The 72,089-nt window shown below is 41.4% G+C and overlaps 1 protein-coding gene and 2 pseudogenes across 3 annotated transcripts; 1 reads left to right on the forward strand and 2 right to left on the reverse strand.

Moving 5' to 3' along the window:
* Positions 1-12,061: 12,061 nt before the first annotated feature.
* On the reverse strand, positions 12,062-33,356 carry OCIAD2 (OCIA domain containing 2). Of its 3 annotated transcripts, XM_002814732.6 has the most exons (7): positions 33,035-33,356; positions 30,842-30,969; positions 26,492-26,588; positions 24,480-24,533; positions 20,681-20,728; positions 19,447-19,564; positions 12,062-12,245 (listed from the first exon to the last, which is right to left on the reverse strand). In XM_002814732.6, exons 2-7 carry the CDS (start codon positions 30,905-30,907, stop codon positions 12,164-12,166), a joined length of 465 nt encoding a protein of 154 aa, XP_002814778.4. In that variant the 5' UTR covers positions 30,908-30,969; positions 33,035-33,356; the 3' UTR covers positions 12,062-12,163. The 3 variants fall into 3 exon arrangements, with proteins under 3 accessions (XP_002814778.4, XP_009238229.3, XP_054409873.2); XM_009239954.4 differs by lacking the exon at positions 19,447-19,564 and having other exon boundaries at positions 33,035-33,292; XM_054553898.2 differs by lacking the exons at positions 26,492-26,588; positions 33,035-33,356 and having other exon boundaries at positions 30,842-30,930.
* Positions 33,357-52,949: 19,593 nt separating this feature from the next.
* On the reverse strand, positions 52,950-53,040 carry LOC112133238 (U6 spliceosomal RNA; annotated as a pseudogene).
* Positions 53,041-56,593: 3,553 nt separating this feature from the next.
* Positions 56,594-56,735, forward strand: LOC112133264 (small nucleolar RNA SNORA70; annotated as a pseudogene).
* The last annotated feature ends 15,354 nt before the right edge of the window (positions 56,736-72,089 follow it).

A 72,089-nucleotide genomic window follows, 5' to 3' on the forward strand; every position in this document is an offset into this window, starting at 1 on the left:
ATAATGATCTTTTTAATGTGTTGTTGAATTTGGTTTGCTAGTATTTTGTTGAGGATTTTTTCATCAGTGTTTATCAGCTATATTTGCATGTAGTTCTTTTGATGTGTCTTTGTCTGCTTTTGGTATCATGGCAATATTGGCCTCATAGAATGAGTTTGGAAGTATTTCCTCCTCCTCTATTTTTTGGAATATTTTGAGTAGGATGGGCATTAGTTCTTCTTTAAATGTTTGGCAGAATCCCTCAGATGTTTTCCTGTTCCAGATGACCTGCTGTTTGGGACTGAGGCAGGAAGCCAGTGGAATAAATGTATTTCTATCTGGAAAAAAAAAAGTTTGTCAGAATTCAGCAGTGAAGCCACTGGGTTTCGGGCTTTTCTTTGCTGGGAGGTTTTTATTACAGCTTCCATCTCATTGTTTGTTATCACTCTGTTCAGGTCTTGGATTTCTTCATGATTTAATCTTGGTAGTTGTGTATGTGTTCAGGAATTTATCCATTTCCTTCAGATTTTCCAATTTATTGGCATATAGTTGCTCATACTAGCCACTAATTATCATTTGAATTTCTGCAGTATTAGTTGTAATGTCTCCTTTTTCATCTCTAATTTTATTTGAGTGTTCTCTCTTTTTCTCTTAGTTGGCTAAAGGTGTGTCAATTTTGTCTTTTCAACAAAATCTTTTTGTTTCATTGATCTTTTATATCGTTTTCTTTGTTTCAATTTCATTTATCTCTGTTTCTGCTGTGATCCTTATTATTTCTTCTACTAATTTTGGGTTTGGTTTTCTCTTGCTTTTCTAGTTGTTTAAGATGAATCATTAGGTTATTATTATATATATAAGTGTAGTTTATGTATCACAGCTCCAGTATTGGGTGCATTATATATATATATATGTGTGTGTGTGTGTGTGTGTGTGTGTGTGTTTTAGCCACTTATAACTATAAACTTCCCTCTTAGTGCTGCTTTTGCTGTATTTCATAGTTTTGGTGTGTTTTGTTTCCATTATCATTTGTTTCCAGAAATTTTTCAATTTCCTTCTTGATTCCTTAATTGATCCACTGATTCAGGAGCATATTGTTTAATTTTTGTGTGTTTATATAGTTTGCAAAATTCCTCATTATTGATTTCTAGTTTTATTCCATTGTGGTCAGAGAAGATGCTTGATATTATTTCAATTTTTAAAAAATGTTTTATGACTTATTTTGTGCCCTAACATATGGTCTATGCTTGAGAATGATCCATGTGCTGAGAAAAAGAATGTATATTTTTCAGCTGTTTGATGAAAGAGCCTGTAAATATCTATTTGGTCCATTTGTTCCATAGTGCAGATTAAGTCTGATATTTCTTTGTTGATTTTCTGTCTGGAAGATCTCTCTAATGCTGAAAGTAGGGTATTGAAGTCTCCAGGTATTATGATATTATAGTCTATCTCTTTAGTTTTAATAATATATGCTTTATATATCTGGGTGCTCCAGCATTGGTTGCATATATATTTACAGTTATTACATCCTCTTGCTGAATTGACCTCGTTATCATTATATAATGATCTTCTCTATCTCTTTTATAGTTTTTGTCTTGAAATCTATTTTGTCTGATATAAATATAGCTACTCCTGCTTTTTTTGGTTTCCATTGACATGGAATATCTTTTTCCATCCCTTTATTTTCAGTCTACTTGGGTCTTTATATGAAATGTGTTTCTTGTAGGAAACAGATCATTGGGTCTTTTAAAAAATCCATTTAGCCACTCTGTATCTTTTGGCTGCAGTGTTTATTCCATTTATATTTAATATTATTACTGGTAAGTAAGGACTTCTGCCATTTTGTAATTTGTTTTCTGGTTGTTTGTGGTCTTCTCTTCCTTTCCTTCCTTTCTGTCTTCCTTTTAGTGAAAGTGATTTTCTCTGGTGACATGATTTAATTTCGTGCTATTTTTTGTATGTGTATTTGTTGTATTTTTTAAATTAACCCAGATCTTAGCAGCTTAAAGTATGTTTTTTGATTTGCAGTTACTATGAAGCTTGCAAATACTATCTTATAACCCATTCTTTTGAGTGAATAACAACACTCATTGCATAAAAAAACTAAAAATTAAAAAGAAAACTAATAAAAACTCTGCACTTTCACTTCATCCCCCTGCTTTTTAAATTTTTATTGTTTTGCTTGGTGCAGTGTCTTAGGCTTGTAATCACAGCACTTTGAGAGACAGAAGTGGAAGGACTGCTTGAGCCCAGGAGTTTGAGGCCAGCCAGAGCAACATAGTGAGACCCCAGCTCTACAAAAAAACACAAGAATATTAGCTGGGCATAGTGTGTGTGACTGTACTCCCAGCTACTTGAGGGACTAAGGTGGGAGGATCGCTTGAGCCTGAGGGGTTGAGTCTGCAGTGAGCCATTGATCACACCACTGCCCTTCAGCCTAGGCAACAAAGTGAGACTGTATCAAATATATATATATATATAAAATAAATTATAAAAATGTATAATATATAAAAATATATATGTAATATATAAAATATATTTTATAAGTTTTTGTTGTTTCTATTTATATTTTATTGTGCTGCCTATGTCTTGAAAAGTTGTTTTTGATTGATTCATCTTTTAGTCCATCTACATAAGTGTAGTTTACACATCACAGCTATGGTATTATAAAATTCTGTGTTTTTCTGTGTCCTTACTATTACCAGTGAGTTTTGTACCTTCAGATGATTTCTTATTGCTCATTAACATCCTTTTCTTTCTGATTGAAGTACTCCTTCTAACATTTCTTGTAGGGCAGGTCTGGTTTTGATGAAATCCATCAGCTTTTTTTTGTCAGGGAAAATCTTTATTTCTTTTTCATGTTTGAAGGATATTCTCACCAGACATACTAATCTAGGCTAAAGTATTTTTCCTTCAGCACTTTAAATATGTCATGCCACTGTCTCCTGGCCTGTACGTTTTACACTGAAAAGTCTGCTTCTAGACATGTTGGAGCTTCATTGTATATTGTTTGTTTCTTTTCTGTTGCTGCTTTTAGGATCCTTTCTTTATTCTTGACCTTTGAAAGTTTGATTATTAAATGCCTTGAGATAGTCTTCTTTGGGTTAAATCTGCTTATTGTTCTATAGCCTTTTGTACTTGGATATTGTGATCTCTTTCTTTAGGTTTGGAAAATTCTGTTATTACATTTTCAAATAAACTTTCTACCTCTATCTTTTTCTCCACCTCCTCTTTAAGACCAATACCTCATAGATTTGCCCTTTTGAGGCTGTTTTCTAGATCTTGTAGGCATGTTTCATTGTTTTTTATTCTTTTTTCTTGTCTCCTTTCACTATGTGTTTTCAAATAACCTGTCTTCATGCTTATTAAGTCTTCTGCTTTATTCTTTCTGGTATCAAGAGACTGATGCGTTCTTTAGTATGTCAAAATTTGCATTTTTCACCTCCAGAATTTCTGCTTGATTCTTTTAAGTTATTTTTATCTCTTTGTTAAATTTATCTGATAGTATTCTGAATTCCTTCTCTGGGTTATCTTGAATTTCATTGTGTTTCCTCAAATCAGCTATTTTGTATTCTCTCTGTGAAAGGGCACATATCTCTGTTTCTCCAGGATTGGTCCTTGGTGCCTTATTTAGTTCATTTGTGTGGTTTTGATGCTTGTGGATATTCACTGGTCTCTGGGTATTGATGAGTTATGTATTTATTGTAGTCTTTTCAGTCTGGGTTTGTTTGTACCCGTTCTTCTTGGAAAGGCTTTCTAGGTATTCAAAAGGACTTGGGTGTTGTGATCTAAGCCATATCTGCATTAGGGGGCACCCCAAGCCCAGTTATGCTATGGTTCTTGCAGACTCATAAAGGTATTGCTTTGGTGGTCTTGGATAAGATCCTGAAGAATTCTCTGGATTACCATGTAGATACTCTTGTTCTTTTCCCTTACTTTCTCCCAAATGGAGTCTCTCTATCTGTGCTGAACCTCCCGGGGCTGGGGATGAGATGATACAAGCACCACTGTGACCACCACCACTGAGTCTGTGGGTTCTACGTAAAGCCAGCACAGCCCTAGGTGTCATCCAAGGCTTGTTGTAGCTACTACTTGGCTATTGCCAATGTTTGCTCAAGGCATTAGGACTCTACAATCAGCAGATGGTGAAGCTAGCCAGGTGTGTATCCTTCCCTTCAGAGTGGCAAGTCCCCCGAGGTCCTAGGCAGGTCCAGAGATGCTGTCCAGGAACCAGGGACTGCAGTTAAAAATGATAAAAGTCTACCTGTGTTCTACTGCAGCTGAGCTGGCCTTCAAACCATGAGACACAGTCCTTTCCACTTTTTCCTCCCATTTCCACAGGTAAAGGACCCTCACCTCATGGCCACCACCACCATGGGCACACAAGAGATACTGCCAGACTACCATCAATGGTTCTCAGTCAGCTTGTGGTGAATGCTGCCAGGCCTGGGACTCACTCTTCAGGGCAGTGGGCTCCCCTATGGCCCAGGGAAGGTCCAGAAATTTTGCCCAAGAGCCAGGTCCTGGAAGTGGGGATCCCAAGAGCCTGCTCATTACTCTTTTCCACTGTGGCTGAGCTAGTACCTAACATGTAAGACAATGTCCCCATTACTTTTCCTTCTGCTTTCCTCAAGCAGAAGGAGTCTCTTACTGTAACCACTGTGGCTGAGAATATGCTGAGTATCACCTGAAGCCAACATGTCTCAGCATCTCAACAAAGCCCCATGGTGTACTATCTGGGTATCACTGCTGGTTATTCAGGGCCCAAGGGCTCTTTAGTCAGCAAATGATGGATCCTGCCAGGGCTGGGTCCTTCCCTTCAAGGCAGTGTGTTCTCGTATGTCCCAGGGTGTGTCTAGAAATGTAGGCCAGGAGTTAGGTGTTGGAATGGGGGCCTCCTGACTCTGACTGGTGCCCTATTCTACTGTGGCTGAGCTGGTATCCAAGATCCAAGACAGAAGTCCTCTTTACTCCTCCCTCTCCTCTCCTCGAGCAGAAGAAAGGTGTCTCTTTTGGAGCGACTAGCTGTGCTGCCTGGGGTTGGGGAGAGGTGGCGTAAGCACTCTTTTAGCTGCTCTGTTGGTATCTCAGTAGTTGCACTCCCCTGACATCTGCTGGCTCCAAACACAGCCTAGCACTAAGACTTGCCTTGGAGTTGCAGTCCTTGTGGCCTACACTGTCTTTCAAGTTTACTTAGGGTTTCAGAGCACTTCAGCCCATGGTGGGAAGGCTTGCTGGAACTCTGCTGGGATGCATGATTCCCTTCTGGCTAGGGATGGTCTAAATGCTACCTCCATGGGCAGGCAGCAGATGAGTTCAGCCAATTCCCGCTGTGACAGAGCAGCTCTGAGTTTAATGCAAAGTCTCACAGTTGTGCTCTCCCTCTCCCAAGCACACAGATTTTCTCTCTGTGCCATGCAGATGGTTCAGGGGTATAGGAGAGGGGTGGCATCGGCAATTCAAGATTATCCTTCATCCTTCTTTAGTGCCTCTTTCAGCGATATGAAGTTAAAACTAGGTATTATGAGTGCTCACCTGATTTTTGGTTCTTATGAAGATGTTTTTTTTGTGTGGATAGTTATTACATTTGGTGTTCCTGTGATGACAGGATGATCAGTGGAGCCTTCTATTCTGCCATCTTGCTCTGCCCTCCTACCAAATTTTTGAATTAAGATTTTATAGAAAAGCAGAACTGCTATCAATGATATAGAGTAAGGGATTTATTACAGGGATTAGACCTTAGGCAACAGCTGATGGATCAGCATTCAGGCTGTTGCTTTTGTATCTAGTATTGGGCACATTTTTCTTAGGGCGATGACAGAGACAGAAATGGAAAGAGAAAAGGCCTCTTTAAGCCTAAATTTGGAACTTCAGCACACCTTCATTTTGGGCTTATATTTTGCCTAAAGTCATATCCACAAGCTGAAGGTCAAGAAGATAGGTAAGTATGCCCCTGTTCACAGTAGGAAGGTAATGCAAAATTGCATGACAAAAGGCATGGGTATAGGAGAGGTAAGTATTAATAATTAGGGCCAGTAACAACCTACTATGCAATCTAATTACATATTCTTAAATTTCATTAATAGTAGTAGTAGTAATAACTAACATCCATTGAATGGTTACTCTGAGCCAGGCACTATTCTAAGTAATTTGTAAGTATTGGCCCATTTAATTCTCATGAGAAACCTATCAGGTAAGTCTACTATTATTTCCATTTTACAGATGAGGAAACTGAGTCCTAGAGCAGATAAATAACAACCCAAAGTCAAGTAGATAGTAAGTGGTGAAGCCTGGATTTGAAGCACAGGGCCTGATGCAGAGCCTCTTTTGCTAACAGTTCCGGTGCCTAAAGCAAAAATTATAATAATCCTGCCCTTTTCTGAACTGGTCAATCCATTTTTGGAGTTTTTGTGTATGAGGACACCACAGGCCAAAAGCTATCCCAAGACCAGGTTGCGACAGGGCTGGAAACCCACTCCAATGGTGAATAAAACTAGGGCCCTTTAGCCAAATTCCAGGAAGCATGCTTTCCAGTATTTCAATGCTATTTTGTAAAAGAGGAATGAGAATTGTATTTTGTAGCCACAGGCAAATTACAGGTTTAAGCTGACAAGCATTTATGAAATGCGCATCTCTGCAAGTATGCTGCTTGAGGATTCAGAGATAAGAAAAAATGAGTACACTTTCTATCTTGGAGGAATTTCCAGTTTAGAACAGGAGGGAAGCAAACTTGGGATCCCCGTAAGACTTTCTGAAGAATTTAACAGCTGGGCATGTACTGGTTTGTGTTGTTGAGCAGTAGGTGTCCTTCCCTTGGAAGTATGTATGTGGGTCCTGAAATCTCACCTCCTGGGACAGTACAGAGGAGACTTCCACAGTGAGTGCTGCCGATTGTTGGGGGCGGGGTTGGGGTTGGATTGGATCCCAAGCCAAGAACTGGTGTTGAGAATATAAGCTCCAGGAGGATGAGATTTTTGTTGGTTGTATTCACTGCTATATTCCTAGGACCTAGGACAGTTCCTAGTACAGAATGTGTGCTCAATATTTAAATGTATGAAAGAATGTGAATATTTTCAAACTGTGAGATTTCACATAAAAACCTGCATTTGCTTGCACTGAATATTGAACAAGTGGAAGATTTGGCAACAGGGGGCTTATCTATTTTTGTGTATGGAGGTGAAGAATACACCTTTGTTTAATATGCCACTAGCTCAGCTTCACTCAATTGCATTGTCTGTCTGGTCCTGTTCTTTGCAGCCTCTGAGTTAATCACTGAAATCTCTGCCAGCTCCAAGTGTCTACAAAACTGAATTTTATAGTTGAAATTTGGGAGCAGAGTTCCAAAATGGAGAGGTTTTCTGTCAATTAACAGTTTGCATTGTTTGAATATCAAGAAAATTGCCTATACAACATTTGCATTACATTTCATTACTTAAATCATTCAAGATACATTTTTATTACTATTAATCAAATCACTCAAGATACATTTTATTACTTTCATAATGTTAAACTAGATGAACTATTCTGACAGCAAAGGAAGAGAATATCTTTGTTTAAATGAGAATTTTAAAATATATAATAAGCATTATATACAGTATATTATATGCTATGTATATTATTTATATATGTAATAATATACAGTATAATATCTATAACATATGAGTCTTTCTGGAAACTGATCTATTTTAATAAGAGACACAAACACAAAATGATTATTCCACTATTTTTTAAATTATAAAACATACATTTCATTAGAATACAGTTTATAGTAATAACTTTTGAACTCCAGGATCACACAACTGAGGCAAAATTTAGAACAAATGATCACCATAGCTAATGGTGGAATGTTTGGTTAATGCCTTTGAAACTAAAAATATCTTGAAAGCATCCTTTCTAGTCATCCACTTGTATGTATGCCAAGAAAGAAACACCCTTCTAGACATCACTGGAGTGCCATGGGGGTGCATGGAATTAAGGAAATCATTTTGATCTTTTCTGGTTGAATAAGGATCTTCCTTATTTTCATTAGTGTCATTACCCTCTGTTAAAAACATTTTATTATGTTGTCTAGAGGAACTACAAATGTGTTAGACAAGGTTTGCTGATTTCGGATATCAAGTTTGTCTCTTCTTACAGGTGCATCCATGGACAAACTAATGTTACATTTTAAATTCCATTAATCAAATTCAAAATAATGGGAAGGTTTGCATTCTCTTCACTGTAGAATGTCAGTCCATATCATCCTAGGGAAAGTTTGCCAATAAAATTGGTTAGACTTCCAACTTTTACTACTGTGTAATCTCATCAGTTCTTTCTTTCACGTGAGTTTATCTACAATTTTATCTTGCTGTTCTTTTCCAAGGTTTTTTGTTTTGTTTTGTTTTTTTATCATGAAGGTACTGCTTTCATAAACTTGTGACCAGGGTTGTGATGAGTGTTGGTAATGGTGAAATGTCAAAAGGCAGGTGCTGTTCCTTTAACACAAGAAACAGACATTCTCCCCCAGGTACTAGCTTTTTAATACGTACAATAGATAGGCAGCTGGGCACGGTGCCTCATGCCTGTAATCCTAGCACTTTGGGAGGCTGAGGCGGGTGGAACCCTTGAGGTCAGGAGTTTGAGACCAGCCTGGCCAACATGGTGAAACCTTGTCTCCACTAAAAATGCCGAAAATTTAGCCGGCCGTGGTGCTGCATGACTGTAATCTCAGCTACTGAGGAGTCTGAGGCAGGAGAATCACTTGAACCTGGGAGGCAGAGGTTGCAGTGAGTCGAGATTGTGCCACTGAACTCCAGCCTGGGCGACAGAGTGAGATTCTGTCCCCCCCAGAAAAGCAAAACAAAACAAAAGAAACGAACAAGAAACCCCCAAAAATAGCAGCAGAATAATCAAAGCCTCTTGGATGAACTTCCAGTTTTTTCCTTATTGATTTTCTTTCACTCTAAGATAGATCGTCATGATAAACTGCTTCAATGAATAACTTCTCTAAGTAAGAAAAGTAGAAAGCCCAAGCAATAAACCCAATTTGATGCAGAAGAACTATGAAGATGTCAGCTGTAAAAACAATGCTCCTCTCAACAATAATAAATGTATCGGCCAGGTGCAGTGGCTCACCCCTGTAATCCCAGCACTTTGGGAGGCTGAGGCGGGTGGATCATGAGGTCAGGAGATCGAGACTATCCTGGCTAATACAGTGAAACCCCATCTCCACTAAAAATACAAAAACTTAGCCAGGCTTGGGGGTGGGTGACCATAGTCCCAGCTACTTGGGAGGCTGAGGTAGGAGAATGGCATGAACTCGGGAGGCAGAGCTTGCAGTTGGCCGAGATCGCACCACTGCACTCCAGCCTGGGCGACAGAGCAAGACTCTGTCTCAAAAAAATAAAAAAATAAAAATAAATAAAATAAATGTATCTTTCCCCAGTAACTTGGGATAGATTTTTTACATTGACTTGCTGTGCTAAGCAATGTGAAATGTTCTGATCCCTGGGAAATCATTTTCTGTGGAGTAGGAAATAAATGTGCCCAATTCTGAATTTTTGCCAATAGCTGAGATAACAAAAGAGTCACCAACTGCTAGTTATCAGAGACAAGAGTTAAACTTGCATTTAAGATGATAGGATATTGGCTTTGCATTCTGATTTACAGAAATAAAACTTTATGGACTGAAAAAAAATAGCATATGTAATATAAAAAGAGGCTTACTCTTAATGTTCATATAAAAATTAAAACTTCTGTATAATTTGATGTTTAAAATAAAATATTTCATGTAAATGATTAACTTTTAATGAAGTTTCTCTTTTAACTTCCATGATATATGTTCAAGATGTATTAAGTAAAACCCAAATGTGTACACACACGCACCCCTTATCTATCTATCTATCTATCTATCTATCTATCTATCTATCTATCTATATATATATATTTTTTTTTGAGATAAAGTCTCGCTCTGTCACCCAGGCTGGAGTGCAGTGGCACAATCTCTGCTCACTGCAACTTCCGTCTCCCGGGTTCAAGCAATTCTCCTGCCTTAGCCTCCTGAGTACCTGTGACTACAGGCATGTGCCACCACACTGGGCTAATTTTTGTATTTTTAGTAGAGGTGGGGTTTCATCATGTTGGCCAGGCTGGTCTCAAACTCCTGACCTCAAGTGATCCACCTACCTTGGCCTCCCAAAGTGCTGGGATTACAGTTGTGAGCCACTGCACCTTGCCTATATATTGATATAAATGGTGATACATATATAAAGCATTCTTCTGAGAAGTTGCAAAGATGCAAGAGTAGTTTTTCTGTAGGGCTCAGACAACCTGTCATACATAAAACAAAAGGTTCCCACATGGAAGGGTTTCTTTTTTTTTCCTTTCTTTCTTAATTTTTTTTTTTTTTTTTAAAGACAGAGTCTCACTCTGTTGCCCAGAGTGGAGTGCAGTGGCACTATCTTGGCTCACTGCAACCTCCACCTCTCCAATTCAAGAGATTCTCGTGCGTCAGCCTCCCCAGTAGCTGGGATTACAAGCATGCACCACCACACTCGACTAATTTTTATATTTTTAGTAGAGACAGCATTTTACCATGTTGGCCAGGCTGGTCTCAAACTCCTCCAGTGATCTGCCCGCCTTGGCCTCCGAAAGTGTTAGGATTACAGGTGTGAGCCACTGCACCTGGCCAGATTTTGTTATTGTTGTTTTCATGCGACAAATCTGACAGGAGAATAGGAGTCCAACCCCTGGAGTTGCATTGGCTGCCTCTGAACTCCCTAGAATTCTAAATTTATCATTCCATGTATTAATTATTCCAGTGATTCCTCCCATAAATAAGTTGTTCCTTGGGCAAAATGAGAGACAGTTTGGGAAGTTGTGTTTCTTGTTTCAGGCTACTAGTAGTATATAAAAGAACCCCATTCTTGAGGGCTGCCCACGAGCATGTGCCCATTTGCTAAGCAGATAACCTAAAGACAATGAGGCCAGGCATGGTGGCTCACACCTGTAATTCTAGCACTTTGTGAGGCAGAGGTAGGTGGATTGCTTGAGCTCAGGAGTTCAATACCAGTCTGGGAAACATGGCAAAACCCCATCTCTACAAAAACTACAAAAATAGTGGGCGTGATGGCACACACCTGTAATCCCAGCTACTTGGGAGTGTGAGGTGGGAGGGTGCCTTGAATCTGGGAGGTCGAAGCTGCAGTGAGCTATGATCATGCCACTGCACGCCAGTCTGGGTGACAGAGCAAGACCCTGTCTCAAAAAACAAAACAACAAAAAAAGACAATGGTCACTTCCAAAACTCCACTGTTGAACCATACTGTTGAACCATAAGGTCACCCGGAACACCGAAAGGATAGTTGATTCATATTATGACCCTTTCCAACAAAACACTTTTTACTAAGTTAAAAATGTTGCCCCTACATTTTAGGAAGCACTTCTCATACCTGTAAGTCAGTCTTGTCCTGTTTCTGTCTCCATACATGTTAATTTTCTTGGGGTCATGACTTCCTAACTTCTTCAACATTAATTCCAATTCTCTATCAGAGAACTTAAAACACTGAAAAAAAAAGCAGAGTAAAAGAAAGAATAGAGGCTAATCTGAGAAGACTTAATTCTCTTATTTAGCTGTAAGCAAGTTGGGGTGGGGGGCAATGTCATTTGTGTGTGTGAGGATTCCTAACATGTTGTGTGTGTGTGTGTGTGTGTGTGTATGTGTGTGTGTGTGATGGAGTCTAGCTCTGGCACCCAGGCTGGAGTGCAGTGGCACAATCTCTGCTCACTGCAACTTCCGCCTCCCAGGTTCAAGTGATTCTCCTGCCTCAGCCACCCTCTCAGTAGCTGGGATTACAGGCATGTGCCACCACACCTGGCTAATTTTTATATTTTTAGCAGAGACAGGGTTTCACCATGTTGGCCAAGCTGGTCATGAACTCCTGACCTCAAATGATCTGCCTGCCTTGGCATCCCAAAGTACTGGGATTACAGGCATGAGCCACTGCGCCATGCCCCGACATGTTCTTAAAGAGCAGAAAAACATGTAACGCTTAGTTCACTTGAAAGCCTTCCACGGAATACATTTCAGTGAGTGACAGACACAATGTTTTTGTTCCATTAGAAGTATTTTATTTTAAAGTACACTTGAAATTTTAAATGTTTACAAATTCAGAGGTTTAAAAAACTTCGAAAGTCACAGACACAGAATTTAGGAAGCTGAAGGCTGAGAGTCTCCCTTCTCACTTAATCCATGCTTTATTTTGCATTCCTCACAGGTAAGGAGGCAGTGCCTAGGAGAGAAGCAAAAATAGACGGTGGTTTGTACTTTGACACTGGAAGCCCTAGTCTTTACATAATATATTATTCTTATGATTTTAACATAATTTTTTTAATAGAGATGTGGGGGGAGTCTATCTATGTTGCCCAGGCTGGTCTCAAGGGCTCAAGGGATCCTCCCACCCAACCCTATTGAGTAGCTGAGACTACAGGCATGAACCACTGCACCTGGCTTTAACACAATATTAGAGATACAGTCTATGCTAGAGTTCACTAGCCTTGTTTTTTCAGAAATAATAGGAGTATTCTCCCATTCTGTAGGTTGCCTGTTCACTCTGAAGGTGGTTTCTTTTGCTGTGCAGAAGCTCTTTAGTTTAATAACATCCCATCTGTCAATTTTGGCTTTTGTTACCATTGCTTTTTATGTTTTAGACATGAAGTCCTTGCCCATGCCTATGTCCTGAATGGTATTGCCTAGGTTTTCTTCTAGGATTTTTATGGTTTTAGGTCTAACATTTAAGTCATAAATCCATCTTGAATTAATTTTTGTATAAGGTGTAAGGAAGGGATCCAGTTTCAGCTTTCTACATATGGCTAGCCAGTTTTCCCAGCACCAGTTATTAAATAGGGAATTCTTTCCCTATTTCTTGGTTTTGTCAGGTTTGTCAAAGATCAGATGGTTGTAGATGTGTGGTATTATTTCTGAGGGCTCTGTCCTGTTCCATTGTTCTATATCTCTGTTTTGGTACCAGTACCATGCTGTTTTGGTTACTGTAGCCTTGTAGTATAGTTTTCTTTTATTATTATACTTTAAGTTTTAGGGTACATGTGCACAACGTGCAGGTTTGTTACATATGTATACATGTGCCACGTTGGTGTGCTGCACCCAATAACTTGTCATTTACATTAGGTATATCTCCTAATGCTATCCCTCCCCCCTTCCCCCACCCCACAACAGGCCCTGGTGTGTGATGTTCACCTTCCTGTGTCCAGGTGTTCTCATTGTTCAATTCCCACCTATGAGTGAGAACACGCGGTGTTTGGTTTTTTGTCCTTGCAATAGTTTGCTGAGAATGATGGTTTCCAGCTTCATCCGTGTCCCTACAAAGGACATGAACTCATCCTTTTTTATGGATGCATAGTATTCCAAGGTGTATATGTGCCACATTTTCTTAATCCAGTCTATCATTGTTGGACATTTGGGTTGGTTCCAAGTCTTTGCTATTGTGAACAGTGCCGCAATAAACACACGTGTGCATGTGTCTTTATAGCAGCATGCTTTATAATCCTTTGGGTATATACCCAGTAATGGGATGGCTGGGTCAAATGGTATTTCTAGTTCTAGATCCCTGAGGAATCACCACACTGACTTCCACAATGGTTGAACTAGTTTACATTCCCACCAACAGTGTAAAAGTGTTCCTATTTCTCCACATCCTCTCCAGCACCTGTTGTTTCCTGACTTTTTAATGATTGCCATTCTAACAGGTGTGAGATGGTATCTCATTGTGGTTTTGATTTGCATTTCTCTGATGACCAGTGATGATGAGCACTTTTTCATGTGTCTTTTGGCTGCATAAATGTCTTCTTTTGAGAAGTGTCTGTTCATATCCTTTGCCCACTTGTTGATGGGGTTATTTTTTTCTTGTAAATTTGTTTGAGTTCTTTGTAGATTCTGGATATTAGCCCTTTGTCAGATGAGTAGGTTGCAAAAATTTTCTCCCATTCTGTAGGCTGCCTGTTCAATCTGATGGTAGTTTCTTTTGCTGTGCAGAAGCTCTTTAGTTTCATTAGATCCCATTTGTCAATTTTGGCTTTTGTTGCCATTGCTTTTGGTGTTTTAGACATGAAGTCCTTGCCCATGCCTATGTCCTGAATGGTATTGCCTAGGTTTTCTTCTAGGGTTTTTATAGTTTTGGATCTAAAATTTAAGTCTCTAATCCATCTTGAATTAATTTTTGTATAAGGTGTAAGGAAGGGATCCAGTTTCAGCTTCCTACATATGGCTAGCCAGTTTTCCCAGCACCATTTATTAAATAGGGAATCCTTTCCCCATTGCTTGTTTTTGTCAGGTTTGTCAAAGATCAGATAGTTGTAGATATGCAGCATTATTTCTGAGGGCTCTGTTCTGTTCCATTGGTCTATATCTCTGTTTTGGTATCAGTACCATGCTGTTTTGGTTACTGTAGCCTTGTAGTATAGTTTGAAGTCAGGTAGCGTGATGCCTCCAGCTTTGTTCTTTTGGCTTAGGATTGACTTGGCAATGTGGGCTCTTTTTCGGTTCCATATGAATTTTAAGGTAGTTTTTTCCAATTCTGTGAAGAAAGTCATTGGTAGCTTGATGGGGATGGCATTGAATCTATAAATTACCTTGGGCAGTATGGTCATTTTCAGGATATTGATTCTTCCTACTCATGAGCATGGAATGTTCTTTGTTTGTATCCTCTTTTATTTCATTGAGCAGTGGTTTGTAGTTCTCCTTGAAGAGGTCCTTCACATCCCTTGTAAGTTGGATTCCTAGGTATTTTATTCTCTTTGAAGCAATTGTGAATGGGAATTCACTCATGATTTGGCTCTCTGTTTGTCTGTTATTGGTGTATAAGAATGCTTGTGATTTTTGCACGTTGATTTTGTATCCTGAGACTTTGCTCAAGTTGCTTATCAGCTTAAGAAGATTTTGGGCTGAGACGATGGGGTTTTTTAAATACACAATAATGTCATCTGCAAACAGGAACAATCTGACTTCCTCTTTTCCTATTTGAATACCCTTTATTTCTTTCTCCTGCCTGATTGCTCTGGCCAGAACTTCCAACACTTTGTTGAATAGGAGTGGTGAGAGAGGGTATCCCTGTCTTGTGCCAGTTTTCAAAGGGAATGCTTCCAGTTTTTGCCCATTCAGTATGATATTGGCTGTGGGTTTGTCATAGATAGCTCTTATTATTTTGAGATATATCCCATCAATACCTAATTTATTGAGAGTTTTTAGCATGAAGCATTGTTGGATTTTGTCAAAGGCCTTTTCTGCATCTATTGAGATAATCATGTGGTTTTTGTCTTTGGTTCTGTTTATATGCTGGATTATGTTTATTGATTCATGTATGTTCAACCAGTCTTGAATCCCAGGGATGAAGCCCGCTTGATCATGGTGGATAAGCTTTTTGATGTGCTGCTGGATTCGGTTTGCCAGTATTCTATTGAGGATTTTTGCATCGATGTTCATCAGGGATATTGGTCTAAAATTCTCTTTTTCGGTTGTGTCTGTGCCAGGCTTTGGTATTAAGATGATGTTGGCCTCATAAAATGAGTTAGGGAGGATTCCCTCTTTTTCTGTTGATTGGAATAGTTTCAGAAGGAATAGTACCAGCTCCTCTTTGTACCTCTGGTAAAATTTGGCTGTGAATCCGTCTGGTCCTGGACTTTTTTTGATTGGTAAGCTATTAATTATTGCCTCAATTTCAGTGCCTGTTATTAGTCCATTCAGGGATTCAACTTCTTCCTGGTTTAGTCTTGGGAGGGTGTATGTGTCTAGCAATTTATCCATTTCTTCTAGATTTTCTGCATAGAGGTGTTTATAGTATTCTCTGATGGTAGTTTGTATTTATGTGGGATCGGTGGTGATATCCCCTTTATCATTTTTTGTTGCATCTATTTGATTCTTCTCTCTTTTCTTCTTTATTAGTCTTGCTAGCAGTCTATCAATTTTGTTGATCTTTTCAAAAAACCAGCCCCTGGATTCATTATTTTTTGAAGGGTTTTTTTTGTCTCTATCTCCTGAAAATTTTTGCAACCTACACATCTGACAAAGGGCTAATATCCAGAATCTATAAAGAACTCAAACAAATTTACAAGAAAAAAACAACCCCATCAACAAGTGGGCAAAGGATATGAACAGACACTTCTCAAAAGAAGACATTTACGCAGCCAAAAGACACATGAAAAAATGCTCATCATCACTGGTCATCAGAGAAATGCAAATCAAAACCACAATGAGATACCATCTCACACCTGTTAGAATGGCAATCATTAAAAAGTCAGGAAACAACAGGTGCTGGAGAGGATGTGGAGAAATAGGAACACTTTTACACTGTTGGTGGGAATGTAAACTAGTTCAACCATTGTGGAAGTCAGTGTGGTGATTCCTCAGGGATCTAGAACTAGAAATACCATTTGACCCAGCCATCCCATTACTGGGTATATACCCAAAGGATTATAAAGCATGCTGCTATAAAGACACATGCACACGTGTGTTTATTGCGGCACTGTTCACAATAGCAAAGACTTGGAACCAACCCAAATGTCCAACAATGATAGACTGGATTAAGAAAATGTGGCACATATACACCTTGGAATACTATGCATCCATAAAAAAGGATGAGTTCATGTCCTTTGTAGGGACATGGATGAAGCTGGAAACCATCATTCTCAGCAAACTATTGCAAGGACAAAAAACCAAACACCGCGTGTTCTCACTCATAGGTGGGAATTGAACAATGAAAACACTTGGACACAGGAAGGGGAACATCACACACCAGGGCCTGTTGTGGGGTGGGGGAAGGGGGGAGGGATAGCATTAGGAGATATACCTAATGTAAATGACAAGTTATTGTGTGCAGCACACCAACGTGGCACATGTATACATATGTAACAAACCTGCATGTTGTGCACATGTACCCTAAAACTTAAAGTTTAAAAAAAACAAAAAGAAATAATAGGAGTTGTTGCTTGGTTTATGACCCCCAGAATTTCACCCCTCAAAGAGCCAGTAATGAGCTTTATGTTGAAACAGATGGTTGTATTTGTGGTCAGGGTCAGGCAGAGTTTGAACATCTTGATTCTTTTTGAATTCAAGTAATTTCTAACAATAGCATAAAAATTATAAACGCACAGTGCATTGATCCAGGATTAAACTATATGCCTATGGAGTTAGGTTTGGACACACATGTGCATATATATACACACATAATTTTTTAAATTAAAAAAATGATACTTGCAGAATTTCTGGCTTATAGCTTGCCTAACTTGTCCCAGTTTCCTTAGGATACCAAGGAAAATGTGCATGTTCGTTCTAGAATAATATTCATATTTGAATATGGAATAGATGTCCTCGAGTCCCTTCTTGCATTAAAGTTTTATAATCTTACAAATTCAACAAACATTTACTACTATGAGGAGTTGGCAACAGGATGACTTTGTTTATGCAGGACAGTGATAGGATGTGTTTTGAATGATAGAAAACTCGTTCAATCTGGCTTGGGTGGGAAGGATTACTTCGAAGGTAGCAAGGCCAGAAACTGCTATTGTAAAACCCTGAAGACATGGATTAGGAACCCCTTTCTCTCCCTTATTTCCCCCATTGCTTTGAGAATAAAGTGAAAATCCTTAGCATGGCATAAATTCCTTCAGGAGCTGACCTCTACCTGCCTGGACTTCCAGCTTGTTCTCTGCCTTTCCCAATAGCTCTTTATGCTCCAGCCATAGGATGTATTTATGGTTCCCTTTAAAAATGAAAATGTACCCTCTCTACATACTATTCCTGGCCCAGAATCCCCTTCTTCAACACTGCTATAGCTCCTACTATAGCCATAGCTCCTGCTATATCTCCTTTTGTCATAGCTTCTGCTGTAGCTCCTACTACTTGAATCTATTAAGATTCAAGTCAAGCATCATCACCTGCTCCAAGAAGTCCTTAATGCCTATTCCTTAACCCCCCCGCCGCCCCCTCAACTGAGTTAAGTGCCCCACTCTACTTTCCTTTAATTAGAAAATCAAAGAGCTTTGTGAATTATTGCCTCTCAGATTTGCTGGTAATGGCCCTTCACATAGGGCAGAGCAATTCGTTATTAGCTATGAATGCAAGCCCAGAGTGGGGCTGCCATGGCTGGCAGTGGGAAGGCAAAATGAAACCCCAGAACACAGAGCTTAAAGGAGCCCTGGAAACTAGTTACTTCAGTCACCTCCTTTCACAATGGACATCGTCTGAAAAATGTAGATTTCAGTCTTGTGTTCATAATTATTCTGGAATCCAAAGTTGGTTAATTGCAAAAGACACTCCTGAAATTGAAGAGGAAGAGGAAGAGGAAGAGGAAGCAGTCCTTTCGTTTACTTGTGCTACTTTTTCTTTCTTTTCCTGCACAGACCAGAATCATGTGGTCAATTCCTCCTCAGCAAGCTGACTCTAAAACACAACTTTGCAAGGATGGACTGAAGTTGGTGTTGTCTGTAAATATGGAATTAATGATTCTTTGGTGGTCTTGCTTCTTGTAATGGGAAGAGTAAGGGTTTGGAAAACAGATGATCTGAGGTGACAGACAATTTTCCACCCACTACTAATGATGTCACCTTCAGAAGGTCTCTGCAGCTCTTTGGGTCTCATGCAGCTCATCAGAAAGAGACAGTATTAAGGTCCCATCTATCACTACAGGACTAGGGAACAGGGCTTTCCAAAGTCACATAGTTAGAAAAAGAACTTGGGTGTTTTGACTTCTAGTCCAGTTTGTTTTCACCATATTGTGCTGCTCCTCAGATAGAACCCACTGTGACCAGGGAGGGGTGTTTAGAGAAATGTGTCCCCAACACTAGTCTTGTAACTTCTATGGTAGAAATAGCTAATGTTTACTGAGCACTTACTGAGTGTCATGAATAATCATTTCTATTCTTTACATCTCATAAAAACTATCTTGATCACTATTTTATACAGATAAGGAAACTGAAGATCAGAAAGCTTAAGAAACTTTCAGGGTCACACAACTTAGTAAGTGGTAGAACTGGTTTTTAACCCAAGTACTATAACAGCAGAGGTGACGCCATTAACTCCAAAGTCGTACTGCCTATTTCCCCTATTTAGAATCATGATATATACAACATTAACACGGAAAAAATTCTGAGAAGCCCTGCAGTAAAGAAACCTGTTAAAGTTTTGTGTAACTCTGTGGTGGTGGAAGTCATATCTGCTCATTGAGGAATTCTTTAGAAACCTGCACAATGTTTGAACACAGTAGGTTCCCATTAAATATTTATCAAACAAATGAAATTGGTAAGTAAGTGTAATAACAAAGTTATTATTGAGGTTGGGTAACAACAACGCTAAACTTGAGGGTTAAAATTTTTTTAACATGTGAATTTAAAAAATTGTGTTTAATATTATAAACAGTGAGTAATCTTTCATTTAATTTCTTATAATTACATTACAATCCCTCAACCAAACAGATTACAAACCTGTTATGCTGTGGACCAAAACCAGCCCCACGGAGCTGATCTTCAAAAAAATGGAATTTACTCTGGCATACTCCTATGTATGATACCTTTCCAAGGCCAAATCCCAAGAGACCAGCAACTGTAAAAGCAGGTTGGGAGGGATTAGTTGAGAATCTTCTCCATTAGTTATCTTCTAGAGCTTTAAAAATTAACGCTGGTAATTTTAAAATTAAAAGGACCATGCTAAATCAATGAATGAAGACTCTGAGAATGAAGTCTCTATTTAAAAAGAACAGGATTGGGAACTGGAGACTTCCCCATCTCAACTTCGAACTGGTGGTGGAAGGGCCAGGACAGAGCAAGCCACAGTGCTATCCTGGAGACAGACGGCCAGAGAGGGCCCACCTGTCAAGCAAATGGCTGAGGCCACGGGGGCAGGAGAAGGTGGCTGGGTTGTGGCTATAGGTAGCTTCCAAATCACTGGGTAGAAACGTCCCTAATCTTCCTTATGGCCTTGGAGTAGTGGAGAGCTTCAGTCCATCTTGCCTATAGGAGAGAGGTCACAAAGGAGAGGGACCCTCCTATGGAAGAGATCTCAAATCTGTTCCTCCTGCTAGGAATGAATGTGGTTTCAGACTATCAACTAAAATGTGTCCTTTTTGTACATAAAAGATCTATTGATACCAGGTGAAGGAAGATGAAACCACAAGTTTGTGGTTACTCTATTATTAGAAATCCCCTGATTCTTAAAAATTACTCATTTTTTATATCCATTGTAGAAAACATTTTGAAAAGATTGGCCAGGGCAAAAGAAGAAAATAAAACTCCGTAAAGGATCTATCATTCAGAGGCTCTGCTATTGATAATCTCATTATATATCCTGCCAGTCCCTCTTAGTCCATGCTTTAAGGATGGTCTAAGAAGAAGTCCCTACTGCTAAGCTATATATCAGAAAGTGTTGAGTGAACTAAGAAATGCAGAGTGGCAGAAAATAGAGGCTGATTTTTCGAAAAGTCAATACAGGCAGTTTAGTTAGGCTGGACATTCTTATCTCCAGTTGCTAGTAATGTCTTTTTTTCAAAATTTTTATCTATTTATTATTATTTTTTAAAATAGATACAAGGTTTCACCATGTTGCCCAGGCTGGTCTCGAACTCCTGGACTGAAGCAATCCACCCACCTCAGCCTCCCAAAGTGCTGGGATTACAGATGTGAGCCACCACACTTGGCTTGCTTTTTTATTTCTATGACTTACGTGCAACTTTGGGCAATGATCCAAATCTAGGATTAGCTGCCAAATAACCTAAGGAGTAATAAAGAAAAACATTATTATTTCATTTGATAAATTAAATTATAAGTTATAAATTATGTTATTCTTAAAGGATAAAGAAACCTCCAAAATTTAAGACATAAAATTTCTTAAATGTATACATATTCTGACTTTAAAAAGATGATGTTGGCTGGGCGCAGTCACTTACGCCTGTAATCCAGCACTTTGGGGGCCGAGGCGGGTAGATCACCTGAGGTCAGGAGTTTGAAACCAGCCTGGCCAACATGGTGAAACCCTGTCTTCACTAAAAAAATACAAAAATTAGCCAGGCATGATGGCAGGTGCCTGTAATCCCAGGTACTCGGGAGGCTGAGGCCGGAGGATCGCTTGAACCCAGGAGGCGGAGGTTGCAGTGAGCTGAGATGGCACCGATGCACTCCAGCCTGGGTGACAGAGCAAGACTCCATCTCAAAAAAAAAGATCTTAAAGGAGTTATGATTCAATTCTCAGTTGAATTTAACTCCCAGATAGTCGTTTTAGGCAAATTACAAATATTAGCTGTAATGTGTAGAAAAATAATGTGAAACGGACAGTTCAAGACTGATTCAAAGACATCAAGCAAAGGTAGGGCTAACAACAGTGTTCAAAGAGATTAGTCATCATCCTCTTTTTTTTTTAAATTATACTTTAAGTTCTAGGGTACATGTGCACCCTCTTTTCTTTTTAAGTAACTCAACATAGAAAGTTTCCATTTGGAGATTCACAGTGTATATCATTATTTTACAATGCAAACAGTACAACTCATGGTAGTTAGAATAATGGCCATTTAGAGATACCCACATCCGACTTCCGGAAAAGGTGAATATATTATGTCCCAAAAGGGGGATTAAGGTAGAAAATGGAACTAATGTTGCTAATCAGATGACTTTAAAAGAGAGAGATGATCAAGGTGGACCCAATGTGATCCTTCAGTGTGGAAGAGGAAACTGGTGACAGGCAGAGAGATGGCAGCAAGAGAAGAACTTGGCTCAATGTTGCTGACTTTACAGTCATAGGAAGGGGCCACTGGTTAAGAAATATGCGTGGTTCTAGAAATGAGAATGGAAAAGGAAGCCCAAGAGCCTCCAGAAGGAACACAGCTGGGGCGACACCTTGATTTTAGCCCAGTAAGACCCATTTCAGAATTCTGATTTCCAAGAACTGTAAGATAATACATTTGTGTTGTTTTAAGTCACTCTGTGGTAATTTGTTAGAGAAGTTATAGAAAACTGATATCAAACTCTGAAAAAAATGTACTAGCATAGATGCAAAAAATGGTAGATGTCTTGGTCTGTTTTCTGCTGCTATAACAGAATACCATAGGCTGGATAATTTATAAAGAACAGAAGTTCACTTGGCTCACAGTTCTGGAGGCTGAGAAGTCCAAGGGCACAGAGCTGGCATCTAGTGAGGGTTATCCCATGGCAAGGAAGTGCAGGAAACAGAGAGCAAGAGGAGAGGCTGAACACATCCTTTTTATAAGGGACTCACTCCCATGATCATGGTAGTTATCAATTCATGAGGGTGGAGCCCTCATAACTTAACCTCTTAAAGGCCCCACCTCTTGATACTGTTACAACGGCGGTTAAATTTCACCCTGAGTTTTGAAGGGGACATTCACATCACAAGCAGTAGATTTGGAGTAGTTTAATACTTATAAAACATAATCCTGGCCGGGTGTGGTGGCTCTTGCCTGCAGTCTCAGCACTTTGGGAGGCTGAGGTGGGCAGATCACTTGAGGTGGGCAGATCACTTGAGGTTAGGAGTTTGAGACCAGCCTGGCCAACATGGTGAAACCCTGTCTCTACTAAAAATACAAAAATACGCTGGATGTGGTAGCACAGGCCCGCAATTCCAGCTACTAGGGAGGCTGAGGCAGGAGAATTGCTTGAACCCAGCGAGTGGAGATTGTAGTGAGCCGAGATCACACCACTGCACTCCAGCCGGCGCGACAGAGTGAGACTCCATCTAAAAAACAAACAAATAGACAAACAAAAAACCCATAATCCCCATAGATGTCCCAGCCCCAATATTTTTATGTGTCAAAAATGATCTGAAAAATGCTATCTTCAAATTATAAAAATAAAATCATATTTAATACATGACCTTTATGGACAAGAAAGATATTGGTCAAAGTGGGATTCTCCTAGATATGTGACATGTGGTTTTTGAGACCCAGAAAAGAACTAGGACTTCTTCCCTCATATTTACTGGTACAAATGTTCCTTTTAAGATCCTGGTAATCAAGGCTGGGTGTGATGGCTCACGCCTGTAATCCCAGCACTTTGGGAGGCTGAGGTGGGAGGATCACTTGAGCTCAGGAGTTCAAGACCAGTCTAGGCAATGTAGTGAGACACTGTCTCTTCAAAAATTAAAAAAAAAAAATTAGCTGGGTGTGGTGGCATGTGTGTATAGACCCAGCTACTTGGGAAGCTGAGATGGGAGCGTCACTTGAGCCCAGGGGGTTGAGACCGCAGGGAGCCATTATTATATCACTGCACTGGATGAGGGTCAGACCCTGTCTCAGAAACAAACAAACAAACCAAAAACCAACAAAACAAAACCCCAAGATCCCCATGAAATCCTGATAATCAGAAGCCAGGCATGGTGGCACGTGCCTATAATCCCAGGTACTCAGGAGGTCTAGTGGGGAGGATTGCTTGAGCCCACCAGTTTGAGGACAGCTTGGGCAACATAGCAAGACCTCGTCTCATTTAAAAAAAAATAAAAATATAGCAAAATCCTGTTAATCAGCAGTGTTTGATAAAATGGGCTTAAACAAGATAAGGTGCCTTCTTGCCACCTGCGGACTAAGGAATGTCTCTGGGTTCTCTGGTCAGGTGGAGACAGGGAGGAGACGAAGAAGGAAGAACAGAGAGGAAAACAGGAAAACGCTAAGAGGCAGGGAGAGGTTATGTGGTGAGATGCAAGGCAGCTGCTGGTCCTTACGGTCTCTTGTATGGAGGAGACAGGGTGTCCTCCTCAGGCAGATGCAGCCTCTTTCCGAAAGAAATGGTGTGGTGGACACAGCTTAGGGTGGATTTCAGCTCCCCCCACCTCCTCCCTGCAACATCCTTATTTGTGCAGGGAACCATCTGTCTAATCATATACAGAGGCCTTGGGAGACACAGGACTCTGGCACAGAGAAAGGCACAGGATTGCTTCTCTGTAGTTCCTGTAAACAAAGCAAATTTATTATCTTATGGTTCTTGAGGTCAAAATGGGTCTTACCGGATGAAAACCAAGGTTTTAACTGTGTTCCTTAGATGGGCTGCATTCCTAACTGGAGGCTGGAGGGTTTCTTGCCTTTCTAGCTTCTTGAGGCTGCCCACATTCCTCCACTAATGGTCCCTTCCTCCATCTTCAAGGCCAACAATGTTGAGCTGAGGCCTCACATTGCCACCTCTCTGATTCCATCTTCAGATCCTGCCTTTCACTTGTAAGGACCCTTTCAATTACACCTGGATCACCCAGGATACTCTCCCTATTTTAAGGTCAGGTGATTAACAACCTTAATTCCATCTGCAACTTTAATTTCCTTTTGCCATGTAACCCAATATATTCACTAATTCTGGGGATTAGGATGCTTTCTGGGGAGATGAGGACTTAGGCTGAAGATAGGTAGAAGTCTGCATAAATACATCCTTCACCAAAAAATAAATGTCAAGGGCCAAAAAGCTGCCAGGAGGGTCACAGTAAACTGGGCTCTCTGAAGTTAGATTATTTAACAACTATTAAATCTTACCTTGGTAGACTAGTCCCTGGGTGACAAGCATGCTTACAAGAGAAAAAGGCAGAGCTGTAAAGCAAAAATGTCCTTCAATATTGGTATTTTAAAAATTGGCACCTCACCTAGAAGTTAGGGAGAATTATTCTGAGCTTTTTCTCTTACCTTCCTTGGCAGTGAATTTTTATTCATTGTTATTTTACTTATTCAACAAATATTTATTAAGTGCAGCATGGAGAATTTTCTTGGAATCTTCTCCAGTCACTTACCCTGAGGCACGGCATTAATTTGAACCCTATTCTACTTCATGTCTGACATCCACTTGTACTGAATGCCAACATGCACCAGATTCTAAGCACTACATATAATAAAGGCATCTTAGGGTATATGTACATTTACCTGTTGAATTTGGGAGTTGCCTTTAGCTATGCGTATATTTTGAAATTTTCAATCCTGCACAAATGTTAAAAAGCAATACAATAAACTCCTACATACCCTTCATCTAGATTCATTAATTGTGAACATTTTGCCAAATTTGCTTTATCTCTTTCTAATTTTTCCTTTTTTGTCTGAGCCATTTGAGATTTGCAAACATTATGACTCTTTGTCACTAAATACTTCAGCAGTTGTCTTCTAAAAACAAGAATGTTTCCCTACATAATTACACCACCATTAGCATGGTCAAAACATTTATATTTCTTGAACACTTATACTTAAGAAAAATTATATTAACTTATACACAATCGTTATTCAAATCTCTCCAATTGGCCCAATAGCTGTGGGTTTTTTCCAACTCAGAAATTCAGGAGTCATACGTTACACATACTCTCCTATCTGCTTTAGTCTAGGACAGTTCCTTGCCTTTCTTTCTCTTTTTCATGACATTTTGTCTTACAATTTGGATTTGCCTGAAAATCCAAATTAAAGATTACAAGATGACTATGTTCATGTTAAACATGTGTAATGTTTAGCTATAATTTTAAAACAGGAGATTGGGAAAGGCAATTTCTAGTTCTGTCCATCAATATGTGTCAAATGACTTCTTTCAAAAGCAGAGAGTAGGATAAACATGTAGCTCTTTCTAGTTCAACCAAGACAAATCAAATAGCAACCAATTTTTCCACTCAAAGCTACCCCATGTGGGCAAATTGGTCATAATGAAGTGTTAATCTACTAGGGCCCAATTAAATTTTCTGACAACTCATAAGTTGTCAGAAAACACATGAATTTCTGGACGCACAGTCAGTAATCCCATAATGTATAATGAATATCAACTTCTAGAGGGTGTTATTTCTAAAACAGGTGACACTAAATTTGAATGAATTAAGAAATCAAAATGAGTATTTCAAAGTATAAATTATCTACACATCAGCAACGTTGCAAAATATCAAGACTGTATCTACAGGTTCTACTATGCCATTTTCAAATGCTGTATCACACATTTTTTTAATTGGAAGGGACCTTAATGCACAGCCTGAATTCACACTCTTGTCTTATGTGAGGCAGGCCCAGAAAGAGGAAGTGACTCAGCTGAAAATGTTATTTCAGAGACAGTGTAAGAGAAGTATTAATGGAACGCGGCCATTTTTCATTCATTAGAGAAATATCGATTAGGTATTTTCTATGAACAGGGCACTGTGCTAGGCTCTAGAAGAAGTTCCAGATGAATTTGACATTATTTCTGAACCCTATGAAACTTAGAGTCTGGTAGAATGTAGGAAGGTCCACTCTTTGGGAGTCAACAAATTCTAAATAATTGTCTTGGTACACGTTCTTGGTCACATATTCTTTGTAAAGGGAAGAGTTATGTGTGCATCACTTTTTGCTAAGTGAGGTAAAGTGCTCCTTAATCAGGTATTATCTCTGCCCGAAAAAAGGTCTGAACTTGGATTTAAACTCTAAACAACCCTGAATATCAGAGTTCATCAGACATTTATGCAAAGTCTCTGCTCAAACGTAAGTCATTACCACAATTCTAATATGATATTTAGGCAGTTTACTGCCACAAATACAGTGTTAGGTGCAATTACCTCTCTTCCAGAAACTTTCTTCCTGACATTCCTGCATAATCTTTGAGATCTCTGCTCTGTGGATGTGCAGTTTTGATTTTGGACAAAACAACAGGCTCTGTAAGGAAAGTTATATGGTGAGCTAACTGAGATTATCCAAAAATCACCCACTTTGTTTTCTACAGAAGAGAACAGGGAGGTCTCTTCACTTGTTACACAGTGTGTGTTCTCTACCAGAGGCAGCCCAAAGCAATGATCAGTTTCCAAGAGTGCTTTCTCACTGGGAACACTGATGGACTTAGGCAACAGAAGAATTCTAGTTGGAGAGTGGGAGTGATTCACTGACTGGCGCAGGCAGCAGTTTTGCAGGCAGCAGATTTGCGGTCAGGCTCAATCCTTGCTGAGGCCACATTTCCTTCCCTACCTCCATGCCTCTATGTGGTTTACTATACCTAGAATGCTGTTCACTCCCTTCGCCTGACTGGTCTTAACATCCAGCTGAACATTGTCTCCTGGGTGAGGAAAGAGATTTTCCCTATAGCACAATATTTAGACATTGAGCATCACACTCAGAGAACCTATGTATATGCACTTCTGTATGCATTTTTAGACTGTGGACTGCTTTTTATTATTTGACATAGTTTAGTTTACTTTCGATCTGGATGCTTTTTTTTTGACACATTTATAAGTGGTGTGCACATAATTTCTGGTGCAACTATTGACATGGTTGACATAACTTTTTATTAGTTCTGTAGTATTTTTTGGAAATTATTTATTAAAAATTTAAAAAATTTTTAATTGTTGTGGGTACATAGTAGGTTCTGCAGTTTTTTGTTTTTTTTTTATGATAGGGTCTCATTTTGTCACCTGGGCTAGAGTGCAAGGGCATAATTTTGGCTCACTGCAGACTCTACCTTCCGGGTTCAAGCAATCCTCCTGCCTCAGCTCCCCTAGAAGCTAGGACTATAGCTACAATGGGGTTTTGCCATGTTGCCCAGGCTGATCTCGAACTCCTGAGCTCAAGCAATCTGCCCTCATCGGCCTCCGAAAGTGCTAGGAATACAGGCGTAAGCCACTGCGCCCAGCCTTGCGGTGTTTTTTTAATCAAGTTCATATGCTATCATCTAGACCAACTCCCATCTTTTACCATTCCTTTCGCTTTGTAGGTATATATGCTTTAATCACTCGCTCTTGTCCACATTCTCCACTCCTTCCCCTCTGCCCATCACAACCATTCTGAGTGTTTAATGTGGTTCTTTTATTTCTATCCATTCTTGCAAAATGTTCATTATTTTGGGTGAATGTATCTTTTTAATGTAAATAGCACTGTTTTGTATATTTTATTCTTAAAATATTCTCAACTCAGCTCTATGCTTTTAAGATCCACCCATGTTGCTGTATTCATCTAGTCTGCTGCTTCTAACTGCTGCATAACTGTGCACAATGTCTCTGAGTTCCCACCACCTTATGTTCCCCTATGGACCCATGAGAGAACATTTTTCAGACATGAATCTAGAAGTAAAGCTCAGGGTGTGCATATTCTTACTGTTGCAGAGTCTTGCTAGACCGCTCTCCTCAATGGCTGCAGTCTCCACTCCTACCCGCAGGGCCTGAACATTCCCTTATGGCTACGTAGCCTGTGTAAGAGCTAGGTATGGGTAAAGAAGATTCCAAGCAAGTTAAAGAAAGGATTTTCTAACACTTGGAATTATCCAGTTTTCTAAGCTGATAGGTAGAAAGTAATATTTATTATCCTGTTTGTACTTCTTTGATAACGAATGTGTTTGACTATCTCTACATATTTTTCAGCTACACTGCCCTTCTCCTCTAGTTGTCAGGCAATTCCTGTAATTGGATCTGGGTTGTAATCTTTTGTTATATATTGGCTCATTAATTTTTTCTGTGGAAAAATACATATAACATTTGCCGTTTTGACCATTTTATTTTTGTGTTTTTTAGAGACAGGGTCTCGCTCTGTCACCCAGGCTGGAGTATAGTGGTGCCACCACAGCTCACTGAAGCCTCGAACTCCTGGGCTCAAGTTAACCTCCCACCTCAGCCTCCTGAGTAGCTGGAACTATAGGTGCACACCATCATGCCCGGCTAATTAAAAAAGCCATTTTTTAAATAGAGCTGGGGTGGGGTGGGGGGGTTCTCACTATGTTTCTCAGGCTGGTCTTGAACTCCTGGCCTCAAGTGTTTGTCCTTCTTTGGCTTTCCAAAGTGCTGGGGTTACAGGTATGAGTCACCATGCCTAGCCCCATTAAATTTTTTTTTTTTTTTAATTTAGCTTGTTCCTTACTATAGAAGTCACACTCATATTTCCTTGTTTGTGAATTATTTATGTGGGTTATTTGCCATTTATCTCCAAGGTTTTAGTGTTTTTCTGGTTGAGGTGCAGCTCCTTAACTCTTGAAGCATAGTTTGATTGTGCTGATCTTGCCACTGTCTTTTTCAGGCTCTTTCTGTGTAATAGATGTCAATGTACAGATGGTCACCATGTCTTGAGCACTTTGTGTGGGCCTGGTCCTGTGCCAAACACTTTACATGCATGATGTCAATAAAAGGGGTGGAGAAACCCTCTGGCACCAGTGTCTGTGGAACTCTACAAGCAGTCCAAGTGGGCAACCTCCCTCTTCTTTCCCTGCAACTCCCCAAGGCACAGTGCAAAGATGCAATAAGTCCCAGGGTGAGTCACAGCAGCAGGAGAAGGAGTTGCTCTCAGTCTCCACTTACCTTCTTTCCTTAGCACAGGCATGCCTCCAGATGCCCAGGGTGAATATTTGCTCTTGCTCTTGGCTGTGCCCGGGGCAGAAATAAGGACTGCCTCTCCTTAATAAACAAATGCACACACCCTGGCTATCACAATTGCTTCCAGTCCTGCAGTCAGCCTGTAATCCCAGGCTTTGGGAGGCTGAGGTGGGCAGATCACTTGAGGTCAGGAGTTCAAGACCAGCCTGGCCAAGATGGTGAAACTTCATCTCTACTAAAAATACAACAACTAGTCAGGCATGGTGGCAGGTGCCTATAATCCCAGCTACTCGGGAGGCTGCAGTAGGAGAATCGCTTGAACCCGGGAGGTGGAGGTTGCAGTGAGCCAAGATTGTGCCACAGCACTCTAGCCTGGATGACAGAGTGAGACTCCCTCTCAAAAAAAAAAAAAAAAAAAAAATGAGCTCTGGTTATCATTTTCTGTATAGCCATGAATGTTTGATGACTCTCCATTTCACAGAGGCAACTCAAGTGTCCAAATAATTCTCCTTGTGACTTTCTATCATTTGTCTGTTTGCCTTGCCTAAACTTTGCTCCTTAAACATTACTGCTATTACACTATTTTTAGCTTGAACATGAACGCCATTGACCCATCAAATGCTTTCTCTTTACTTCATTGTTGTATTCCTGAAACACACAGTATCCATTCCTAACAAGTTGAAAAATTGTTTCCATGTTAGCACTTGGGTTCTCAATCTGCTAGCTAATTAGTGATAAAGGACTCTGCCACCCTGAACAGGAACACCTGTCAGTAGCATAGGATTAGTGTGATTACTCACAGTAATAAAAATGTAAAAAAATAAGCAAAATATTGCCTGTAATCCCAGCACTTTGGGAGGCTGAGGTGGGAGGATCATTTGAGCTCAGGGGTTTGAGACCAGCCTGGGAAATATAATGGGACCCCCATCTCTAAAAAATAAATGGAAGAATAAATAAAAATAAATAAGCAACATGTATCATTCTGTTAGAGTCTATTAAGAGTTTTGCTCTGCTATCAGAAACCTCTTCAGTCACTGACAGTTCATCTAAGAGTTAGTAAGGCTGGATTACAAACAGGAAAGAGTAAAGAAAGGGTTTTGTAAATAAAATTTTAAATTTTAAATTTTAAATTTCAGCTTCTTTCAAAGCAGCTGAAAACACACTTTCCTTCCCCATCCTATTTTCCCTGAGCCCATCCAACAAAGTGCCAGACTGAAAAAAATAAGATGACCGGTTAAAGTTGAAATTTAATAAAAATCCTATGATATATATTTTTTAATATGGCAGGTCCTGCAATTAAAAGTATACCTGACCAGGCGTGGTGGCTCACGCCTGTAATCCCAGCACTTTGGCAGTCCTAGATAGGAGGACTAATTGAGGCCAGGTGTTTGAGACTAGCCTGGGCGATATAGTGAGACCTCATGTCTAACCACAAAAAAAGCCAGGCATGTGGGCCTGCACCTGACATCCCGGTTAAGTGAGAAGCTCAAGTAGGAGGATCACTTAATCCAGCAGTTCGAGACTGCAGTGAGCCATGAGTGCACCACAGCACTCCAGTCTGGGTGACAGTGTGAGATCATGTCTCAATCAATTAATCGATCAACAAATATAAAAGTATACCTGCTTGCTTGGTGGTGGAAAATGGGGATCTTTATCTTGGTTTCCATGAGCAGAAGCTGAAGCCATGATGACTTTGTGCTTGCTCTCCTTCCAGTTGTTTATCCTCTGCTTACTCCTTGACCCAGTGTCTAAGGAACATAAAAGAGAATCACTATGCCGTGACTAAATGTTTGTATCAAGCTTAAAAGCATCCTGAGGATCCACTGGAGTTATTTGGAAAACTTGTTTTTCCTTTTGTCGTTAGTCCATCTGCAAACTCAACTTCTAGTGCTCCTCTTCCACCAGCATACACACACGCACTCACTAATGGGGACAGATCAGATCTAGAATAGAGTGGAAATACCACACTGTGCACTGAGTGTCGATTATGTGCCAGGCCAAGGGATACGAAGAAGGATAAGACAAGATCACCGCTGTGAAGGAATTCACAGTCCAAAAGGGGAGATAGACAAGTTAACAGTTACACAACATGAAAAGTATGCATGGGATGCTAAGGAAGAAAAGAAAGCAGGGTCCATTCCATCCAGTCATGTCACAAAGGAACTAGGACTCCTAAGCTTTCAGGAGGATCTGTGGAGGGTAGATGGACTCTGGGGCAGGAGGACCAGGTTGGAAGGTGGTGCACTAGTCCAGACAAGGAGTTACAGGGACCTGAACAAAGACCCTGGTGGGAATTTAGCATCTTTGATAGAGATGCTAAATTTGGGTTTGGAAATGTTGGATTTGGGTGCCTGTGGGGGCAAACAGTGGAATTAGCCACTGTTAATAATTGACGATTTGGGTCTAGAGTTCCAGAAAAGGGGTAGGCTAGAGAGATGAAGTTGGGAGCTGCTATCATAGAGATGAGAGTTAAAGCAGGGAACTTGAACAAACGTGTGTAAAAACAGTACTGGAGAATATGAACATTGAGCCCAAGGGAATATCGAAAAGAGAAGAGAGAAAGATAAAAAAAAAAAAAAAAAAAAGCAGGCCAAGGAAATGACTGAGAAAGAATAGCTGATACAGAGGGGAGGGAATTTCTGAAGGAGGGAGTGAATCATCAACAGCATCACATGGCTTAGAAAAGTGGACCTGGATTTGGCAATGATGGACATAATCCAGGTGGACTTTGAGCCTCCTCCTGCCCCCAGTGGCCACTGCATTCTGCAGCCCTGAACTCTACCACTACCTCTGCTTTTCTTCTGCAAAATGAACCTTTTATATACAATTCAGTTTCCTACATCAGTTACTAAACTTTGAGGCATTTGAGCCAAGGGGACCCGTACTCACACCAAGTTTCATCACAGGTGCCTAATGTGATTACAGGGGCAGCACGGTGCCCTGCACGGGAAAGTACTGGGGTCAGAGAGACCAGAGTTCAAATCGTGACTCTTTCCCCCCGCGATCCCTGTGCTTTGGTGCAAATGACTTAATCCGTCTCTGCCTCAGCTTTCTCCACTGTTAATTGGGCATAATGGACACAACAATGGTGAGGGGCTGTTGCAGGAATGAAGACTAGGATGAGGATGAGGATGAGGGATACGTCCATAAAGCCCCTGCACACCTTCCATTTCCTGAGCACTCCCAGGAAGTCTTTGCTGACCAGGCCAAATTAGATTATATTTGCTTAGCCATTAGGCCGCTGCCCTATATTGGGAGGCAAATATACCTCTCAGCTTCGGTGGCCAGGTCCCCTGGCACCCACTTAGTCCTCAGTCTGCACCTAAAAGCAAGCCTTCCGAAGGTCTTGCCTTGCAGGTGTAGCTCCCACCCCCCACGCTGGGGTGGCCCGGGGACCCTCTGTTTCTTCAGTGGCAGGGAAGGGACCCGTGGGTTCGTGGGTGCTGACCGACGGAAGTGCGGAGGAAGGCGCGCCCCAGCATGGGGGGCGGGAGTGCTTCTTAGGATGGCCTGGAGGGGGGCGCCTGCAGGGCTGGACGGCGGGCGGGGGACACTGCACTTTCTGATGCGGTCGGGGAAGCCGGGAGTCAGCCTACCGGAGTCCGCCGCCATCCCTGGCCAGAAGCAGCCAGCGCCACCTCAAGCTCCCCAGCCCCTCGCCCATGCCGTGGCCGCCGGGGTCCGAGTTAGGGGAGAGTGGGTGGGGAGCGGCCACCGCTGTGCCGCGCGGCCTTCGAAGGACTGCCCTGCGGCGCCGCGTTCCCCCGAGGCCACCCCCTCCCGCCCTCAACACTCCCCGGGGCGGGGGCTCACCTGTGTGGTCTGGGTCGCCTCCGAGGCCGAGTCCCTCGTTGCCAAGCCCAGCAGGCCTCGCTCCCCCGCGACTGCACCGCCGGTCGGCTCTAGCCTCCCGAGTACTCCACCTGTCTTCCCGGCTTCCTCCCGGCCCTTTGTGTTTTCTTCTCTTGCTCCGCCCCCTCGCCTGCCCGCTAAGCACTTAAGCTGGCGAAGTCACCCTACTGCCACCTGGCAGTCACTTTCGCTGTTGGTGGCAACCCAGGCTGGAGCCCAGCTCTTGCCGGAACCCCTGCCGCATCCTTAAGGCTTGTCCCGACACCGAGTAGGTTCTAGTTCCTTTGTGCCTTCCAAATGACTCCCTTCCTCCAGCAATCACAGCCGCAACAGCCATGTATTGCGCCCCCGCCCTAGGCCAGGCGTGGGCATCACCTTTACACTCCTTTCTGCAGCCCTGTGTGGCGCCCACTGTGACCTGCACTTCACTTCTGAGTTGTGCAGGCCACTAAGGGAGCCTGGAGTCAACCCCAGGCCTGCTTGGCTCCCAGGCCTTCTCTTTCCATTGCTCTTTGTCGGTCCCCTCCTGCCTCCTGTCCCTCCCCAACTCTGACTTGTGGAGGGAAGCCGTTGACATGTGGGGGTACCTTTAATACCGATATCACTTGTTACCGGAGAGGGGTCCCGATCCAGACCCCAAGCGAGGGTTCTTGGACTTCTCGCAAGAAAGAATTCGGGGTGAGTCCGTAGAGTGAGAGCAAGTTTATTAAGGAAGTAAAGAAACAGGCCGGGCGCGGTGGCTCACGCCCATAATCCCAACACTTTGGGAGGCAAAGGCAGGCAGATCACTTGAGCTCAGGAGTTCAGACCAGCCTGGCCAACATGGTGAAACGCTCTCTCTACTAAAAATACGAAAAGTTAGCCAGGCGTGGTGCCGTATGCCTGTAATCTCAGCTACTCGGGAGGCTGAGGCAGGAGAATCGCTTGAACCCGGGAGGCAGAGGTTGCAGTGAGCCGAGATTGCGCCACTGCACTCCAGCCTGGGCGACAAAGCCGGACTCTGTCTCAAAAAAAAACAAGAAGAACAACAACAAAAAAGAATGGCTACTCCACTGGCAGAGCAGCTGTGTGGGCGCTCAGCTAATTATACTGGTAGTTATTTCTTGATTATATGCTAAACAAGGAGTGGATTATTCATGAATTAGCAATATTCTATTGCTAATTTCACATTGCATTACCAGAAATCAGAAAAAATCAGCTGGTCTGAACAGAACAGCTTTCTAATAGGTTTTGTGATTTAAATGAATGGCCCTCCATTACACTGAAGTCAACCTTCTAACAAATAACCTAAGTGGCATTTGTCCTTTAACATCTTGCTATGGTATAGTCCAGGCCCCCACCCTCATCTCTACTTTCCACCATATAGGCCATTAACTACCTTAAATAGCAAGAAGTCATAGTATGTAACGTGCGTTGGTTATGACCAGTTGGTATTTGTTGGGCAAATCTGATGTGTCCATGTATTTATTGTTCTAGCACTTTCAAAGATAATAGAAAAAGATATGAGTCTTTTCCACAAAGGATTTATCACTTCCCAAAGAATTATAATAAATATACGTTGCCGTAGAAGTCTATGACCCTCAACAGAGCCTTTCTTAGGCTTTGCTTCAGCATCGTACAGGGCCTCCGGATCATGACCTGATCCAAAATTGATTATCACCGGCTAATGCTATGAAAAATGTGGTTGATTTAGAAAGTGCCAAACCATCCATGGCAGGTTTCAGCTTAAACTCTTTCCACAGCCCTACACTGACCTCAGGCAAGATCTGAATTCATTAGCAGGGCCCTGAGTGATTCAGCTCCTGCCTGCCTCTCCAATGTAGCTATCTGAGGCCCTCCCAGGGCCCTCTGGAGTGACTCATATTCTCTCCTTTCATGCTTTTATGTGCACTGGAGAGTCAGCCTGAATCAGCCTTCCTCTGCTTCTCCACCTCTCTCTTACTCATTCTTGAAGACTGGGCTCTGAGGTCACCTCCTCGTGGATGCCTTGCAGACTCAAGTTTAGTTTCTCACCTTCCGTGCTCCCATTGCACTCTGCAGTGGATACCTGTTATGCATATGTGTCAGCTGTGCTTCTGGTCTCCCATGACCTTATTATCTTTTTTTCTTTTTAGAGATGGGAGTCTTGCTATGTTGCTCAGGCTGGAGTGCAGTGGCTATTCACAGGCCCAGTCATTGCGCACTACAGCCTGGAACTCCTGGGCTCAAGTAATCCTCCTGCCTCAGCCTCCTGAGTAGCTGGAACTATAGGTGTGTACCACCATGCCTGGCTCTCCCTCCCTCCCTCCCTCCCTCCCTTCCTTCCTTCCTCTCTCTCTTTCCCCTCCCCTCCCCTCCCCTCCCCTCCCCTTCCCTTCCCTTCCTTTCCCTTCCCTTTCTTTTTGCAGGTTCTCTCTCTGTTGCCCAGGCTGGAGAGCAGTGATGTAATCATGGCTCACTGCAGCCTCTACTTCCAGGCTCAAGCAATCCTCCTGCCTCAGCCTCCCATGTGGATGAGACTACAGGCATGCACCACCACACCAGCTAATTAATTAATTATTATTTTGTTTTGTAGAGACAGGGTTTTACTACGTTGCCCAGGCTTTCATCATCTTTTAACTTCATCCCCATAGCAGTCCTATGAGTGGTGCTAATAACTTACTCAGTCATGCAGCCAGGAAGTGACAGTAGAATTTTAACCTGGGCTCCAGAGTGATGGGCTTCAGAGCAGTGTGGCCCTACTGTCCTTAGGCTGTCCTTACACTGTTACAACCACTGATGTCATTCATTGGCATTCTGTCTTGACTGTGAGCTCCTTAATGGTGAGGGCAGTCAAGCACTGATCTTTTTCAGTAACTGGTACGTTGTATGAACTCACAAATGGTAATGATGATGAATGAATTTAATGAGGCACCAAATAAAAAGTGAATAATACATGGTCCTTTATTTCAAGAGGCTCACTGTCTTTCCCCTCTCTCCATCCCTCCTGTGACCCTCCCTCCCTCTCTTCCTTTTTCCTTTCTTTCTTTTTAATTTTTTTCCAGATAAAAGCTTTTAATAGGAAAGTTACATGTTAAAATGGCATTTTAAAATTTTATTTTATTTATTTGTTTTAATTTTACTTTAAGTTCTGTGATACATATGCTGAACATGCAGATTTGTTACATAGGTATACATATGCCACGGTGGTTTGCCGCATCTATCAACTCATCATCTAGGTTTTAAGCTCCGTATGCATTAGGTATTTGTCCTAATGCTCTCCCTCTCCTTTCCCCCTACCCCCCAACAGGCCCCGGTGTGTGATGTTCCCCTCCCTGTGTGGAAGTCATTGGCAAAGACTTCATGACTAAAACACCAAAAGCAATTGCAACAAAAGCCATAATTGACAAACGAGATCTAATTAATCTAAAGAGCTTCTGCTCAGCGAAAGAAACTATTATCAGGTGAACAGTCAACCTACAGAGTGGGAGAAAATGTTTGCAGTCAATCAATCTGACAAAGGCCTAATATCCAGAATCTACAAGGAACTTAAGCAAATTTACAAGAAAAAAACAAACAACCCTATCAAAAAGTGGGCAAAGGAGATGAACAGACACTTCTTAAAAGAAGACATTTATGAGACCAACAAACATATGAAAAAAAGCTCATCATTGCTGGTCATTAGAGAAATGCAAATCAAAACCACAGTGAGATACCATCTCATGCCAGTTATAATGGCGATCATTGGCCGGGCGTGGTGGCTCATGCCTGTAATCCCAACACTTTGGGAGGCTGAGGTGGGTGGATCAGGAGTTCAAGACCAGCCTGACCAAGATGGTGAAACCCTGTCTCTACTAAAAATACAAAAATTAGCAGGGCGCAGAGGCAGGCACCTGTAATCCCAGCTACTCGGGAGGCTGAGGCAGGAGAATTGCTTGAACCTGGGCGGCAGAGGTTGCAATGAGCTGAGATCGCACCACTGCACTCCAGCCTGGGTGATAGAGTGAGACTCTATATAAAAAAAAAAAATGGCGATCATTAAAAAGTCTGGAAACAACAAATGCTGGAGAGGATGTGGAGAAATAGAAATGCTTTTACACTGTTGGTGGAAGTGTGAATTAGTTCAACCATTGTGGAAGACAGTGTGGCAATTCCTCAAGGATCTAGAACCAGAAATACCATTTGACCCAGCAATCCCATTACTTGGTATATACCCAAAGGATTATAAATCATTCTACTATAAAGACACATGCACACATATGTTTATTGCAGCACTATTTACAATAGCAAAGACTTGGAACCAACTCAAACGCCCATCAATGATAGACTGGATAAAGAAAATGTGGCACATATACACCATGGAATACTATGGAGCCATAAAAAAGAATGAGTTCACGTCCTTTGCAGGGACATGAATGAAGCTGAAAACCATCATCCTTAGCAAAGTAACGCAGGAACAGAAAACCAAACACCGCATGTCCTCACTTGTAAGAGGGAGCTGAACAATTTCCCTTCTTTCTTAACAGATTAGTTGTAAGGCCTTTTATACAACCCTAGAAATATGTACTATTATCCCAATGCTATAGGTAGGAAAAATGAGGCAGAGAAAAGTTAAATAACATGGCCAAGGTCATAGCTGGGAAGTGGCACAGCCATGATTCAGACTGCAGTGGCCTGGTCCCAGAGCTCATGTTCTTAACCTCTACAGTATGTTATGTCTCCAGTAGCCTCATTGGGCAGAGGACACACATAGACTGATGCATAACAAGAGATAGATACAGACACCTGGAGAGACCTGGACAAGCAGCTTTGTGTGGTAGGAGAGAGTGCTGAGCAGTGTGGTTGGTTGAATAGCAAGCCCTAGTAGGGGAGGGATGGGGATGGATTAAAAACAAAATGAGGCAGCTCACACCTGTAATCCCAGCACTTGGGAGGCTGAGGTGGGAGGATCATGTGAGGCCAGCAGTTCAAGACCAGTCTGGGCAGCACATGAGACCCTATCTGTACAAAATACTAAAAAGAATTTTAAAAATCAGCCAGCTGTATTGGCACACACCTGTAGTTCCAGCTACTCAGGAGGCTGAGGCAGGAGGATTGCTCAAACCCAGGAGGTTGAGGCTGCAGTGAGCCATGATCTCTCCACTGCACTCCAGCCTGGTGACAGAAGGAGGTCCTGTCTCAAAAAAAAAAAAAAGCAAGTGGAAATCTAGATTGATGCCCACAGGAGCCCAGAGCTCACCCACAACCACCTCTTCCTGCTCTATAGAAGGGGCTCTGGCTGGATTCATGGTGTGGAGAGGTTTCATGTGTGTGTCGGGGACATCTTCGGTGTTCATGGGGTGGCAAGAGCAGCCCTCGGCATCCTGCCATTCTTTTTCTTATTCCAGCTCAACTTGCCATCTGCGTACCTCTGTGAGAGGCTCTGAATCACAGGATCTCGTGAGTCACTCATTCCGTCTCTGAGGAATAAATTATATCAAGTCTCACAAAAGCAGAGCAGTTGGGTTTAAATGAGGTGTCACACAAAGATGGACTGCGGGTTCTGCTTTCCCTTATGAGCTGGCAGGGCTGTCGGGCGAGGCACGTTGCCAGTTCTCAGCTTGAGCTTTTGGGCCATCAACCCAGAGTTCTGGCTGCTTCAGCTTCATCTGGATTTGATGTTCAGAATGGCAGACTCAGCAAGAGGTGAAACAGGCCCCAATGATCATAATTTTGACCCAAATGGGGAAAGGCTGAAGAATGAAGATGAGAGAATATTGATTTGCTTGTGTCTCCAGTCTGCATTGCATCAGGCCTATCCTTGGTTATCATTTTTTTTTTTTTTTTTTTTTTTTTTGAGATGGAGTCTCACTCTGTCGCCCAGGCTGGAGTGCAGTGGCACAATCTTGGCTCACTGCAACCTCCGCCTCCTGGGTTCAAGCGATTCTCCAGTCCTATTCTCCAGAGTTCAAGCGATTCTCCAGTCCTATTCTCCAGAGTAGCTGGGACTACAGGCGTGCACCACCACACCCGGCTAATTTTTGTATTTTCAGTAGAGACGGAGGTTTCACCATATTGGCCAGCTGGTCTCGAACTCCTGACCTCAGGTGATCTGCCTGCCTCAGCCTCCCAGAGGCTATCCTTTATTTAACTCACAACTGCTGATAATAGACATCCTGAAAGTAAATTTACTACTTTAATATTCCAAAACTGCTTTCCCGTAGTCCATGATATGCAAAGCCTTTGAATGCAAAAAACAGAATGTTCCTGGTGTAGCAGAGAGAATATGTGGTTAAGCAGAGGCCAGTGATATCTTCTGGCAAATGTATTGACCCCATGACAAGTGTGCATTGTCAGCTTTGTGTCCTAGTATCTGTACTGAGCCTCTCTTTAGATAGCAAGCTTCTCACCTGGCTATGGTGAGGGTGGGAGAAAAGCAATTTGATTTGCTGGTGAAAATGACTCACAGCAAGATGTAAATGTGAACGACAGATTTAGCTCCTTGCAGGGCATAATTCCATTTTAGATGAGAGGCTTAGTAATCAAAATCTAATAAGCTTAGTAATCAAGATCTTGATAGAATGTTGGGGGAAGACTCGCTTTCACAAGGAATTTTTGAGAATCCCTTTGTTACCCTAGTCAGCCCACTTTTTCTGATTCACTTTTCTGAGCATTAGGGAAACAAGCTTCAGTATCCTGGCAGTCCACTTGGGGAGGGGCCTAAGCTGTAACTGCTCCAGGCAGTTCAATTCCAGCTTCCCTCTTCATAGTGCCTCTCAGGGCATCTTGGCACTGTGTCCACCCTATACCCTCTGACAGGCACCTACATGCTCTGCCATGGCAAGTTTATGCCTTTTCTTTGGGTCCCATTGAAGATATCCCTAAAGCCTAGGAGTTTAAGCAGGGATCCAGACTACCTGGGCTCAGTTATAGCCCCACTCCATATCTTTATATAAATAATTGCTTGGCACAGTGCCTGGCACATAGGGAGTGTTGTTTAAGTGTTCATAACCATTTCCTCCAGGGAAACCCTCCCTGGCCCTTGAGGCAGGAATCTCTCCTGTGTGCTGTATTTTGATGACCTCTTTACTCACCTCTATTCTAGGATGTGAGATACCTGAAGGCAGGGGCTGTCTTTCTTACCTTCACTTCTGTGACTAGAAACCCATATCGAGAATTTAATTTGAGTTATGTACTCTTTCAGCAGCCTGAACAAATGGTAAGAATTCTCTCTTCCCCATTCCAAGAAAGTCACCATGTGTCCTTAATTTCAGGATTAATGACTTTGGCACTATAGGGATAAACAAAGAGTTCAGGGATAAAGCGTGAAACAGGCATCTGGCATATCACCCCTATATAGAATTTTGTCATAAAAAAGAAGCCCCAACTGAGAGAGGAAGTGGGCCAACCCTGGAGGGAAGATTCTGAAAGCTTTTCAAGAGACTGGGAGCGGGACAGAGGTGTTCAGGTCCTGTGGTACTGGAGACCAGCACTTCCCTCCCACAGCTGGTCTGTGGCAGGACCTCACGGCAGAAAAGCTGCATGGTCCCCTGAAAGAGAAGATTCACCAAGTCTTTAATTTCCCAGCCATCAAAAGATCTGGGACTGGGCCACTGCTTTCAAGGGACCACGTGGATTTTGACACTGAATACCTCAACCAGTTCAGTGTGACCAGAAGAGATCAGAGGATCTTCTAGAATGTTCTAGATTGTGCCAGATCCCTTCACTTGACCCTAGGAAAAAGGGTTCATGCCCCCCATCCCCACCAAATTCTTGAGATTGAACTTCCTGAGTGAAAGGGGACTCTGAACAAATGTAACTTTATTTAGAGACACAAAAGTACATGGCCTTTTGGAAACCCTAGTGAAGTGAACTAAAATTCACATCTACAGCATGTCCATGGTCCTGGCTAAGGTGGGTCATGTAGAATATTTGGTGAGTAAGTAAATAATGGAAGTACCTTGAAATTTCTCCAGTCTATTTTAATAATCCCATAGCAACATTTTTTATTTACCTACCTTGAATAAAGGTTTTCCACGGCCATTTCCTGAGCCTTTAAAGCACATGCAAATGAATTGTCTTTGAACAAGGATTCAAAAGACTTTTATCACTGCAAGCTAGCAACAAGCTGAATTTATGTCTCCCCACTATTACATTGTTGGTTGCTAACGTGACTAAGCCTTGCTACTTTACACTTTGTCTATGAATAGATTGAAGTCTCCAATGAGAACTTGCATCACAAAGCCCCACCTAAAACGATAAAGCCTCAAAGGCAAAAACTCAAAATCTTACTTTGTATATTGGTATCCATGTCACAAAGCTGCCTTGTATCTACAATTCCTAATCCTTGCTCAGAATGTAAGTTATTTGGGCTATTATTTTTTCTAGTCTCAATTACTTGTGGTTATTCATACGGGGATCACCTAAATGAATTAAATCTAGAGATAATTGAACAACATTCCTTTAGTCCTTAGTTTCTGCTCATTCTCCCCTCTAGTCTTCAGCTATTTTTTCTAGGCTGCTATTCCAGCTGCAGATTCAATTTATTATCTTTCCGCCCCCCACCAGAATCCTCAAGAATTCACCGTTGACTTCTTTCAGTGTTCTTTTATCTAGGTTTTGTTGTGTTTGTTTTGTTTTTGCTTTCAATAGATTTTTGTTTTAGAGAAGTCTTAGGTTCACAGAAAAATCTAACAGAAGGTACAGAGATATCCCGTAACACCCTGCCCTAAAACATGCATAGCCTTCTGCATTATCGACATACCTCACCAGAGCAGTACACTTGTAACAACAGATGGAACTACAGTGGACCTACACTAACACATTTTTGCCCAGAGTCCATAGTCTACATTAGAGTTCACTCACAGTATTGTACTTCTATGGTTTTGGAAAAATGTATGACATGTATCCACCATTGTAGAATCATACAGAGCAGTTTCACTCCCTTAAAAATCCCCTGTGCTCTCCTTATTTGTCTCTCCTTCCCCCCAACCCCTGGAAACCACTGATCTTTTTACTGTAGCCTTTTCCAGAATGTCATATAGTTGGAACTGTACAGTATGTAGCCTTTTGAGATTGACTTCTTTCATTTGCTAATATGTATTTAAATTTCCTCCGTGTCTTTTCATGGCTTGATAGTGCCGATGGTGCTTTTTCATTTCTTTTTAGTGCTGAATAATATTCTCTTTTCTGGTTGGACTACAGTTTATTTATCCATTCACCTATTGAAGGACATCTTGGTTTCTTCCAGGTTTTGTCAATTATAAATTAAGCTGCTATAAACATCCATGTGCAGGTTTTTGTGTGAACATAAGTTTTCCTTTTTTGGGTAAATGCCAAGGAGCATGATTGCTGAATCATATGATAAGAGTGTCTTCAGCTTCCTAAAAAATCTCCAAACTATTTTCCAAAGTGGCTGTACCATTGTGCATCTTCACCAGCAATGAATGAGACGTTCTGTGGCTCTACATCCTCACCAGCATTTGGGGTTGTCAGTGTTCTAGATTTTGGCCATTCTAATAGGTGTGTAGTGATAGCTCATTTGTTCTTTTGATTTGTAATTCCTTGAAAGCATATGAGGTTGAGCATCTTTATATGTACATATATATATATACACACACACAAAGATTTGTGTATATGTATATTTATATAGATATACAAAGATGCCATCTACGTATCATCTTTGGTGAGGTATCTGTTAGGGTCTTTAGTCCATTTTTTAATTGGGTTGTTTTCTTCTTGTTAAGTTTTAAGAGTTCTTTGTATATTTTTAGTCTTTCATCAGATTGTCTTGCAAGTATTTTCTCCCAGTTTGTGGCTTGTCTTTTCATTTTCTTGACAGTGCCTTTTTTTTTTTTTTTTTTTTGAGACAGAGTCTCACTCTGTCGCTCAGGCTGTAGTGCAGTGGCGCGATCTCCGCTCACTGCAAGCTCTGCCTCCCGGGTTCACCCCATTCTCCTGCCTCAGCCTCCCGAGTAGCTAGGACTACAGGCGCCCACCACCGCGCCCAGCTAAATTTTTGTATTTTTAGTAGAGACGGGGTTTCACCGTGTTAGCCAGGATGGTCTCGACCTCCTGACCTCGTGATCCACCTGCCTCGGCCTCCCAAAGTGCTAGGATTACAGGCGTGAGCCATCACGCCTGGCCTTCACAGTGTCTTTTGCAGAATAGGTTGGGTTTTTTTTTTTTAGATGGAGTCTTGCTCTGTCGCCAGGCTGGAGAGCAGCGGCACAATCTCGGCTCACTGCAACCTCCGACTTCCTGGTGCAAGCCATTCTCCTGCCTCAGCCTCTGGAGTAGCTGGGATTACAGGCATGCCTCACCAGGCCCAGCTAATGTTTTTGTATTTCTTAGTAGAGACGGGGTTTCACCATGTTTGGCCAGAGTGGTCTCCATCTCCTGATCTCGTGATCCACACGCCTCAGCCTCCCAAAGTGCATGAGCTACAGTGCCAGGGCAGGCTTTTTTTTTTTTTTAAGGATAAGGTCTTGCTCTGTCACCCAGGCTGTAGTGCAGTGCTGCGATTATAGCTCACTGTAGCATCAAATCCCTGGGCTCAAGGGATCCTACCGCCTGGGCCTTCCAAAGCACTAGGATTACAGGCAGCCATGAGTCACTGTGCCTGACCTTGACATTTTAAATTTTAATGAAGTTTGATTTATCAATTTTTCATAGTTCATAGCTTTGGTGTTGTAGATTTATTTTCTTTACCTTGTAACTATCAGAAGGGTATTTAAAAGACAGGTAATAACTAGAAAAGTAGGAACAAGCTAAACAACACCATGATTAAGCAATCAGGCAAATCCTGAAGGTGAGATATTCCACTGGACAACTGTCCTGGACTCTTAGCAAATCAGCATCATAGAAACAGTGAATGTATAGAGTAAAAGCAATTTAAGTGACCCAACCATCAGATGTATTATAACATGTGGTCCTAGATTAGATTCCAGTTTACGTAGATTTAAATAGCTATAAAAATGATTTTGGGAAACCTTATGGAAATTGGAATATGGCTTGGGTCATAAATGATATTAAAACTCATTAAGATTATTATTATGGCTCATTAGGCGTGATAGTCTTGATTTTGGTTATGGAGGCTGTCCTTATGTTTTAGAGCTGCATACTAAAGTATTTAGGGATGAAATATCATGATGTCTGTAGTTTACAGTATTTCAGCATAAAAAAATAAAGCAAATGTAAAGGAATAAAATCTGAAAGAACAGAATTATTTCACACGTTAGATCCTGATTGGCTGACCCAACCAACACAAAGCCTGCTTTACTACAGTATACGAGTAAAGAGAACACTTGGGTGGGGAAAGGGCATGAAATCTGGATTATGTCTTTCTCTTTGCTAGCTATGTGATCATGGCAAAGTACTTCTTCTGTCTGTGCCTCAGTTTCTTCAACCATAAGATAGGTGTATTAGTTGTATTCATCCATTTTCATGCTGCTGTTAAGGATATACCTGAGACTGGGTAATTAATAAAGAAAAAGAGGTTTAATGGATTCACAGTTCCATGTGGCTGGAGAGGCCACATAATCATGGTGGAGGGTGAAAGGCACATCTTACATGGCAGCAGACAAGAGGGAACTTGTGCGGGGAAACTCCCCCTAATAAAACCATCAGATCTTGTGAGACTTATTCACTACTATGAGAACAGTATGGGGGAAACCACCACCGTGATTCAATTATGTCCGACCCAGTCCCTTCCACAATATGTAGGAATTACGGGAGCTACAATTCAAGATGAGATTTGGGTGGGGACACAGCCAAATCATATCCTTAGTAGACCTATCACACAGGATGATTGTGAGGATAAATGACTTAATATATGCAAGGCCATTAAATCAGTTCCTGGCACATAGTAATACATAAGACTTACCTATTATCATTGTTTTTGTTTTAGTTATTCAGGTACATGATCCTAGCAGGGTTGGCATAAACTGATACAATCAGTGCAGCTTCTTGGGTTTTCTAGTACATTGCTAGTAGCCATGGGAACTCCATATTTTTGGGGACTCATTTTTGAGTTTTCTCTTATACTACATTGAGAACTGTTCCACTCCATGATTTAGGGGCTGGTGAAGAGTGGTAAGACATAAAAACATCTTCTCTTATTGGTTGTAATGGGGCTTTTGGCTTAGTGCTCCAACAAAAACCTAAAGTTTTAAGTGTAATTAAATAATAGGTAATTGAAGATACCCCTAGATCTAGAATATTTTGGCAGAAGATTTAACATTTTCATTAGGAATACTGGTCTAGAATCCATCTTTTCCTTTAAAAAATTAACAAACACAATATAAGATGCCTTTATAAATATATTCCTTCAAGCAAATCTGACACATGATGATTTAGGACTAAAATTTATCTTTGTCACCAACAAAATAGAAAGAGGGTAAATACGATTTTATAACCGTGTCTTAGGTTTTTAGTTGGAGAAAAGTACAGACTTTAATTAAGATTACAAATGACTTTTAGTGTTCCATGTCATTTTTCAATGTTAGATTTTTAGTACAGATTAATAATATTTTTCTATTCCTTTCTTTCCCTTATATAAGCACAGGGAGTTTTTGACCTCTAGAAGTTGCAAGGACTTTTTGGCCTGTTACAACAGCACATTTATTATCGATTGATTTTAGAGTGAATTGAAATTTTCAAGATTAGATGGGTGTGTATTAGAGAAAATTCTAAACGGCTGAGTTAAAGTTTACAGTCATAAAAAGTTATGAGAACCATTTATCTTATAAGGTCTGCAGTACCAAAATCACAGCTTCAGAAATTAGAATATTATCTGTTATGATGTTACTACAATATAATTTCTTTCTTTCTTTTTTTTTTTCTGAGTCGGAGTTTTGCACTGTCACCCAGGCTGGAGTGCAGTGGCGTGATCTTGGCTCACTGCAACCCCTGCCTCCCGGGTTCAAGCGATTCTCCTGCCTCAGCCTCCCAAGTAGCTGGGATTACAGGTGTATGCCACCATGCCTGGCTAATTTTTCGTATTTTTAGTAGAGATGGAGTTTCACTGTGTTGGCCAGGCTGGTCTCAAACTCCTGACCTCATGATCCACCAGCCTCAGCCTCCCAAAGTGTTGGGATTACAGGTGTGAGCCGCCACGCCTGGTTTACATTATAATTTTGTAAAAGCAAAACATTATTTAAAATAACATATAAATAATTTTTAAAATCTGACATTGAATGCAAGTACTGTGCTAAAGTGCTTTACATGAAATGTCTCATCTACTTCTCACAACCACCCAGGGCTTGCTCATGCTTTCCTTTCTCTTGAGAGAACTGAAATGGACAGGACAAATGACTGGCTCAAGGTCACACTGCAGCTGTGATAAGGCGAGGTTGAAATTTAGAAGCAATGATGACGTCTTCATCCAGCCAATATTTACTGAGCATTTATTAGGCATCAGGCTCTGTTCTAGGTGTGGGGATAGTAATGTGAATAAAACATCAAAAACTTTGCTCTGAATATTATGAAATACTGGCACACAGTTGAGGTTAGCAGCTAGAATTGGTAAATACTTTTTCCATGATTAGGCAGTGTTCTAGCCCCTCTACTTAGAAATGTAGCCGTATAAACTGATTTGTTTTTCCAGAAGAAACAAAGGTCTCAAAGCTGATCATAAGTCCCTGGAGAGTAGAAGTTTGGCTTTAAATCTGTACTCATCCAGAAAAAAAAGCTAGTCCACATCGTGGCTCATGCCTGTAGTTCCAGCTACTGGGGAGTCTGAGGCAGGAGGATTGCTTGAGCGCAGGAGTTCGAGGTTGCAGTGATTGCACCACTGCCCTCCAGCCTGGTGACAGAGTAAGACCCTGTCTCTAATAAAAAACAAAACAAAACAAAACAAAAAACCCCCACACTCTCTTTGAAGCAACTATTTCCTTAAATCCTCCCCCCCACCCCCCGCCCCCGACACACACACGCATTTCTTGATATCTTTTCGAAGCCTCATTCATCCTAGGCAAACTTTATAAACATGGGGCCATACCTTTTACAATTCAGGATCACCAAGCCAGCTGGACTATTTTTTGTTGTTGTTGTTGTTATAGATATCTGCAACAATTGCCACACAAAGGAACACCACAGTGCATTTCCATAATAAAATAAATTGAATTTGCTAGTGGAGACTGTAGTTCGTCAGGTAAGGCTTTTACTATTTTAGCAACCAAATTGCTCTCTTCCCTCAGTGAATGACAGTCTCTGCAATGGCCTGACCTATTTGGGCAGTTCAGAGCAGGCACACAGAGGCACCCTCATCTTCTTACATCACAGCCATGGGTACATCCAACCCACAATTCATGGGTTGGATGAACAAGGTTGCTACTTATTAAGTTACAGGCAAGTAGTTCAATAAGAAATTTTAAAACAGTTAAGATTCTTTTTAGTTTCTGTATCTACATGAACTTTCTATAATTTGAAATATAGCAGTAGCTTTTCATAATTGAAAAGTATGGGGATAAACAAAGAAATGAAATACCGTCAGCAGTAACTATGGATATATAAAATCAAAACCATTACTATTATCATACTGTATATTTATACTGAATCCATTCCTTATTTTAATTTTTCAAACCCAGTTATTCCTGATCTTTATATTTGTGCCTTATTTTATTTTATTTTTTTGAGACAGAAACTTGCTCTGTTGCCCTGGCTGAAGTGCAGTGTCACGATCTTGGCTTGATGCAACCTCTACCTCCCGGGATCAAGCAATCCTCATGCCTCCGCCTCTGGAGTAGCTGGAATTACAGGCATGCACCTCCACACCTGGCTAGTTTTTGTATTTTAGTAGAGACAGAGTTTCACCATGTTGACCAGGCAGGTCTCAAACTCCTGACCTCAGGTGATCTGCCCTCCTCCACCTCCCAAACTGCTGGAATTACAGGCATGAGCCACTGCGCCCAGCCATTGTGCCCTATTTTAAAGCTCTTATGCATACATATTGCATTATAGAAAGTGAAATAATCTTTTTTTTTTTTTTTGATGGAGTCTCGCTCTATCGTCCAGGCTGAAGTGCAGTGGCACAATCTTGGTTCACTGCAAACTTCGCCTCCTGGGTTCATGCGATGCTTCTGCCTCAGCCTCCCAAGTAGCTGGGATTACAGGCGCACGTCACCACGTCTGGCTAATTTTTGTATTTTTAGTAGTAGAGACGGGCCTTCACCATGTTGGCCAGGCTGGTCTCGAACTCCTGACCTCAAGTGATCCACCCGCCTAGGCCTCCCAGAGTGCTGGGATAACAGGCATGAGCCACCGCGCCTGGCCTAGAAAATGAAAGAATCTTGAAATAAGATTTCCCTCTCCGCTGAGATACTGAGACTAGTACTAATTTCTTCTATCATTCATTGGAAAAAAAGCTACAGTATGATTCATAAAAATGTAGGAGTTAAAAAATTGCCCAGGACATTTGAGCTATGTACAAATAATATAATGCAGATATCATTAGCATACTGTAGTTATGTTTATATAGACAACTATCTAGTTTTCTTGAATTTCATGAAAATAAAAAGCTAGTTCTCTCTAAACAGAGAGACTTAGCTAGCTACAGCACATGAACTTAGACTGACAGGAAATTTTAGTGCAAGATATCAAATCATGAAAGGTAGAGTGAAAGCTGAAGAAGCCCTTATTTTACATCATTTAGAGAAATGATTTCTGTCTTCTTGAACACCTCATCTTCTTACCGCCACCCTGTCATCTTGGCTGTGAAATAGACATGTATGCTATGTTTTTACTTTTTATTAGTAAAGGGTTTCTTTTTCCTGTCTTTCTTGACACTAGAGGCAATTTCATGACAAGCTGAAAACAGCCATTGGATGGATAAAAGATTTGGGCTGAGAATAAACAGGGGATATAGTTCTGGTTCTGACCTGCCTAGATTTTTGTTATAGGACAAATTATTCAACCCTTCTGTTTTGCCATCTGCATTAAGGAGAGCAGTTGACTGATTATCTTTGAAGTTTTACTTCTAACTGTATAATGCTACAGTTTCAATACAGCTTTAGGTCTGATAACTAAGAAACAAAGTCGTAATCATAAGACTCTATTAGATATTTGGTGACACCATATTCATAAAGTAAAAATGTAACTTTAGTTCCTTTAGTAGTCTAACTGCCCATTTTGCTGTGAAACAAAATGCCCACTATTGATGATTCCTTTCATTTGAAGGAGTATCCATAAGTGTGACATGCCTGGCATCGCTCTGCCTTTTTCGCTCCTCTTTTTTGTTTTTTGGGAATATGCAGTGACCTGTCTAACTGGTGAATGCAGAGGAGAAATTGGATGGAATGGCAGCCCTTTCCTCTCAATTCCTCTTGAGAGCTGTTGACCTGAAGATAAAATGTGTCCTCTTGAGTCCTCGTGGGAGCTGGAAACCTGTAGAAAAGATGTGTCTGCTTTTACTCCTCCATGCTGTAGGTTTACAGGGTCAGGGCTCTCCCTTGGGAGGTCTGTGGCCATCCATGGGAAAGTTTGTCTAGTTCTGGGGTTTAGTGTTAGTAAACCCAGTTGGCTCTTAAATCTAAGCCATATTCTGCAATATCAGCTTTCTTAGTAGTAAACATGATATTTTGATTCCCATGCATCTTATTTTTTGGGCCTATTTCTCAGGTGGTTCAGAACTTGGATGTGATGCTATTTTGGGAGTTCCCTGAAGTCCCAACAAACAGTACTAGATTGTATGAATAAATGACTTTGGCCATGAACTTTCTGCTTAGATTCACACAGGTCTTCTCCCAGTTTCGATTGTCTCTGGTAAAAAACTTCACAACATCACTGCAAACTCTGGTGATCAGAATGCTAGAGATTGTTGTCTGAGCCAGCAATAACATGGCTGCATGGCACTCATGGTTATACAATGGAAGCCAGATATTTAAACATTATCACTGTGAGCCATGAAATATTGCATCCAATTTGTTACAGAGCTCAGTCAAGATGGGAAGGAAGAGGTTCTTATTTTATCAATCTGAACATTGGCTGAAAGTAGAAGAACCAATCCACTTTATAATAATTTGTTTTCTCTCTTGAATCCAGAAAGAAGAAGGGCTTGAGGATACAGAAGGTACATAGTTTAATAAATATTTGAGGGCTGAGTATGGTACCCAGACTTCTCTAGGTGCTGTGGGACACAGCAGTGGACCAAGAAGACAAAAATCTGTATCCTCAAGGAGCTTGTATTTTAGTGGAAGGAGATATACGTTAATCAACACAGATAAGTAAATAAAGTAAATAAGCAAATAAATAAATAAAGTAAGTGAATATGATAGTGCAGTGTAGTGACACAGTGTTGGAGCCAGACAGCCTGGGGTCAAAGTCTGGCACCATCACTTACAAGCTGCATGGCCTTTGAGGAAGTTTTTAACCTCTCTGTGCCTCGGTTTCCTCATCAGTAAAATTGGGTTAATAAAACCTTTTGAGATTTGTCATGAGGATCACATTTAATCAGTGTTAAACTCTTAGAACTGTGCCCAGCACACTTTAAGCACTACATAAGTAGTACTTGCTATTATTATATTAAATGGTACAAGAACAAGAATGGGATAAAGGAGTGTTGGATGGGTTTGTAGTTTTAAATGGGTTGTTAAAAAAAAAATCCAAAACAAGATCTTGATGAAAAGCTGGCATTTAAGTAAAGATCTAAAGGAGCTGAGGGAGTCAGCCACTCAGATATTTGGTGGTAAGCTGTGCCAGGCAGAAGGAATGACAAGTGCAAAGACCCTGAGGTTGGCACATGCCTCACTTCTAGGACTGGCAGGTGTGCATTGTGGCTGGGGAGACTACAATAGGAAGGATCATAGATTGGGACTCCTTGAAAGTAGAACCTAAGACAGGAATTCAAATGCCATTGATTTCCTGAGGATGTAATCTCAGGAAAAAACGAGGGAAGAAAGGGAGAGCAGAAGAGCTAAGTAAGGATGGGGCCCCAGCAGGTACAGCCTGGCCCCAAGGGGAGCACTGGAGTGTGGACTGCACTACAGTGAGTTCTCCCTTGAGACAAATGGATTGGCTTCTTGTTTCCTCACATCAGCCAATTATTGGCAGGGGGCTGTTGGGGGAGGTGGCTCCCATTGGCCAAGGGCAGTTCTCATTAGCAGGGGCAGTTGTGAGTTGCTGGCAGTAGCTGGAGGTGGCCTGGGGAAGGAGATCGGGGCAGAACATAGCAGTACACACTACAGGAGACGAAGCTGCTTCTTTTAGGGACTTGTAGACATTTCAAGTCATAGTTCCAGAAGATTCAAATATGAATTTAATGAGTCTATCTGGCTATATTCCAGGAACAGAATCTTAGCCATGGTGAGGGCTGGAGTCTTTTCAGTCTGTACTTGTGCTTCTGAAAAATATTTTTTAAAAAACTACACAACGGGGGCACGTTGGTGCCTCTACAGCTTGCTAACCTCTGACTTTTTATTTTTTTATTTTCTTGAGACAGAGTCTTACTCCATTGCTCAGGCTAGAGTGCAGTGGCATGATTCTTGGCTCACTGCAACCTCTCACTGCAACCTCTGCCTCCTGGATTCAAGTGATTCTCCTGTCTCAGCCTCTCAAGTAGCTGGGATTACAGGTGCCCACCACCATGCCAGGCTAATTTTTATATTTTTAGTAGAGACGGGGTTTTACCATGTTGGCCAGGCTGGTCTTGACTCCTGACCTCAGGTGATCCACCCATCTTGGCCTCCCAAAGTGCTGGGATGATTACAGGCATGAACCAACACACCCAGCCTCTAAACTTGTTTTCTGCAAATGATTCTAGGTTTATTTCTAGCAAAGCTGAGCCCTCTGCCGGCAAAAGCAACATAGAGCTGCTGGGGGCACCTTGCTGCGTCTCCTCCACAGTCCTCAGCAATTCAGGTTTAGCTCCAAACCTGCATATTTCACCCACAAAGCCAAAGCCCTGCAGGCAGACAGCCACACATCCTTAGAAGGAAGCATAGCAATTGTTAATTGAAGCTGGAGCTGGAGCCCTGAATGTCTTACACTCTATGCCAAGCAGCTTATCAAAGTTGCTTTTAGCCACACTGCATTTGTCCCTGTGAGGAGCCATGGGGACTTTGTACAATGTCAAGGTAGCTAAATTGGAATGACATTTCCCAGATAACTTAGATACAGAGATACCTTGTATGGTTCAGAGTTATAGTTGCCACAAGAGAAACTTGTGTGATTTTGTTTGTCACCCAGGCTGGAGTGCAGTGGCACGATCTCCGCTCACTGCAACCTCCATGCCACCCAAGTAGCTGGGATTACAGGCACGCGTGCCACCACATCCGGCTAATTTTTGTATTTTTAATACAGATGGTGTTTCACCATGTTGACCTGGCTGGCCTTGAACTCCTGGCCTCAAGTGATCTGCTTGCCTTGGACTCCCAAATTGCTGGGATTACAGGTGTGGGCCACTGGGCCTGGCCTGTTTGTTTAACATTCTAAACATGTATAATCAATTAACATGGCCTAGGATTTTAATGGTATTCACTTCAGTAACTTGAATCCACAAATCTAAGGAGTATATAACCAGAAAGTTATGTATAAACACAGATTGGACATGGCAATTTCTGTTCACAAAGGTCACATGTGTAGGTACATAAATTAGTAGTGTGTATCTAGAATTATGACCAAACTGTTTTTAAGATGCCGAAATGTAAAATCACATCTTGAAAATATGATGAAAAAATGAAGAAGAGTTGGTCTACACACATCAAAAATCAAATATTGCTTATAACAGAGACAAATGACAGCTACAGGATTCAAGTGACAATATGAATTCAAGAAATTAATACTGATCAAAGAGAACAGGAATATTTTTACATTTCACTGAAAATACATTGACTACTAGAATGTAAAGATCTAGCAGAAACTCAGGGAGAAAATTACAAAATCTAAAGCCAATTACTTAATATTTCTTATTACCTAAATAACCGCATGATATTAAAAGGAAGCTGAAAATATGGAACGCTTCATGAATTTGTGCATCATCCCATGCGGAGGCCATGCTAATGTTCTCTATATCATTCCAATTTTGAAGTGAGCGCCTTGTGTGAAATGTGAGATCAGGAATGAAGTAGCAGCCATTGCACTTTGAAGGCCATGATTGGTAGGTGTGGTTAAACAGTGCCTGTGGGGGCCGGGCGAGGTGGCTCACGCCTATAGATACAGCACTATAATATAATCCCAGCACTTTGGGAGGCCGAGGCAAGGCGCCTGTAATCCCAGCTACTCCGGAGGCTGAGGCACTAGAATTGCTTGAACACGGGAGGCGGATGTTGCCGCGAGCCAAGATCGTGCCATTGCACTCCAGCCTGGGCGACAAGAGCGAAACTCCGTCTCAAAACAACAACAACAACAATAACAACCACAAAACAAAAACAAAAAACAACAGTGCCTGTGGGTGCCACCTTGTCTTCATTTTTTTCCGCTCAATGTCCAGCTCTTCCTGACTGCTGGCCCTACTGACCAGCCATGAACCAGGCCCACCATAAGATGCTCTGCTGTGAGCTCACAGAGGCAGAAGCCACAGAGAGCCTTCCATAGACTTCTATGCCAGCGCTTTCATGGTTGCTCTCCAGCAGTCAGCTGTACCTCACATCCAGCAAGCTTTGATTTGTTCACCGGCTCCAGGGTTGATTAGTAGCTTTTTTCTGGTGCTTTTCAGACCTTTCTTCCGCAACTTTTCCCCAGATTGTGGGAAGTCTAACTCCACAATAAATAACTTACCCCATAGTGCTCATAATGGTCTTGCTTCCCTGATTGAACTCTACCAGTACAGGAGGGAACTATAATTGCCTTCATCTTATTACATTTCCCAGAACATTTTATCATTTCTTATAGGTCGTCACACCAGACATCTGCCTGGCTGGCTGTCCTTGAATATAATCAATATATATCAATATAATCAATGTAGCCCTGAATGTATTAGTCAATTCTTGCACTGGTATAAAGGAATACCTGAGACTGGGTAATTTATAAAGAAAAGAGGTTTAATTGGCTCATGGTTCTGCATGGCTTGAGAGGCCTCAGAAAAATTACAATCATGGTGGAAGGCTAAGGGGAAGCCAGCACGTCCTCATGGCTGGAGCAGGAGGAAAAGAGAGTGAAGGGGAAAGGGCTACACGCTTTTAAACAACCAGAAATTGGGAGAACTCACAATCACAAGAACAGCAGGGGGGAAGTTGCCCCCATGATGTAATCACCTCCCTCCCTCCTCCAACATTGGGGATTATAATTTGACATGAGATTTGGGCAGGGACACAAATCCAAACCATATGAATAATATCCTTGAATTTCTAGTAGAGAAGGCACAAATAACTCTTTTCAGAAGAATCTTAATCTATCTATCTGAATATCCTTTTCAGTGAGACATACAGCTAGAGATACAATGGGAGGCAAACTATGACCTTTGTAAATACCTTTCTATAGGTAATACACTGGCTCAAAAATCAGAGCTAGGCCGGACACAGGGGCTCATGCCTGTAATCCCAGCACTTTGGAGGGATAAGGCGGGTGGATCACTTGAGTTCAGGAGTTCTAGACAAGCCTGGCCAACATGGTGAAACCCCATCTCTACTAAAAATACAAAAACTAGCCAGACATGGTGGAGTGCACCTGTAATCTCAGCTACTCAGGAGGTTGAAATGGGAGATTTGCTTGAACCCTGGAAATGGAGGTTGTAGTGAGCGGAGATTGTACCACTGTACTCCAGCCTGGGCAACAGAGCGAGATTCCATCAGAAAAAAAAAAAAAAATCAGAGCTATATACAAGGTATGCACTGTGAAGTCTGGTCCCCAGCCCTATTTTTGTCCACCACATTCCTGCCACCCTCACCCCACTCCTAAAGGTAACCACTTCTAGTAGTTTCTTGTATTCTTTCAATGTTTTCTTATAAATAAATATCTTTTCTTTATAATTATCTTGCAGGGAACTAAAAATCCTCCTCCATCTCCAGGGCTGGACCTGTTACCTCCTGGAGTCTCCCTGTTCTTGGCTTGCATCTTTCCCCCTCATCACAGAGCACAGCATGCTGAAGGGAGGCCAGCAGGACTTAATTTGGTCATGAAATTTCTAAGTTTACTCATTCATAATCTCATGGTGTAATGGAAATAAAGGCCAAGACTCAGAATATCTGGTTTCTGGCCCTAATTGCCAAAAGCCCTCTGTGGGATTAGGCTTTCTGGCTTCAGTTTCTTTGTAATTTGTTTTGTAACAGCAACATTATTAGAATAGATTACGGGTCTTTTGCCACATACCTAAACTGATTGCCCATGCAAAAGCCTTTTTAGAAACTTGCATTTCAGATACTTATTTTTTTCTTTCTTCTTATTTTATTTTATTTTTTTGGAAACACGTTCTTGTTCTGTTGCCTAGGCTGGAGTGCAGTGGCACAATCACAGCTCACTGCAGCCTGGACCTCCCAGGCTGAAGTGATCCTCCTGCTTCTGCCTCCTGAGATGCTGGGACTACCGGCGTGTGCCACTATACCCAGCTAATTTTTTTTTTTTTTTTTTTTTTGTAGAGATGGAGTTTCTACATGAAACCCCCATCAACATGAAAACCATGTTGCCCAGGCTGGGCTCAAACTCCTGGACTCAAGCGATCCACCTTCTTCAGCCTCCCAAACAGATGGGATTACATGAGTGAGCCACTGCGCTGGGCCTCAGCTACTTATATTAGAGTTCTACAGAGTATGGCACATGCTTCCCAGAAGCATTATGAAAGTAAATATGTGGATCGACAATGGCACCCTCCCTTTATCCAGATGTCACCTGGCTTTGTGTGGTGATTGTACCGTACACGGAGGCACCCGAGGGAAGAGTGGGAGTTCCAGAAAAGATGGGTTGACGGTGGTTTCCTCACTCTTTTGCTTTCAGCACAGTGTGATGCATTACAGTTTGTATATGGTCAGCTATATTGTCATAACTGGTTTTTAGATAATAGTCTCTAATTTTAATTAAATTAACTCTTGTAAAAACAGACAAATGACTTAAAAAGATTTCCTGCAACATGTTCTCACTCATAGGTGGGAATTGAACAATGAGAACACATGGACACAGGAAGGGGAACATCACACATCGGGGCCTGTTGTGGGGTGGGGGGAGGGGGGAGGGATAGCATTAGAAGATATACCTAATGTTAAATGACGAGTTAATGGGTGCAGCACACCAACATGGCACATGTATACATATGTAACTAACCTGCGCGTTGTGCACATGTATGCTAAAACTTAAAAGTATTAAAAAAAAAAAAAAGATTTCCTGCAAAGAAACCATAGATTGAGGTGAAAACAATAACATAAGTACAAGCAAATAAACAACAACAAAAACAACAACAACAAAAAGAGCAGACAGTTCTACTCCTAGAAAAAACTCTTTGCTACCCACATTGAAAGGCAAAAATAATAAGGCTCAAATGAGATTTGATGAAAAGTCTGACAAAATAGTCAAAATTATCAAGGAGATGGCTTGCAAGTTGTATTTACATCCATTATCATTAATGAGGAACCACAACTTAAGGGAATATTTTGCCTTGAAATATTAATGATTGTAGCATGATGCTGCCATGATTAGAAAGACATTTAAAAATAGTATTTCTTACAGTCAATTAAGCCGATCATGTTACTTTCCTTGTAAGGGCCAGGTGTGCCACGGCTGCGAACAGCAGCCTTCTCGGTAGTGTGTGCACCCTGTTGCTTGTATGTTGTATGCGTTGCCCTAAGGAGCCTTGGAGACAGCCCTTTCCAATGGACGTTCATGTCCCTGACCTGATACTGTCTCCAGTCTATGCTCTAGATAGGTACACAGGGTGCCTTTGAAAGCCCCAGGGCATGGGAGGAAAGGTCCACATTGGCCAAGTCATCATGTTCATCTGCACCAAGCTGCAGAACAAGCAGTATGTGGTTAAGACCCCACACAGGACCAAGTTCAAGTTCCCTAGCTGCTAGAAGATCCATATTTCAAAGAAGCGAGATTTTACCAATATTAATGTGGATGAATTTGAAGACATGGTAGCTGTGAAGCAGCTCATCCTAGACAGCTATCAGGTCAAACACCCCCAATCATGGCCCCCTGGACAAGTGGCAGGCCCTGTACTTATGGGGGCTCCCACTGGTTTGCCCCTCCTTATTCACACCCACCAATAAAGCCTTCTTCCTAACCCCCAAAATAAAGAAATAATAATATTATTTATCTTTATATCATCTTTTAGTGTCTTTTTTTGTGCATGTATTGTAATGCTTGTAATACATTGGTAAGTATACATAGTGGAAGTATGGGCTGAACATTTTTTGCTGATTAGAGGGGCACAATCAAAAAGCTGGTGACCACTGATTTGTACTGAGACTGACATGTCCAGAAGTCCATCCAACTTATAAAGAAGACATGTGGGTGGTGGCACAGCTTGGACTCTGTAATTCAAGACTGTAAAACATTTCTCACTCTACATTTTATGACCTATAACACACGATTACATGAACTAGGGAAAGGATTGTGCTTTAGAAAGTCAGGTAAGTGTATTTGCATTTCCATTATCAGGAAAAACTCCCTCCATCCTCACCCCTCAACTTCCAGGAAAAACAGGACTAGATTTAACAATCTTTCAATCAAGTTTGTTTTCTTTGTTACTTTCACCTGGTTCAGCATCTAAGTAAATCAACATTGCTAATCTGTTAGGTTTTTGGTTTTTTGTTTTTTTTTTTTTTTTTTTTTTTTTTTTGAGACGAAGTCTCGCTATATCGCCAGGCTGGAGTGCAGTGGTGCGATCTCAGCTCACTGCAACCTCCGCCTTCGGGGTTCAAGTGATTCTCCTGCCTCAGCGTCCGGAGTAGCTGGGATTACAGGCAGGCACCACCACGCCCAACTAATTTTTTTATTTTTAGTAGAGACGGGGTTTCACTATGTTGGCCAGGATGGTCTCCATCTCCTGACCTCGTGATCCGCCCACCTTGGCCTCCCAAAGTGCTGGGATTACAGGCATGAGCCACTGTGCCCGGTCACCTGTTAGTTTTTTTGGAACAAAGGGAATCTGAAGATTTTTCAGAGTCAGGAAAGAATTTTGTTAGGATATTAAATGTGGGCAATATTTATTTTTAAGTCTACAGATCTGAAGTTACTTTTTTCAAGAACAAAAACACTCTTTGGTTTGCTCATAGATTGATTATTCCTAGTATATTATTTTAAAAGTACTTTATTTTAAAAAGTCATATTTAATGCCTAGAGTTATTGCAAAATATAAACAGGAGGCAAAAATGAAATGAAGTATAAAAGTGTGCTAAATTCTGCTGTAGTAATAGACAACCTCCTAAATCTCAGTGAGTCAATGCACCCCCAATTTTTTTTCTCACACTGCATGTTTGATGCAGCTTAGCAGGTGGAGCTCTGCTCACTGAAATCTCTCAAGGACTGTTAGAACAATAGCCCCCAAAGATATCCACCTCCTAATCCTGGGAACCAGTGAATGTTTCCTTACATGGTAAAAGGATCTTTGCTGGTGTGATTACATTAAGGATATTGAAATAGGGAGACTATCTGGATTTCCTAGGTGGACCCAATGTAATCACAAGGGTCTTTATAAGAAGGAGGGAATAAAGTCAAAGGCAGTAGTAGAAGATGTGGCCACAGAAGCAAGAGGTTGGAGTGATGTGAGGAAGGGGCCACAAGCCAAGGAATGCAGGCAGCCTCTAAAACTGAAAAAGACAAGGAAGTGTATTGTACAAATGAAAGCCCGCATACTTTATGTCTAACTATTCAGAGGTTGTAAATTAAACCATACCCACAATCTCTGGCTTGGTCCTGACCTGGGCCACAGTGCTCCCCAGGGACTGTCCTGCAACCTAGAGGTTGAGGAGCCGCAGTCTGCCAGCCTGAGTGGAAGCACAGCTCTGCCTGGGCAGGCAGGGTAGACGGGGGTCCAGGCTCAGACAGCTGTGAGTGAATTCACCTGCCTGATCCTGGGGCAGGGACTGACCTGGGCCAAGCTTTTCAGGGAGTTCTCAGCACTCAGTGCCTCTACCATCAAAGCAGAAGAACGTCACTGTCAAATGGCTTTGGGAAACCCTGCTTGTTAAATTCCCTGCCCACCTCCTTGGGGATTCATAACTTATATTACACTATATAGTAAAGGTTCTGACAGATCGTAAGATATAAAAACCTGCTTAGCTTTGTTTAACTCAGCATTTTCCACATGGAATACATTTTTGGGGAAGCTTCCTTTTTTTTTCATAAGTCTTAGTAATATCCTGCTTTCATAAGTCAGAGTTCTTCAACACACCTAAGGAACTGCTGTTTCTGGAAAGATTTTTGGACCTAAAATGCAGAGCACTGAATGAATCATACTCCTTAGTTCCTGACACACAATTATCAGTTGTTCCTACAAGGACCCATTGTCATTCATTCATTTATTTAGAGTCAAATCAGGCACAGAAAGCACAGTATCTTAGGGCTCATGATACATTTAGGGGCCCAGGAAAGTGTTTTAATTTCTTGTAAGTCAGAAGTAAAAATGTACTTTTAGGGCAAAGAAGTTTTTATTTTAATTTTATTTATTTATTTATTTATTTTTTAATAGAGACAGGGTCTCACTATGTTGCCTAGGCTGGTCTTGAACTTCTGGCCTCAAGCAATCCTCCTGCCTTGGCCTCCCAAAGTGTGAATACAGGTGTGAGTCACTATCCCTGCCCAGAGAAAATGTTTTAGTACATAATATTAATATATTTATCTTTATACCAACACAGTTGTAAAATATGATTTTTAAATACTTTTCTAATGGAGGAAAGGACCCATGAAGGCGAAAGGGACTCGGGCCTATGGAACTTGGAATGCAGCCATACATTTATTTATTCCCCTTATTTTATATCCTAGTCCCATTGTCTCCAATCAGAATACTTTTAATGTGTATGTTTATTTCTATTTGAATGTGTCTTTGAAAAGCATATATTACTGGTTTGCATATTGTTTGTTGAAGTGATATCGTATTTTATATTGTTCTGTTTCTTGCATTTTTCACTATGTACCATATTTTAAAATCAATTTCTACTCTCTAAGTATGTCCAACTAATTGCTTCTACCGACAGCAAAATACTCTGTGGTGTACCTGCACCACATTTTACCCACTCACTCTCCCAGTGATGCCATCTCCTTGCCACCACCATGCTGCAATGATCCACCATGTACATTTCCCTCTTCAGCCTGCCTGGGAATGTTTCCAGGATATGTGCTCATCAGTGGAATTTCTGAGTCAGAGGGCACCTGCATACTTAATTTGGTTATGTAATGCTAGAAGTCTCTCCAAAATAAATGCTGTTTTCATATTTTTCTTTTCTGTGCTGGTCATTTTGGGGTTTGCTGTAATTTATTTTAGCTTTGTAAAATAAATTGGGTAATTCTTTTTTAAATCCTGGAACATTTTATATTGCATTGGAATTAATTATTCTTTGCAAGTGTGAGACTATAGGCAGTATGTCTGCTTGATGCCAAAACCCATATGTAGAGGCAATTCTTGAAAATATTTTCAGTTTCTTCCTTGGCTATTGGTTCAAATAAATTTTTATGGTTCTCAATCTGATGTTGGCATCTAGGCAGAAATAACTAGGTCCATGAGACAAAGATATGTATTTTTTTGGTTTTGTTTATGATTTTGTGACTTGCTGTAATACCTTAGGAAGGCTCTCTATGCCCATGGGTACTCAATTGCACTATTGATGGGCTTGAAATGATTGGACTCCAAATGTACATGGCAAGAGTTCATTCTCTGCATGTCACATAAGTCTGCTCTGGTCAACGAACAGGTCTTTCCCCCTCTTTTTATGATCTTGAATTTTTGCTTTTAAATGAACAATGATGTCATGCACTTTTTGGCACTTAAAAATATATACATAATATATACACATACCTTCAAGGATTTTTCTACTCTGAAGAAGCCAAGGCTGGCAAATTACTACTTATAAATCAGGGAATACTTTTAGAGTCTGAATTATTCTGACTACCTGGAGAGCATTGCTTTCTTCCTTCATAAAAGTCATTCCAAAACTGCACTTGAGTCACAAAACTGCCCTTTCCTGAATCCTGTTTCAAGAATGACTAGCTCAGTGAACATGTACCCCTTTCCTCACTAATCACTGCAGCTAAGATTAGTACCTTTCCAAAAAAGAAGCTATAGGTAAGAATGATTTATGTGTTTTTCATTTCTCAAGCTCACTAGGCAAGTAACAGATCCCTCATTTTAAATAAATCCACTGGACCTACATTAGAATTTACAGAATTATGCAGAACGAGGCTCATGTGTCTTCAAAAGAGTTTTCAGTTGAATCTATGAAGAAATTATTCTTCCCTCCCCACTCAGAAAATGTACCACTAATTTTGGTAGTCACTGAGAGAATGAGATTTACTCTTCAGATATTAATGTTATAACTCATTATTGCTGGAATATAACTGTTATGTAACAGAAAAGATATGACAGTTGGATAGTGGGATCCAAAATGACTCAGAGGCCAGTTTCTTCTTTCCCTGACATTTTTCAAAAGTAACCTAAAATCTTCATGTTTAAGGAAAGTTTCCAGATGAACTTCATATACCTAATTTGGGGGTAAAACGTACAGAGTCCATTTTCTAATTTTAATTTGCTTGTGCCTTCCCATTGTAGTGGTGGACTGAAAAAAAATTTGAATTTGCTTATATCTGACTGGTGGTGTCTTTTTCTATCATTGAGAGTTTGGTACTTTAATCCACTAATTTATCCAACAAGCATTTACTGGCCTTTATTCTATGCCAGAGACAAAAAACAGTCTCCACCTTCCTCAAGCTTACATCTAATGCAGGAAGTAGGCAGCAAACAAAGAAATCATCAAGGGCTATTAGGGTTCCCTGGGGCTGGTGTGTAGAGAATGGCATGTGATGTGGGAGGGGAGAAGAAAGAGAAATGGCAGCTTGGATGAGGTAGCCATGGAGATGATGACAGATTGGGTATATTATTTGAGACAGAGCGACAAAGACAGATCTCCAATAAACTCTATGTGTGTGTCTTAGATTAGGCTCCCTGGAAACAGACTCTGAGATGGAGATTTGGGTGTGAAGTTTCTTGAGGAGAGCCCTTGGGATGCCTGTACAGGAGCGAAGGGTGCAAGGTGGGGCAGACAAAGTTGAACTGCGTGAACAAGAGAGACCTCAGGTGATCTCAGTGGGAAAGCGAAAGCTGGGATGGCCCTTCAGATATGCCCCACATTGAAGCAAGGAGGGAGTAGGTCTTGATACCCGCCACATTGACCAGTCATTGGAAATGGGCAGCTTCCAGAGAGAGGACAAGGCAGCTCCTTTCACAGGAGGGCAACCCCTTTGGAGGGACTCACCTGGGAGCTGGGAAGAGCTCACACTCTCCTTCCCCAGCTGGAGAAGCGAGTGTATAGGTCCTGATGGCATTTGGGCTGCACACCACACAGAGTAGAGACGATGCTCTGTTCCCTGTGAAATGCCACTCTGAAATTCTAGGTTCTCCAATTTTCTTGAGCATCAGAATCATGTGAGAAGTTTGTGTTAGGTGCAGATTCTTAGATCCAGTCTCCCTGGAGATTGATTCAGAGGTCTGTGTTGTGACCAAAGAATCTTCATTTTTAATGCGTTATCTTCAGCTATTCTGATGGTGGAGTCTCCAGAAAACACCATGGGAAACAAGTCCTGCGGTATGCAGAATTAAGAAGCCACCAAGATTTCTCACCTGTGGTGCACAAGACCTGCATAATCCCAGGACTGTGAATTTGGTGGATTTTACTCCCATGATTAGATTATGTTATAAGCATAGTTCCTCTTAAAATAGGGAGATTATCCCAGCAAGCCTGGAGCCCGATCTAATCACATGAACTCTTCCTCCCCACTCCCTCCCTCCCTTCCTTCCTTCCTTCTTTCCTTCCTTCCTTCTCTCTCTTTCTCTCTCTCTTCTTTCTTTTCTTTCCTTCTTTCTTTCTTTTCTTTCCTTTCTTTCCTCTCTCCTTCCCTCCCTCCTTCCCTCCCTTCCTTCCTTCCTTTCTTCCTTCCTTCTCTTTTCTCTTTCTCTCTCTCCCTTTCTCTTTCTTTCTTGCTTTCTTTCTGTCTCTCTCCCTCCCTTCGTTCCTTCCTTCTCTTCCTTCTCTTTCCCTCCCTCCCTCCTTCCTTCCTTTTTTTTTTTTTTTTGTAGAAATGGGGATCTGGCTATGTTGCCCAGGCTGGTCTCGAACTCCTGGGCTCAAGTGATCTTCCTGCCTTGGCTTCTCAAACTGCTGGAATTACAGGTGTGATTCACTGTACCCAGCACATGAACTCTTTAAGAGGAGAGCGTTTTCTTTGACTGATGGCAGAAGAGATCAGAAGTTAGAAGTACAAGGAGGGTTCGATGTGCTGTTGCTGGCTTGAAGATGAAGGGATGACAAGGAACTTGAGCAGTCTTTAGGAATGGAGAGTGTCACCTGCCTGCAGCAAAGAAATGGGGACCTCAGGCTACAGCTGCAATGAACTGGATTCTACCAATGGCAAGAATGATCTTGGAAATGAATTTTCCTCAGTGTCAGCCCAGCGGATACCTTGATTTCACCATTGGGATGTCAGAGCAGAGAGCCCAGCCACTCTGTGCTGGACATGTGATGGACAGAACCGCAAGCTAATAAATGGGTGTTGTTTTAAGCCACTACATTTGTGGCATTTGTCATGCATCAGTAGAAAATTAATAGAAAATCTGTTGTGTTAAGCACATCTTGGAGACAGAAGAGAGAAGAAATAAAGACATTCAGTTCTGCCACTAGTTGGTCCAGGTGAGAGCAGACAGGAGAGGGAGCTCCCTCTCAGGTTCTTCCTGGTCATGGAGATGATGTACCCACCCCGCCTCCCTCATGGGTTTGTTGGGAGATTCAAATGAGGCATGAACATAAGACAGGAAGAACAGAATCTTTATGAAAATATGAGTTCAGGGACTTTTATAAGATTCTTCTCAGGCATTCTTCTAAATAGAATATATGGGTTTTCGAATGAGAAATTTATTATACATCCAAAGATATACAGAAAAAAAAAATATATATATATATATATTCTGTTTTAGAGACAAGGTCTCCCTATGTCATCCAGGCTGGAATGCTGTGACGTGATCATAGCTCAGCTGCAGCTTGAAATTCCTGAACTCAAGGGATCTCCCTCCTCTGCCTCCCAAAGTGCTGGGATTACAGGCATGAGCCACGGCGCCAAGCCCAGAAAGTACTTCTCTATGGGAGTATTAAAACAAACAGAGCACCACCCTACACACTGGGGCTTGCTGCCAAGTGCCCACAGATCATGGCTGGGCAATGAGGATGGATTCAATCTAGGCCTCGAGCCTGAGGCGACTCCCCCTTTCTCCTTGTGAGCCTGGATCAATGGGACAAAGGGAGTGGACAACAGGGAGTGGAATCTAATGTATGAGTCAGGATCTAGTCAGGGAAGCAGAAACCACGTTGGCTACTAAAACAGACAGAAGATAATGTGAGGAATCGGTGTTGGAGGGCTAAAGGAGCAAAGGGAACACCGGTGTGAACAGAGAAATAACCACAGGAAGTAGCTACCGCTCCATAGGGCTGCGGGAACAAAAGGAAGTTGCTGGGATTATTAGAATCTAGAAATTTCGAGGAAGAGCCTCTTGGAGCTGGGATGCAGATCCCTGAAGAGGAAGCCATATCCGGGTGGTGCTGGCACCACTGCGAGGGTAAAATGAGGCTGGCTCCGGGTATGTTGACAAAAGCTGGAGTCTGCAACAAGTGTCCTGCTAATCTTGCAGCCTCTCTAGTGCCCCCTATTGGCAGGACCGAATAGGGTAGCAAGCAGGCCAAAGAACAGATTTTTTTTTTTGGCCAAGTTCAGCCAGAGTATAGCAAAGCGGTTTATGCAAGGCAGGTTTGGAGCTGAGAAACAATACCTTAATAACCAGCACAGGTGGTTTCCAGTGCAAACCAGAGAGGCCCAAGCCATTTGAAGGGCTCTAACAGTGGCAGGAAATGGGAGGTGGGAAGGCTGGCTTATTTTGAACTCCCTCTTTGCTATACAAAAGATCTAAGATCTCAAGGCATCTGAAAGGCAGCTTTCTCACAATAGTAACCCTGGGGTGGAGATAGATTGGTGGGTGGTGGGGCTGGAGAATACCTGTTAGTATGTGTCATAAGAATCGTATTCTCCAGCTGAGCTGGGCTCATGGTCTAAGCTTTTGCTTCTCTAGCAAGGGTACTTTTAAGGTACTTGGAAGGTGTTTAGGGAAAATATTTTCATATTAAAAAGATGAGCAATTGTACCATCTTGGGTCTGTTCAGAGTACAGTGATAATATGGAATGGAGTACAAAATTTATTTTTAAACATAATATTTCAGATGTCAAAGCAAATGTAAGCAGCTGGCCACTTAAATAATCTCCCATCCTTCCAGAGTCCTTGAAAAGGTTTGGGAAGCATTCCTAGTCACATTATCTATCACCTACATTTTTAAAAAATGCTCAGGGAGGGGTCTTTTTGTCAGGAAAGAACTATTTTTAGGATTTTCTTGTTCGTACTTAAAATTAAAAATTTTTTAAAAAATTACAAATATTAAAACTTAGTTTTTTTTGTTTTTTTTTTTTTTTTTTTTTTTTTTTTTTGAGATAGAGTCTCTCTCTGTTGCCCAGGCTGGAGTGCAGTGGCGTGATCTCGGCTCACTGCAAGCTCCGCCTCCCGAGTTCACGCCATTCTCCTGCCTCAGCCTCCCGAGTAGCTGGGACTACAGACACCTGCCACCACGCCCGGCTAATTTTTGTATTTTTAGTAGAGATGGGGTTTCACCGTGTTAGCCAGGATGGTCTTGATCTCCTGACCTCGTGATCCACCCGCCTCAGCCTCCCAAAGTGCTGGGATTATAGGCGTGAGCCACCGCACCCAGCAAAACTTAGTTTTAAAGCCTTTACGTTAAATTTAGAAATCTTGTTAGACTTTTTATAAAGCGAACAAAACAGGAACAATCACCTTTAATTGGCCTCAGATTGATGTTGAGTAACTCAACATTAACAGATTAAGTTCCCCTAAACATTTTTCCCACTTACAAGATTAATTAAATTTCCTTAAACATTTGAAACTACACTTATACATACAGTTAATTTTTGTAAGTGCTTCAAATGCCTGACAAGGAAAATTTATGACTTAACAAACAAAAACCTTTCTAAGTACTTAGATTAACTCTTGTACATTCAATAAATCACATTTATAAAGTATAGTTATTCTTTTGTTCTCTGAAATATTCGATGCTGTTTAAATATTTGTTCAAGATTACTCATGCTTTTCAACCTAAAATTAGAAGTCAAAGCCAATTACACCTTTCAAATGAAAGTCACAAAGCTAATCCATTGGATTTTCTAATCTGCTACATTCTCAAAAACCTTTAATTAAACATTTAGGTTGTCCTAATGATTATAGACCTGATTGCTAGAGAGAACATAAAGCTATTAGTTTTTTAAGCTTTTGATTTGCTTCTTCATCTCTATTCAATTCTAATCTTTTCTAGAGTTGAAAAGGCAGTTACACAATTACAGGGAGCAACTGTATCATCTTGAGTTGGTCCAGAGTACAGGGTTAACTGCTCCTGACTGTGAGGTGTTTGGGATTTAGAACAGGGACCAGACCTGACGGCTCCATGCTCCCTGTACCACGGATGATCATGTTGGACATTCTTATAACGTTTGTGAAGATGGAGTTTTGCAAGTCTCTCCTGGGCTCCCTTTAATAAATGTGTTTGCTGGCAAATTCAATCCTCTATTCTTTCATTTTCTCCTCTTGTCTGACATTTTAACGACTCCTCTTGTGAGTCTGGTCATAATTTAAAGACATTTTAATTTCTTATCTTCTGATCTTCCAGCAGAGCATTATACTCTTGCTAGTAGATGTGAAGTTTGATTATATAAATTGAATCATTCTTGTCATACCCAACTGTATTAGTCCATTTTCACACTGCTATAAAGAAATATCCAAGACTAAGTAATTTATAAAGGAAGCAACTTTAATGGACTCACAGCTCCTCATGGCTGGGGAGGCCTTAGGAAACTTACAATCATGGCAGAAGGGGAACCAGGCACCTTCTTCACATGGCGACAGGAGAGCAACAGCGAGTGAAGGGGGAAGAGCCCCTTATAAAACCATCAGATCTCAAGAGAACTCTCTCACTATCACAAGAAGAGCATGAGGGAAACTGCCCCCACGATCCAGTCATCTCCCACCAGGTCCATCCCTTGAAATGTGAGGTTTACAATTCAAGATGAGATTTGGGTGGGGACACAGAACCAAACCATATCACCAACTAAATCAGCGTTGAGGGGCTGGGTGAAAAGTACTTGGGGCATAGAGTACCTGCTCCAAGATTTAAATTTTCCACAAGTCCAGCTGATGAAATGGCCTGCTGTAACCCTGTGATCAGTTTTACCTAGTAGCTGCCTAAACAAACTGCCATGACAGTAAAACTACTACTGTCACTCACCAGTCAGAGCTGGCCAGCTCCCAGAAGCTTCTTTAGTGTCAGTGAGAGTTTTTTTTTCAAAACAATATGTAACAGTTGTCTTTCTAATAAAACTTCCAACCTTCTCTTTGTTCTTTGGACATACCGAAGACCACCTGGTCTGTATGTCTGCCCTGAATTGTAATTGTTGCTGCCCAATAAATATTTTAGATTTAGAGATTTGTCTGTATATTTTATTTGACTCCAACAAAGTGGATAGCAGATGGAGGTCCATGCGGGAGAAGATCTCCAACCCCTCCTTTGTGATACAATCTGCAGTACAAATAATCAATTATTGCACAAGGCAAATGAGCCAATGCATTTGCTGGGGGAGCAGGGAGAAACATGAATCAGCATCTTTCTCCCACTCTCACTTTTCTTCCTGCAGGATATAAAATTTGTGCTAACCAGAAGAGGGCAGAAGAGAATATGGGGCTTGGGCTCTAAAAAATGCCTCTTGATATATCCCAGGAGGGATAAAATAGATATGAAGTTGAACCTTGCTCCCATAACTTCAGAAAAGTGTGGCTGGGGAAAGGTTTCTAACCGCCAAACCCTATTTTCTCAACTTTAAAGTACGTAACTTGCAGGATAATTATCATCATTGAGATTACGTACATAAAACAGACAGCATTGGGCCTGGCATAGAGTTCATTATAATTGCCAGTTTATCGATTCATCTATATAGTATAGTCTGCATCTATCTTGTTCCATGGTGCTATCCCTGCCACCAAGCACAGGGCTCAGCGCCGGGATTTGCTGAATGACTCTTCCTCTCCATGACAATATCTGGGCCACTGTTCGTCAGCTGCAAGAACTGTTGATGTTGGGGGGGGCTTATATCTGAATGATTTACCTGGGGCCGTATATGGAGCATTGGTGTTAAGTGGGTGTTGTGATTGTTTTGCATAATGTGTGTTTATGCTGTTGGATAGTAGGGTAAAGCCACAGTCATGGGTGTAAGGAGTGAGGTCATACCTGAAGGATGAGATTATTCATGGCATCATCAACAGGCAAGGGGCCTGTATCCCAGAACTGCGTGGAAAATATGTAGGTTAGTAACATCAGGAGGATGTTCCCTTTCTGGTCTTCAGCAGAGAGACATGAGGATTACTAGGGGAGGGGTTATCAGAAGGATGTCTTTACAAGATACCCTTCATGTGGGGACAGGTTAAGAGCCAAGAAAAAAGAGGTCCCAGGCCTTTGGAGCCAGGATGTAGTTGTCTCAGACGGCAATTAGAATAAGATAGGGCTGGGACTCAGAAAGTGTCTCCCTAGAGTTAGGAATCACATAAACTGACCAGGGATTCTCAACCTCATCACTATTGACATAATTCTTTGTTGCAGGGGTCTGTTCTGAGCATTGTCAGAGGGCTACCAGCAGCTCTGCTGTAGGTATTATAGCAGGGAGACATGGGATGCTCTACTCACTGGAGATTAGTAGTGCTACCCAGTTGTTACAGTCAAAAATGTCTCCAGACATTGCCAAATGCCCCCTAAAGGAGCACTGGTTGAGAACTACTTACCCAAATTATTTCTTGTGTTGTCTATATTTACTTCCTCTGTGTGCCCCTTGGCATTTTACAAAGTCTTTTTGAAAGTTCTTTCCTGTCTTAAATGTGTTAAAGGGTAAGGAAATGTCTCTTGGATACGCATAAACCAGGTCCTTAAAGAACAAGCAGGCCTTGGCAGCTGCTGGAGTTGGTGTCACAGGAATCAAAGTGAAAGAATCTTAAGGGAAAATGAAACTCGGAGCTGTTTCCCACCTAGAGATCTCTTCAAAGAGTTTGACACTTTAAGAAGGCATGGTAGTTTTGCTTATGTTGTTCTTCCTATGAGTTTTTGGATTTTTTTCCCCTATAAGACAGGTGCATATCTAAGAAGTTCTGAATAAATGCCCTATCTATTTATTGAGGCCTAATTAAAGACCTAATTAAAGGCAAGTTTCATAGTGTTTAGCTGGTAAAAGTTTAACTGGGAAAGAAAATACGAAGGGTAAAATACAAAGGGTAAAGAGTAAAAATACCTAGGGTAAAAGCCCAAGAAATGGACATGCAATATACTTTATGGTCTTTCCAGCTATATCAGAAATTAAGAGAGAATGACGGTGTAGTTTCCTAGGGCCCAACCATCTGGAAATGTTTTCCCCTTGTTTTTATGGGCACGATGGTTGACTCACAAGGGACTCTCTCTCTTGGCATCTTTTACATGGAATGCTAGCTGCAACTTGTTGGCACAGATAAGACTTATGAATCTTTCAATTTCCAACACTTTCCTTCCCTTGTCTTTTGAAATAATCTATCTAGTCACATATGCAACCCAATGGAACAACACAACACGGTGGCCTGCATAGCAGTTGCAAAGTTTTGGAAAACTTTCCGGTGCAGGTATCTTTGCACAAGTGACAACCCCAATAAATGTATGTTCCTAGGGTTAATTTCCATTTGTAAAATGTGAGATACTGTAGGATAGGCAGGGCTGTTGCTAGGAGACTGTTCATATTAGTTCCAGAAACATGATTAAATGAGGCAAGAGGGTAGGCTAGATGCTGGATAGGGGAAGAGATCACTTTTGGGGACATACTCATTTTTGCAAGAAAGTGAAGTCAGGCATGAATGTAACTCTGATAATGCTTTAATACTTTGTAGATGGCCAAAGGCTATAGGAGGAAATAGGAGGGAGAGACTATTTCTGGTCCAGAAGTGTGTGGGATGGTTTCATGGAGGAGAAGTCATTTGAGCTGAGTCCTGAAGTTTATGTAGGATTTTGACAGATGCAGATGGCTGATGTGGAAGGGTGCTATAGCAGGGAGGAATAGAATAGTATGAGCAAAAGAACAGAGATGAGGAGTAGGGTATGTTCTGGGATTTAAGCATGGCTAGGGTTTAAGATATGTTAAAGGCAACAGTAGGAGATAAAGCTGGAAAGACACATAATAGATGTTCTATAAATAAATAGCCACTACATAATAAAGGAAAGGTAGGCTGTAGTCAAATTAAGAAGCTTTAAATGCCAAGTGAAGGGGTTTGAACTTTCATATCTAAGCAATGTGGAGCAGTTGGCATTGACAATGTTAGATCAGCAAAGCAACATCAGATTTGTATTTTAGGAAGATTAATTTAGCAAAAGAAGGTAGCGTGGATTCTAGCAGGGTTTCTAGAATATGTTAAGTGCAACACTGGTGGCATACTGGGTGATTTTACATGGGCAGTGCAGGCTGACCCCCAGGCAGGAAGAACCAACAGAGCCCTACTGCTTGTTCATGTTGCCTCTGCCATTTTGGGTTGTTAAATATTTCAAATATGACCACTAGGTATACAGACACATTTTAAAATGTTGATAGTTATATTCCAGTGTGAATTTGAAAACTACTGTAAAAGCCAGGCACAGTGGTGTGTGCCAGTAGTCCCAGCTACACAGGAGGCTGAGACAGGAGGATTCCTTGAGTTGAGTTCAATCCAAGGACTCAAGGGTTTTTAAAAGAATTTAAAAAGTTGTACATTTAAAAAACTAATGTGAAAAAACTACTTTGTAATAGAAAATTTTCCTTTAAAATATTTATTTTAGAAGAAAAAGTTAGCTAATTTAGCAAAAAAATTTAAGAGAATAGGTGGATAAGCAAAAACCCTGAAGTGGGCATGTAAATGACTAAAGCTTGGGAAACACTGGGTCAGAGGGAAAAGAGAGTAGGGGACTGGTTATTGGTTAACAGCCATTTGATCCAGCTCTGTGCAGGCAGCTCAAATAAGTTTGCAGTGCTCAGCTCACCCCAAACTTAATGTCTAGCCTTTTATCTTCACTGGTGCATGAAAACTTCAGTCAGAGGATTAGGGAGCAACATGGAGAAAACTTGTAGGACCAGAGAAGTTCCAAAATATCAGGACAGGCCTTTTTACTGTGGGAAGACAAATGCTACTGTTAACCAGTTGAGAGTGTCCAAGTTCTTGGCATCTTGAACAAAGAACTGGACGAAATGCACAAACAAAACAAGGAAAGAATGAAACAACAAAAGCAGAGATTTATTGAAAATGAAAGCATACTCCACCGGGTGGGGGCAGGCCCGAACATAGGGGCTCAAGAGTTTGTTACAGAATTTTTTGGGGTTTAAATAACCTCTAGAGGTTTCCATTGGTTACTTGGTGTATGCCCTATGTAAACGAAAAGGATGAAGTAAAGTTACAAAGTCATTTACTCAGCATAGGCCCTATGTAAATGGAGAGGATATTTCCCTTCGTACCTGAAGTGTTTCCACTTGATTTAGTTCTAGGAAGTCCTTATGTTCCCTGGTCTCCAAACCCTATTCTCCTGTCTCATTATGATCCTCTTAGAGTGAATTTGTGGGGAAGCTAGGAAAAATAGTCTTTAGTCTCTTCTTTCCCGGGGTAACTGCTCACCTGGGAAACCATAACCCAAATGTGGTTGGAGGTCATACGGGCTTGTATGTACATAGACTACTTCTCCAAGCACACACAAGAAGCCTATAACTGTGGTTGCCTCTGGGGCAGGGACAGTCATAGGAGAGAATTTTTTTTTAAACTGCATATTGATTTATACCTTTCATATTCTTTATTATATGCTTGTATTTTCTGTTTGAAGTATAA

Source organism: Pongo abelii, chromosome 3, assembly GCF_028885655.2.
Source record: "Pongo abelii isolate AG06213 chromosome 3, NHGRI_mPonAbe1-v2.0_pri, whole genome shotgun sequence".
Taxonomy (NCBI): Eukaryota; Metazoa; Chordata; class Mammalia; order Primates; family Hominidae; genus Pongo; species Pongo abelii.

Coding starts and splice junctions, on each gene's coding strand:
- OCIAD2 (XM_002814732.6), bottom strand. CDS start 30,907: ATGGCTTCAGCTTCTGCTCATGGAAACCAAGATAAAGATCCCCATTTT. Junction 26,589..30,841: donor TTCCACCACCAAGCAAGCAG/GTATACTTTTAT, acceptor CTTTCCTTACAG/AGCCTGTTGTTTTGTCCAAA. Junction 12,246..19,446: donor TTTGGTCCACAGCATAACAG/GTTTGTAATCTG, acceptor CTTCTCTCCTAG/GCACTGCCTCCTTACCTGTG.